Source organism: Notamacropus eugenii, chromosome 2 (genome assembly GCF_028372415.1).
Source record: "Notamacropus eugenii isolate mMacEug1 chromosome 2, mMacEug1.pri_v2, whole genome shotgun sequence".
In the NCBI taxonomy this organism is placed as follows: Eukaryota; Metazoa; Chordata; class Mammalia; order Diprotodontia; family Macropodidae; genus Notamacropus; species Notamacropus eugenii.
Genome location: NC_092873.1, coordinates 385,952,291 through 386,024,025, shown reverse-complemented (window position 1 = coordinate 386,024,025; position 71,735 = coordinate 385,952,291). Strand labels below are relative to the sequence as shown.

General features: G+C 40.4%; 2 protein-coding genes across 7 annotated transcripts; both read left to right on the top strand.

The window, feature by feature from the left end:
• Nucleotides 1-17,712: 17,712 nt before the first annotated feature.
• Nucleotides 17,713-27,627, top strand: LOC140529032 (intelectin-1-like). 3 transcript variants are annotated; one of them, XM_072647429.1, is made up of 7 exons: nt 17,714-17,844; nt 18,298-18,393; nt 20,196-20,443; nt 22,081-22,239; nt 22,342-22,462; nt 22,853-22,956; nt 27,364-27,627. In XM_072647429.1, the coding sequence occupies exons 1-7, from the start codon at nt 17,787-17,789 to the stop codon at nt 27,514-27,516; spliced, it is 939 nt and encodes a 312-aa protein (XP_072503530.1). In that variant the 5' UTR covers nt 17,714-17,786; the 3' UTR covers nt 27,517-27,627. The 3 variants fall into 3 exon arrangements, with proteins under 3 accessions (XP_072503531.1, XP_072503530.1, XP_072503529.1); XM_072647428.1 differs by having other exon boundaries at nt 18,292-18,393; XM_072647430.1 differs by lacking the exon at nt 22,342-22,462 and having other exon boundaries at nt 17,713-17,844; nt 18,292-18,393.
• A 23,147-nt stretch (nt 27,628-50,774) lies between these two features.
• LOC140529031 (natural killer cell receptor 2B4-like) lies at nt 50,775-70,772 on the top strand. 4 transcript variants are annotated; one of them, XM_072647426.1, is made up of 10 exons: nt 50,885-50,973; nt 52,489-52,565; nt 55,645-55,989; nt 56,083-56,373; nt 60,196-60,315; nt 60,947-61,002; nt 66,660-66,725; nt 67,321-67,386; nt 68,563-68,619; nt 70,271-70,772. In XM_072647426.1, exons 2-10 carry the CDS (start codon nt 52,508-52,510, stop codon nt 70,328-70,330), a joined length of 1,119 nt encoding a protein of 372 aa, XP_072503527.1. In that variant the 5' UTR covers nt 50,885-50,973; nt 52,489-52,507; the 3' UTR covers nt 70,331-70,772. The 4 variants fall into 4 exon arrangements, with proteins under 4 accessions (XP_072503528.1, XP_072503526.1, XP_072503527.1 ...); XM_072647424.1 differs by having other exon boundaries at nt 68,560-68,619; XM_072647427.1 differs by lacking the exons at nt 50,885-50,973; nt 52,489-52,565 and adding an exon at nt 50,775-50,829 and having other exon boundaries at nt 68,560-68,619.
• The last annotated feature ends 963 nt before the right edge of the window (nt 70,773-71,735 follow it).

Here is a 71,735-nt window from a genome sequence, read left to right as displayed (position 1 = left end):
GAACTCCAGGTGAGAAAACTGCTTCTCTTAAGGCATTTTATCTTCAACTGATAGTTTTATAAATTTGACAAGGTACTGAGAGGCTAAGTGACTTCTCTCATATGCTAGCCAATGTCTATCAAAGCAGTACTTCTACCTAGATCTTACTGAGTCTTATGCTAGCTTTCTCTTCCATATAGTATGCTATCTCTTTAAAAAAAGGAGAGTGCATAGTAGAATGGAAAGATTGCTGGATTTTGAGTCAGAGGAAGTGGGTTCAAGTCCTTGGTCTGCCATTTACTGCCTGTGTATCATCTGGGCAAGTTACTTTTTGTTTTTGTGCCTTAGTTTCATCATTCGTAAAATGATGGGATTGGACTAGATGAACCCAAAGATCCTTTCCATCTCTAAATCTGTGGCTCTATGAACCTACAAAGTAGCTTAAATTTTTAAAAAATAGATAGGGGGCTATAAAAGATCAATCAATAAACATTTACTAAGCACCTACTATGTGTCAGGCACTGTGCTAATAAGCACTGGATTATTGCCTTAAACCTGTGGGTTAAATTCCACACTTAGCAATGCAGGCATAAATGAGCAACAAGAAAATGATAGAGGGAGCATAGCCAAGATGGTGGAGTAAAGGTACAGACTTGCCTGAGCTCTGTCCCCAAAACCTCCAAATATCTTTGAAATGACTCTAACAAATTCTAGAGCAGGAGAACCCAGAGAAAGATGTAGTGAAACAAATTTCCAGCCCAAGGCAACTTGGAAGGTTGGCAGGAAGTGTGTGTTGCAACAGGGTGAGATGGGAGCACAGTGCAGCACAGGCACACCAGTGCTGACTTGGCTCAGTCACTGGCAGCAGTGGTGATTTCCAGAACTTTTAGCCCACAGATGCCAATGATAATTTAGAAGGTCAGCAGGAAAGGTCTGTTGCACTTAAGTGAGAGTGGGGTGCAGTCCAGAAGAAGATGTGCCAGCATAACCCTGGACAGAGCAAACCAGGAACAGGTCTTGGGAATGATAGAATTGGCTAGTGGCTGTCTCCAGAGTTCCCAGCCCACAGATGGTAAGGGGGATGGAACAACTGGCCATAAGATGATGACAGGGGTCTTTTATTAGCATTAAGGCAGCACTCTATTACTTGGGATCCAGTTTGCAGTCCTGGGTGGCAGTCCCAGTGAGAGGAGGAGTACTAGCACAGCAGAGCTTGTAGCCACAGTGGAGGGGGAACCCTCCTCAGAATTCAAGAGCAGAAAAGAGTGCCTGTGGTCAGAACACAGGTCAAAAGAGTAGTAAACACCTGTCATTAGATCATACCACCTTGAAAGAACTGAAAATGTATGGGTTCCTAGAAGTATCTATGAAAAAAGCTGCACAAAAGCTCTGAAAATTTGGGACAGTGCACCCTCCACCATGGAAGTAGAACCCTACTTTAACAAAGACTCAAAAATCATGTAATAGACTGGGAATGTGAGCAAACAATCAAGAAAATACTCACTTCGACTGTGGAAAGTTGCTATTGTGACAATGAAGATCAAAGTACAAACTCAGAAAAAGAGAACAAAGTCAAAGCTTCTACATCCAAAGCCTCCAAGATAAGTACAAATTGGTCTAGTAGATCCAGGAGAGAAAATTTAAAAATTATTGGATTTCTTGAAAGTTATGATAAAACAAAGAGCCTAGACATCATCTGTGAAGATATTATCAAATAAAACTTCTAGAACTCAAGGATAAAATGGAAATTGAAAGAAATCTAAAAAGCATAATTCTACCAGAGACAGGTTTTGAGGACACATAAAGCCCTGTGGATATCAGTCACTTTCAGAAGAGTCTAGCACTTTGTCCTCCACTCCATCTCCTAAGACATATGGAACCCATCTAGTTTTGTTAACATTAATTGGCAAAATATGGAATTTGCACTCTAAAATCAGGATAGTTGGTATTAAGGTATGGTTAGCAGCACTTTCAACACATAAAGTCCAAATATCCCTGGTTTTGGATTTTTTCTGGGTTGTCTTTCTATACCAGGTTAGGAACGCCAGAAAGTTGGAGACCTGGATTCCAGACAGCTACAACTGGTCAACTGAGAGTGAAATTCTATCTTATCACGTTTCTGAATGGTCCTTTGCTCATGCATTATGCAAGACAAGGTGAAGCTACTTTGTCTTGTAATATTTTTAATCTCTTTCAGTTAGTCAAATTCTATTGGTTGGTGTCCTTCCAATAATGTTAGCAGAATACTTCATTTCCAACACCGTATTATGATACTAATTTTGTTGTAGACTTGTAAAATCTGTTTATAGGGCATTTAATTCTTTACTCAAGGTCTCAATATCATAAGAATTCGCAATGCCCCTTCCAGTCCCCATATCCCCCAAAACAATATCTAAAAGATATGTCTCAATACAAGAGTAGACAATTTGAGCTCCTCTCTGATGAGTTCCACAATTCTTTTGCCCAGGTCCTACAGGAAGAATTATATCTAAATGTATTACCCTGAGAGGCATTCAAGAGCAAAGGTCCACTTCTTTATGACTGGAGCCACTAGGACAAGAACGGGCTCCTGCTATGACTTGAATAAAGCAACAGGTGCCATAGAGGAATTGCTTGAATGATCAGGGTGGGTACTAGTTTTGCAGGAAACTTGGGGAAAGAACTGCCTTTGTTATCTTTATGCATTATTTATTCATTATATATTATTTTCATTATCTTTCCCTCCATCTGTGACTCAATTTAACAAAGGTAAGAGCTTTGCAACAGGACAGGGATGGAAGGTTCCAGTATTATTAACTTCATTGGAGTTGTTTGGTTTTATGATAATATAATAGCCATCTGACCTTAGTTCATTCAGTTACACAATATTGGGAAACTGTTAGACCCCAAGCTTTGGAAATGGCCTTATTCAGAGTAATATTATGTAACTTGGGAGCAAATAGAAAACAAGAAAGTGATCCTGTGCAATTGACCTCAAGAAACAGTTCTAAAAGAATCAGGTGCAGTCTAAGTGCACAGAACCTTCCCAAGAGTGATATTATGATCAGTTTAATTGGAGGCAAATATGAATTTCCATATTTACATCTAGGAATTTAAGCTTCCAAGGAAAAGGATCAGTAGTATAATTATTCCCACACAGAGTTCCATATTTATAAGTTTAAAAGACCAATATAAAATCCTAATTTTTGCAATAACCAAAAGTATTATTGTTATGTCAGTTTTCATTCACATCCAAGACTTCATGGACCCCCATTCAGGGTTTTCTTTGCAAAGATCCTGAAGTAGTTTGCCATCTCCTTCTCCAGCTCTTTTTGAAGAAGAGGAAACTAAGGTAAACAAGTTAAGTGACTTTCCTAGGGCTACAAAGCTAGTAAATGTCTGAGGCCAGATTGGAACTCAGGAAGATGAGTCCTCTGGATTCCAGGAACAGCACTCTATCTACTACGTCACCTGTACCTAACACCAACTAGACTGTAAACCACTAAAATTAGTATATCTTCCAGACCTTGTTTGAATCCTTTAAACAACCTTTTAGCCATTATTTTCAATACAGGATTTTAGATACCATCCAACTATAAATCCTGCCACTGTTAAAAAATTACAAATGTTTCTACAGAAAAAGATGTGGAAGGATGGGTGACTCTGTGTCTGAATCCCTTAGGAATCCCTTAGGTTCAGTTCCTCAAGGTAACAGAGGGGTCCCTTCCTTTTGCCTTTCCTCAGTGTTCAGGGCACTTCTATTAGGGTCCCCGTTGTGGCTTGTCATATGCCACATGTATCCAGGTGGGCTTCTCTGACACTGGAAGGGCAGTGTTGATTATTAAAAACATTTCATGTGGTCCTTTACACCAAAGGCCTAGGTTATTCTTCTGAATATCTTAATATGGAATCAATCTCCTGGAACCAAAGAATAATTCCATGATTTCCAAAGATATGTTTTCATATTTTTCATAGCTCCCCATTTCTTTTATGAAGCTTATGAGTTCGTGAACAAACTTTTCTTTTAGTGATAACTTTTTCTCCTTATCTGGAATCATAGGAGAGAGAATCAATAAAGGAAATGGAATCATTAAGAGCATCCTTTATGTAAACAATTCAAATGAAGCATAATTTGACTTCCTATTTCGTGCATTTGTGATCTTTATTAATGATAATGTTACGGCTTTTGCTCAGGTAAAGGAAGCACATTGACTAATTTTCCCTGAAGTTTCTTTTAAGGTTACATTCCTTCTTCCCACCTTTCTAGAAGGTTGGTAATGGTAATGCGTATGACTATGAATCTGAACTCTAAGGGCACTGCCCAACTGCTAAACTATTGTTGCAGTGCAATGTGTCCCTTCAACTGATGATAAGTGATCCAGTGTTCCAAAAGTGGGTACTATGTGATTCACAAAATCCCTTACTACTATGCATGCATCTGTCCTAGCAGATGGAAAGACTTCCAGCCATCCTGACATCAGACAAACAAAAACTAAATAATATTGCTTGTCTTCTGCTTTTGACAATTTCACATGATCCATCTGGCACCATGTTATCAGGAGTAAAGTTTGAGGGGTATTTCTGATGCTTACCTTTAGTGACCATCCATCATACTGTTTGGATATTGTACAGCTTGGTCAAAGAGTGTGAATCATTTGGTGCTTATCAACTATATGATACTTTCCCTCCATTTGTAGTATGCGATTCATAGTTTGTGTTATTGCTAAGCAACCAGTAGCCCATCAATTCTGGCAGGAACAATTGGTCTTTGACATCTCTCCATAAGACTAGTTGATCTTGAAGTCCATTGCCCACCTTTTGTTCTTATAACTCTAACTCCACCCATGAAACCAAAGGATAAAAATGGAAAGGGAATCCTGCCAGGCCTAGAGGCCTGTGTGGGCTACCCGAGTCTTCTTACCTCACCTCCGAGGTCTTCGGTTGGCCAAAACCGGATGCTCATATGAGAGAAAGGACGTTCCAGAGTCGAACAAGGGTTGAGCTTTATTTCAGGGTCTTGGTTACAAGTGCAGGAGGGTCTTCCTTAGGAGGAAGAGGGGGAGATTTCCTAAGGAGGCTAAGATCTTAAGGGATTGGAAGTAGAAGTACAAGCGGGGAGAGAGGGGGAGGGGAGAGAGGAAAGAAGAAAAGTGGAGCCTACTGTCCTCTTGGCTCCTCACGTGCTAAGAGCGCTTTCAGGCTTCCTCAATCCTACTTAACCTTCAGCCGCATAGTTTGCATCTGAATACCGTGCTGTTAGATAACTAGGTGTGCCCAGATCTGGGACAATCTCGAGGGCGGGGAGATCTCTCTCCCATCACGTTTCTCACGGGAAGAGGCGGAATTACTCGAGATAGCTCGGTTCACCTCGATTCCCTGCCGTTTCCTGGGGGGGTCTCGTGAGAGGTCTAAGATTTAGAAGCTCCCACCTTTACCCGCCCGAGACTGTCCACACGGAATTGAGCTTCCAATCCCAACATCTCCCCTTCTTTGTTATGCGCGGAGCGCACCTGGCTCTAGAGCAAACAGTGGCTGGAGGCTGAGTGGATTAGGAAGGCCTTTAGCATATGAGTACCCTACAACAAGACTTCATTCACACAGAAATCTGCAGCTAGCACAACTGACAAAGGGAGGCATCAAATAAAACAAAGATGAAACTAAATGGCTGAGTTACAGCAAGAGAAAGGGCAATCACTAATTGGTCACCCCTTCCCCCCCCAATGTCCTGGGTTTGTGATATCAAAGTCCTCCTTCAGCCGGTGGAAAGAGATGCCTAGATGGGAAGCTGTCAGCAGCAGTGTCTGCGGTTGCGATGAGTGCTGCCTCCTCTCTGGGCAGCAAGGTTAAAGCTGTCAGCAGCAGGCTCAGGTGGTGCATGATCCTTCTCCGGGGTCTCCAGGCTCTCCGCCTCATGCGTCTCCGCCGTCTCCGACATCGGTTCCCACCTACGGATCCTTCTAATGGGAATCCACGCATGACCTTTTCCTGTGGAGACACAAACATACCCTGGACCCCATATTAGTATCTTAAAATGTCTCATAGCTGGAGTAGTATGTGTGTTTCTTGAGATATGCAAAAAATTGTGTGTATACACAGCTGTATCAAGCTCTGATTGTGTTAGGCGACCTTTTCCCCTTCTTTGTTTAGGGAGGATCGCCTTCAAGGTAAAATTGGTAAGAATGCATAGCAGCTGTTTATTTTGGTATAGCTGCTGCCAGGTACTTACAAATGCTTGATTAACATCTGTAAGGAACCTGAACTTTACGGATTTTTTCTTTATAACAAACACAGGAGCATTCCAGGGTGCTGATTGCTCCTTAACCAGTATTTGTAATGCCTAGAGTTTTTCTGAAGTCAGGGGCCATTGCTCCACCCAAATCGGGGTGTCTGACTTCCAATTCAAGGGTGGGGACTCCAGAGCAACAGCAATGGCCCTTACTAAAAATCTGATAACCTCATCCCGAGGCGGCTCATAATGTCTCTGTCCCAGATGTTAAAACTAAGTCCTGGAATCACCAACGGCCATACGGTCCCTTGGCGATCCTCTGCCTCCCACTTTACTGGGTGCATTGTCTCTAAGGTATTTTGGCACCCTCCTATTCCCCACACTGGTCTCTGGCTTTCTTTGAGCTTCCAGTGCCGGGGTACTGAGCGACCGCTAAGGCAGGTCCTATCCGCTAGATGGAGCTCTGAACCTATTTTTTCTTTACTCTCCTTAACTTTCTGCTCGCCTTTCTGCTCGCCAAGGTCCTCCCCTCCCCTGTCTCCGCTTCCACTCTCTTTCCAATCCCGCCCTGGCCTCTCCGGCCCTTCCTTACAAAATTCTCGGAGGTCGTTTAACTCTATTGTGACCCCCGCCTTCCTGCATTCCCTGTGAAGTTTCTCAGCCCAGACCTCCTGTTCCTCTGGCTTTATTACTGGCAATAGATTCCCCATCTCTGCCCTTTTCCCATGGGTGTGGGAAGCTTCTCTCACTCTTTCTCTCCTTCAGAATCTAGGATTCGGGACTCGCTTCTTTCACGGCCCCTTCCGGGTGTTCCCCAAAAACACCCAGGATATCTGCGCTCCTGTCCCTGTTCGGAGACGCCAACTGCCAGGCCTAGAGGCCTGTGTGGGCTACCCGAGTCTTCTTACCTCACCTCCGAGGTCTTCGGTTGGCCAAAACCGGATGCTCATATGAGAGAAAGGACGTTCCAGAGTCGAACAAGGGTTGAGCTTTATTTCAGGGTTTCGGTTACAAGTGCAGGGGGGTCCTCCTGGGGAGATTTCCTAAGGAGGCTAGGATCTTAAGGGATTGGAAGTAGAAGTACAAGCGGGGAGAGAGGGGGAGGGGAGAGAGGAAAGAAGAAAAGTGGAGCCTACTGTCCTCTTGGCTCCTCACGTGCTAAGAGCGCTTTCAGGCTTCCTCAATCCTACTTAACCTTCAGCCGCATAGTTTGCATCTGAATACCGTGCTGTTAGATAACTAGGTGTGCCCAGATCTGGGACAATCTCGAGGGCGGGGAGATCTCTCTCCCATCACGTTTCTCACGGGAAGAGGCGGAATTACTCGAGATAGCTCGGTTCACCTCGATTCCCTGCCGTTTCCTGGGGGGGTCTCGTGAGAGGTCTAAGATTTAGAAGCTCCCACCTTTACCCGCCCGAGACTGTCCACATGGAATTGAGCTTCCAATCCCAACAGAATCCAACAAAAACCGTGCCAATTCATGACTTGGACTTCTATGTTCCTTATCATAAAGGGATTCTGTCATCAACTTTGCTGCCTCATCAATCCCAGAGCTTTGTAAAGAAATTTGATCAGTCCCACATGAGCTTTATAATACATTATAGAGATTTTAGCAGGAATTGTACATTTTCTAATGGGGCAGCTATTACTTTTCCATATACTACTGGAGTTCCTGAGAAGGTAAGGGATCCCCAATTTTTTGACCCCTGGCATGACAGATCCTAATAGCAGCCATTATAGTGACAGGATTAGGAAAAACTGCACTCAGGGGAATTACAAAGCTGTTACTGGCATGTCAATCCTCTACGAAGTGATAAATATTCCTACAATCCTCATCAAATTTTCCTTATCTTTTTCCCTGGTAAGATAGAAGTGTTACATGGGGAATGTTTCATTTTAGTTATCCCCTGTTTAAGTAGCTCTTGAATTACTGTCCTTATTTCCTCAATTTGGGTACTGTTTAACATTTGGCCAATAGCCAATATTCTTAGTTTTGTAACCGTGGCATCCACTGTCAATTTTCCCATAAAGTTCTAGGAAGTGTTTATCCATTCCCTTCAGTGCTTGCCACCTGTCCTGCTGGTAATTCTGCATGAGTGCCTCTTTTGGTAAAGAATATAGTTCCTCTTATCTTATATACCTATCACATCTTTAAAAATTTTCTGGTCCTCCTAGTGACAATAGGAATACACGATTTTCAGATCATAGTTCCCTCTGAACAGTCACATCCTGTGTTACAAAATGGGTTTGAACTTGAACAGATATACCTGTAACCTCTTTGCTTTAATTCCCCCAGGTATGAATAAGTAAGGACTGAGAAATGGTAAAGTAGGTTGCTCCAGTATCTATCAAGAAGGGAAGAGAGAATCTCTTTAGGCAAGCACAAGAAAAAGTTCAATTTTTCTGGTTCTAAGACTTGGGCATCCCATCAATCCAAACCAATTAGACCCAGGAATGCCAGCTCCCCACCCTGATTCGCTAAAAATCTTCATATAGTTTCTTTTACAGTGTCCTGGTTTTAAAAAAATTTTTTTTAATAAAAATGATATGATTCATTCTTTCACTTATTTTCTTGACCCTCCTTTTTCTTTCAGTTCTGTCTCCCTTCCTTCTTATTCCAGTACAAACCTCATTCTCATCCCTCATTTTTTATATCAAGCTATCAAAGTCAGCTTATAGCTGCACTCTCTGTTATGTATAACCCTTCTAATTGACCTAACAAAGATATAATTATGAAGAGATTCAAGTATCTTGTGTAAAGATGTAAACAGTTAGTGAATCACTTGTTTCTTCTTGGTTGTAGTTAACCTTTTTATGCTTCTCTTGAGTCTTTTATTTGAAAAATCACATTTTGTGTTTAGCTCTGGTCTTTTATCAGAAATGTTTGAAAGTATCTTATTTCATTAATGTTTTTTCCCCTGAAAGATTATGCTTAGCTTTCTGGGTAGTTTTTTCTCAGTTGTAATCTATGCTCCTTTGCCTTCCAGAATGCCATATTCCAAGCCTTCTGATCCTTTAATGTATAAGCTGTTAATTCTTGTATAATCCTGAGTATATGCCCCTGATATCTGAATTGTTTCTGCTTGGATGTTTGGAATATTTTCTCCTTGACTTGAGAGTTCTAGAATTTTGGTATAATATTCCTGGGAGATTTCATTTTGGGATCTCTTTTAGGAGGTGATTTCTGGATCCATTCAATGAGTATTTTACCTCCTGTTCTAGGATATCAGGGCAGTATCCCTTGATAATTTCTTGAAAGATGTTTTGTAGGCTGTTATTTTGATCATGCTTTCAAATAAGTCAAAAATTCTTAAATTACCTCTCTTGGATCTATTTTCTTCAGTATTTTTTTTCCTGTGTGTTTGTCAGCTTTACCAACCATGTTCTCACGATTTTCTTTCATCACCCTCATTTTTCTTCCTGATTTTTGCTCTGCTTCTCTTACTTGATTTTCAAAATCATTTTGAGCTCCTCCGTGGCCTAAGACCAACTCATATTTTTGTTGGAGTCTCTGAATATAGGAGTTTTGAATGTGTTGTCTTCTTTTGAGTGTTTGCTTTGATCTTCCTTGTCACCGTAATAACTTTCTGTACTCAGTCTTTTTTCCTTTTCTTTTCTCATATTCCTGTCTGTTCCCTGATTTTTGAATCTTTGTTAAAGTAAGACTCTTCTTCCATGACATGGTGCACTGTTCCAAGCTTCAGGGGTTTTGTGCAGCTATTTTCAGAGATGATTCTAAGGATTTGTAACTTTTTTGGTTCTTTCAACGTAGTGTGATCTACAAAGAGGTGGTAGTGCTCTCCTGGTCTGTGTTCTCATCTGGCAGTGACCACAAGCACCCTTTTCTGCTCTGGACCTCTGCGGAGGGCCCCCCATTCCACTATGGCTGCAAACTCTGCTTTTTTAGCGTTTCTCCTCACCCTGGGATTGCCACACAGGACTGTGATCTGGATCCAAGTATGGGCAAAGCAAGGGTTCTTACCCAGTGCAAGTAAAAAGATTCCTATAATCTCCTTCTGACCCCTTTACCACTCCACCAGCAGCTACTGCCACTGCCATTGTCACTACCACTGCTGATTCGGTGAATCCCAGGAACTGCTCCTGGACTGCTGTGGCCTGGGCTACTAGTGCAACCTGCATTGGACTGCACTCCATTTTCACAAATGTGTGTGACAAACCTTTCCTGCTAAATTTCTAAGTTGCCTTTGGTGTCTGTGGGCTAAGAGTTCTGCAATCAGCACGGCTGCTCGTGATTCAGTGACCTCGAGACCTGTTTCAGCTTGCTGGAGTTGTGCTGGCATGGCCTGTACTTGACTGTACTCTACCTTGAAAGAGCTGAAAACTTACAGGTCCCTAGAAGGATCTCTGAAAACAGCTGCACAATATCCCTAAAGTTTGGGACAGGACACCCTCCACTATGGAAGCAGAGTCCTACTTTAACAAAGATTCTAAAGCCGAGGAATAGGTTGGGAATGTGACCAAACAATGGAAAAAAACCACTTTGATTATAGAAAGTTATTATGTTGAGAAGGAAGATCAAAGCACATACTCAGAAGAAGGCAACAGTGTCAAAGCTTCAGAATACAAAGCCTCCAACAATAATACAAACTGCTCCAGTAAATCCAAGACAGATAATTTAAAAATTCTTGGGTTTCCTGAAAGCCCTGATAAAAAAAAGACCTAGGCATCATCTGTCAACTGATATTGTAGATATTCTAGAATGAGAAGGTAAAATAGAAATTGAAAGAAATCTAAGAAAAGTGGTTATACCAGAGACAGGTTTTGAAGACAAAGAAGGCCCTGTGGATATCAGTCACATCCAGAGGAGTTTAGCACTCTGTCCTCAGTATAATCCAGTAAATCTGCTAAGACATTTGGACCCCATCTAGTTTTTTTAACATGAATTGGCAAAACAAGGAATTTGCACTCTAAAATCAGGATAGTTGGTATTAAGGTATGGTTAGCAGTACTTTCAACATGTAAAATCCAAATATCCCTGGTTTTGATATTTTGCTGGGTTGTCTTTTTTTTTTTTTTCAATTTTTAAAAAAATTTTTTTAAAATTTATTTATTTAACTTTTAACATTCATTTTCACAAAATTTTGGGTTCCAAATTTTCTCCTCTTTTGTCCCCTCCCCCCACCCCAAAGCACTGAGCATTCTAATTGCCCCTATCACCAATCTGCTCTCTCTTCTATCATCCCTCTCTGCCTTTGTCTCCATCTTTTCTTTTGTCCTGTAGGGCCAGATAGCTTTCTATACCCCTTTACCTGTATTTCTTATTTCCTAGTGGCAAGAACAGTACTCGACAATTGTTCCTAAATCTTTGAGTTCCAAGTTCTTTTTCACACTCCCTCCCCACCCCTTCCCTTTGGAAGGCAAGCAATTCAATATAAGCCAAGTCTGTGTAGTTTTGCAAATGACTTCCATAATAGTCATGTTGTATAAGACTAACTATATTTCCCTCCATCCTATCCTGTCCCCCATTACTTCTATTCTCACTTTTGATCTTGTCCCTCCCCATGAGTGTAGACCTCAAATTGCTCTCTCTTCTCCATGCCCTCCCTTCCATCATTCCCCCCATCCTGCTTATCCCCTATCCCCCAATTTCCTGTATTGTAAGATAGATTTTCATACCGAAATGAGTGTGCATTTTATTCCTTCCTTTAGTGGAAGGTGATGAGAGTAAACTTCATGTTTTTCTCTCACCTCCCCTCTTTATCCCTCCACTAATAAGTCTTTTGCTTGCCTCTTTTATGAGAAATAATTTGCCCCATTCCATTTCTCCCTTTCTCTTCCCAATATATTTCTCTCTCACTGCTTGATTTCATTTTTTTAAGATATGATCCCATCCTCTTCAATTCACTCTGTGCACTCTGTCTCTATGTGTGTATCCATGTGCGTGTGCATGTGTGTGTGTGTAATCCCACCCAGTACCCAGATACTGAATAGTTTAAAGAGTTACAAATATTGTCTTTCCATGTAGGAATGTAAACAGTTCAACTTTAGTAAGTTCCTTATGACTTCTCTTTGCTGTTTCCCTTTTCATGCTTCTCTTCATTCTTGTGTTAGAAAGTCAAATTTTCTTTTCAACTCTGTTCTTTTCATCAAGAATGCTTGTAAGTCCTCCATTTCATTGAAAGACCAATTTTTCCCCTGAAGTATTATACTCAGTTTTGCTGGGTAGGTGATTCTTGGTTTTAGTCCTTGTTCCTTTGACGTCTGGAATATCCTATTCCACGCCCTTCCATCCCTTAACATAGGAGCTCCTAGATCTTGTGTTATCCTGATTGTATTTCCACAATACTTGAATTCTTTCTTTCTAGCTCCTTGAAATATTTTCTCCTTGACCTGGGAACTCTGGAATTTGGCCACAATGTTCCTAGGAGTTTCTCTTTTTGGATCTCTTTCAGGCGGTGATCTGTGGATTCCTTGAATACTTATTTTGCCCTCTGGTTCTAGAATCTCAGGGCAGTTTTCCTTGATAATTTCATGAAAGATGATGTCTAGGCTCTTTTTTTCATCATGGCTTTCAGGTAGGCCCATAATTTTAAAATTGTCTCTCCTGGATCTATTTTCCAGGTCAGTTGTTTTTCCAATGAGATATTTCACATTATCTTCCATTTTTTCATTCTTTTGGTTTTGTTTTGTGATTTCTTGGTGTCTTATAAAGTCATTGGCCTCCATCTGTTCCATTCTAACGTTGAAAGGACTATTTTCTTCAGTGAGCTTTTGAACCTCTTTTTTCATTTGGCTAATTCTGCTTTTGAAAGCATTCTTCTCCTGATTGGCTTTTTGAACTTCTTTTGCCAATTGAGTTAACCTATTTTTCAAGGTGTTATTTTTTTCAGCATTTTTTGGGGTCTCCTTTAGCAGGGTGTTTACTTGTTTTTCATGCTTTACTTGCATGTCTCTCATTTCTCTTCCCAGCTTGTCCTCCAACTCTCTAACTTTATTTTCAAAATCCTGTTTGAGCTCTTCCATGGCCTGAGCCTATTGTGTGGGCTGGCATACAGAAGCCTTGACTTCTGTGTCTTTCCCTGATAGTAAGCATTGTTCTTCCTCATCAGAAAGGAAGGGAGGAATTATCTGTTCACCAAGAAAGTAACCTTCTATAGTCTTATTTTTTTCAGCTTTTCTGGGCATTTTCCCAGCCAGTGACTTGACTTCTGAATATTCTCTTCACACCCAGTTAGCCTCCAGATCTGCCCAGCCAGTGCTTGGGGTCTGAGATTCAAATGCTGCTTCCCAGCCTCAGGGCTTTGGGTGGGCGTGGGGCTGCTATTCAGTGTGACATTAAGTTCAGGTGCTCAGGTCGGGGCAGGGCTGCCTCACAGGCTCAGTTCCCTCAGGGGGTTTATGCAGAGACCTTCAACAATGGATCCTGGCTCCTGCCTGCTTGAGGAGCCCTGGTCTGCTGTCGCCTCTGCTGTTGCCTCCAAAGGGGCCTGAGTTATGGGGGCACCCCACTCCCCTCTTGGAAAGCCGAGAAGAGCCTCTCACTAACCTTTGGGGTCCATAAGTGGAGGGACCCGCGCGGCTGCTGAAGATTCTGTCCCTGAAGCCGCTCAGATCTGCTCCTCTCAGTGGCGTATAACCAAGGCAGGGCTGGGCTCAGCTTCAGGTCCACAGCACAAAGGACCTTTTGTGAGAGGTTTTCAGGCTCTCTGGAACAGAAATCTCCTCCACTCCCTTGTTCTGTGGCTTCTGCTCCAGAATTTGTTGGGAGTCCTTTTTCACAGATATTTGATGGGCTGTGGGTTCAGATCTACTGCATGTGTGTCTTTCTACTCTGCCATCTTGGCTCTGCCCCCCCGGGTTGTCTTTCTGTAGTAATTTAGGAATGCCAGGAAGTTTGAGACCTAGATTCCAGAGAGCTACAGTTGTCAATTGAGAGTTAAATTCTAAGTTTTCAAGTTTCTGATTGGCCATTTGCTCATGTGTTATGCAAGACAAGGTCAAGCTACTCTGGCTAGTAGTATTTTTAAAGTATTCTAGTTAGTCAAATTCTATTGATTGGTGTAATTCAAATAATCTTAGCAGAATACTTCATGTCCCACACTACATTATGATGCTAATTTTGTTGTAAGTGTGTAAAATCTGTTCGTAGGGCATTTGATTCTTTACTCAAGGTCTCAATGTCATAAAAATTACAATGCCCATTTCAGTCCCAATATCCCCCACAATAGAATCTAAAAGATCTGTCTCAGTATAAGACTAGATCATTTGAGCTCCTCCCTGATGAGTTCCACAACTCTGTTGCCCAGGTCCTACAGGAAGACTTACATCTAGATATACTAGCTTGAGAGGCATTAAAGAGAAAATGTACACTTATTTGTGGCTGGAGCCACTAGAATGAGGATATTCTCCTGCCATGACTTGAATAAAGTAACAGGTGTCACATAGAAATGGTTTGAATTATCAGGGTGGGTGGTTTTATTTCAGGAAACTTGCTAAAACACCTCCCACCCTCTATCATGAAGTCTGTCTTTATTATCTTTACAACCATCTGTGGTTGAATTTACCATAACAAAGGTAAACGTTATTGAACAGGAAGGGGTCTGAAAGTTCCAGTATTATTCACCTCAGTGGAGTTAAATTTAGCTCTGTGATAATACAATAGCCATCTCCACTGGGTTCATTCAGTTACATAATGCTGAAAAACCTTTAGACCACAATCATTGGAATTAACATTATTCAGAATAATATTATCTGGCCTGTGAGCTAATAGAAAACAAGAATTTGCATTGGTTCCCCAGAAAACATTCTAAAGGAATCTGGTGCACTTCAAGTCCACAGAATCTTCCCAAGGGTAACATTATGATCAGTATAATTGGGGGCAAATTTGAATTTTTTATTCTATTCTGGAACTTTAAGCTTTCAAGGAAAAATGTCAATAGCATAGTTATTCCCACACAGAGTTCTATATTCATTAGTTTAAAAGACCAACATTAAATCCCAGTTCTCTATAGTATCTATAACTATTGTTGTTCATTCAATTTGCGGTCACATCCAATGCTTCATGACCCCCTACTCCCCATTTGGGGTTTTCGTGGCAAAGATACTGAAATGGTTTGCCATTTCCTTCTCCAGCTCATTTTATAGATGAGGAAACTAAGGCAAACTAAGGTTAAACTTAACTAAGGTTAAGTGACTCGCCTACGGCTACACAGCTAGCAAATTTCTGAGGGCAGATTCCAACTCAGAAAGATGAGTCTTCTGGATTCCAGGACCAGCACTCTGTCCACTACACCACCTACCCCCAAACTAAAACTAAACTTAACTCTAATGAGACTATATACCACTAAATTTAACATATCTTCCAGACTTTGTGTGTGTGTGTGTGTGTCCTTAGTTGCCTAAGAAGAACATACCATCAGAGAAATGATGAGATGACTTGCATTTGACTTTGTTTTGAATGAAGGAGGGCTGTGTAGGTCACCTGTCTCACTTCTGCTCCAGAGCCATCTGAATCCAGTGACCAGATATTCATCAGGATCACTGGAGGTGATCCAGGATGAGGCAATTGGGGTTAAGTGACTTGCCCAAGGTCACACAGCTAGTGAGTGTCAAGTGTCTGAGGTGAGATTTGAACTCAGGTCCTCCTGACTCCTACGCTGGTGCTCTATCCACTACATCACCTAGCTGCCACTCCAGACCTTATATGAAGCCTTCAAACAACCTTTTAACCTTTATTTTCAATACAGTATTTTAGACACTATCCAAAAATAAATCCTGTCACTGTTAAACAATCACAAATGTTTTTACAGAGAAAAACATTCAAGGATGAGTGGCTCTGTGTCTGAATCCCTCAGATTCGGTTCCTCAAGGTAGCAGAGCGGTTCCTCCCTGAGATCTTTCCTTTTGCCTTTCTTCAGTGTTCAGGGCACTTCCATTAGGGTCCCAGTGGTGGCTTGATATGTGCTGCATGTATCCAGGTGGGCTTCTCTGCCACTGGAGGATCAGTGTTGATTATTAATAGCATTTCATGGGGTCCTTTCCATCAAATAATTTTTTATGGAGCTAGCAATAAAAATAAAATCCACTTGAAAGAACAAAAAGTCAAGAATATCAAGGGAATCAATGAAGAAAAAAATGTGAAGGAAGAAAGTCCAGCAGGACCAGATTTCAATCTATATTACTAAGTGATGATGATCAAAACAGTTAGGTATGCAACATACAGGAGTAAATATTCATAGCAATCTAGTGCTTGATCAACCCAAAGATTCAAGTTGGGGGAAGGGGCAAAATTTTAGTATTGTCAAAAATTGCTGAGAAAACTGGAAAGTACTTTGGCAAAAACTGGAACAGACCAGTGTCTCACACTATATACCAAAATCATATATGTCTATAATATGTAATATATCAAAATGGATCAATGATTTAAACATAACAGATGATATCATAGTAAATTTGGAGAGCATGGAAAAAATGTGCCTGCTAGATCTATGGGTAAGGGAAGAGTTAATGACTAACCAAGAGATAGCATGGATCATGAAAGTAAAATGGATAATTTTGATTATGTGAAATTAAAGAGTTTTGGAACAAAGAAAATCAATGTAGCCACAATTGAAAAGAAAATAAGATACTTGGGGAACATTTAAAAGTTTCTTTGATAAAGACCTCATTCTACTGCCCCCTGAATTCTAATATATTTGATCCTATAAAAATCCTTTCAAATTTCTGTATTTACCTACTGCCTCCTCTACCTACCATATGCTACTTAGCGTAAAGGAAAACCCTGAGGACAGACTGTTTTTGGCTTCCCCACAAGACCATACTAGTTCCCCTAGAGTGGAGCTTTGGGACAGATGCCTGCCAAAGGGGACTAGACATGTGGGACAGAGTTATGTCTGGGAAGCCCAGAGTTAACTTTCTTCATTGACAAGTTTCCAAGGGGTGAGGCAGCAGCACACTTTGGGGCAGAGCTCCTAAAAAGGCTTAATTTTCCTACACCCAACAAAGGCTAAACCTCACTCAGAAGAAGGAAAAGCAGAAAACACTTCTCTCTCTGAAGGTGTAAGGAGGGAACTAGCTAAGAAGGGAGGAGGTATCTGGGCTCAGGTACTGGAAGGACACAGATGGTGAAAGCCTAGGGTTCAGGTCTGGCTTAGCTCCAGGGTGAAAGAGAGTCTGAGGCAGAGGGTCCAGGGAGGGAGATGCTCTAGACACTTACAGTAACTTCCAGTTGGTAAATATTCAGTCTGTGCATTTATTCCTTGGAAATCTGCAAACACCAAAAATCAGAGGTTGATTTATTGTTTTGTTGATTGTGTAGACTTATAAAAGTGTTAGAGAAAAAGCGAATAAGGCAGACTAAACTTAAAAGTATGTGTGGCATATGTAATATGAGCATTTTATTATGTATTCCAGACATAATTTTCAGTATGTGTATTCATACGGACACATAGAGATACACACATATATTCCCTGAGAGCTTGTTGTTAAACATTTATCAGCACACTTGTAGTATGGACCAGAATGAGAGTCCAAGGCTCTTAATTGCTCAAGATTTGCTAGTCTGGGATCAGAGTTTGGGACATGGGAGATAATGGTTTCTGGCCTTTCTTTGCAGTAACAAATATTTGTATTTAGAAAGAAAATGATCTGGCTTTGTGCATGCCTGTTCCTGGTGTTGGTGGCCAAAGAGAGCAGTGCTGGTAAGTCACATTTTCTGCTTGTAAATTTTCCTTTTCACTCCATGGTGTGTTCATTGAAATTGTTATAGAGACAAGCAATTGGAACAATGTGGAGGGTGATGGTAGGGCTTTCTTATCAGCACAGTCCTCATTGCCTATATTAGATTAGAGAGAGCCCCTTTGTGAGTTCCTGAGATCAGTAGGAATGTGAGGATATTGAGGTACCAGCCCCAAAGTATGCAAAATGTTGTATGTGACCTATGTTGTAGGAGAGGAATTTGGTTTTTCTCACTACCTGATACTTATTAAGGCTTCATGGGGCTGGATGCCACTAAGTTAGGTAGAAATGAGGGTGATTCCTGATCTGTTCAAGGACAGATGAAACCAGTACCTTCTGTTACGGAGGTGTGGAGGGAACTTGCACAGTTTGTAACAAGAAACTAAAAGCATTCTCTGCATGTTTTTGAGACTCAGGTCTCCCTCTGGCCTTAGAAGAGACCTGTGCTTCTTCCCCTGGATTCATCTCTCGAAGCTGCAAGGAAATCAAAGAAAGATGTCCGGAGTCAGATGGTGAGTGAAGACACGTCAGGATGGTACCTGGTTGAATGGGTCTTCAATAGTACAAGGTAAACCATACTTTAGCCCACCTCAGTAAAACTGTGACAACCAAATGTTTGCCTGAGAGACAAGTACTAGGTGAGCTTTAGCAGACTGAAGCCAGTGATGCCAGAACCTGCCTGATCCTCATGTTTTTTTTCCATTTTATTTCCTTCTGCAGTCTCCTATCCATTTTTCCTCTCTTTCTTCATTACTCTCATTGCTGTTATGGAATAGTTTGAGTCATATCCAATTCTTTGTGTCCTTATTTGGCACTTTCTTGGAAAAGATACTGGAGTGATTTACCATTTTCTTCTCCAACTCATTTTATAGATGAGGAAATTGAGGATTAAGTGACTCACCCAGGTTCACACAGCTAGTAAGTGTCTGAGACCAGATTTGAACTCAGAAAGAGGAGTCTTCCTCACTTCTGGCATGGAACTCCATCTCCTGTGTCCCCTAGTTGCCCCTTGGCTGCTCTAGATCCATGAACTTCGAGAGAGTAATGGGTATAGTGCCAATGAGATATACACAGCACCTAAGGCAGTCAAGAATATGGTCGCACAATTCTGAATAGAGAAATGCAATAGACTCTCCAAATGGAAGACAGAACCAAAAAAAATTTATTCAGACACCAGAAAGCCAAATTCATCATAGTAAGAAAGAGATCTATACACAAGAACAATGGAGAGAACAACACCATCCCCAAGTCTTCCCTCTTCTGGGCTTCCCACAAACCAGCTCCTTTAAACAAAATGCCCTTCTCTCCCTCACAACCAGCAGTCTGCTTCCTTCCATCCTTCCCAGCCCTGACTGCTCTCTGACTAACTTCCTCTCAGCTCTGCTCCAGCTCTGCCTCTTCCTGCTCCATCCCTTCCTGTGTCACCTTTTCAGCAAACCCCTCCCACCACAGAGTCATGTCACTCAGGCTTCCCTGCCAGGTCACTTGGGCCTATTAATGTATGGAAAACGTCTCCCCATTTAGATGACCATTACAGAGGGGCACCATTTCTCCTCTGCTTTGTGCTCTACTCAGTAACATCATTCCAGGATAGAGCCTTTCAGATTAGGGTCTTTTAAATATGTTTACGGAGTAGAGGCTTCAGGGTCAGTGATCCCAAATGGGAGAAAAGCTAGGGCGTCAGAATACCTCATGGGTGTGTGCCTTCTAGGGTGAGTATTGAAAGCTCTGTGGTGCTGAACTTCACATTCACAAGATCTCAAGTGCTTGGTCAGGCCTGCAAATCACTAATATTATTCAATCAATTCTTCTTTGACTTCTATAGGAGTGCGCAAGAGAGAGCATGTGTGACATAGTGGAAAGAATTCTGGACTTAGAACCAATTAATGTAGGTTCAGAACTTTGTCCTGACATTAATCAGCTGTGTGACCATAATAAGTAGCAATTTCTCTTAGGTTCAAAAGCTGTAGAAGGAGAATAACAATATGTGCATTCTCCATCTTACTGAGTAGTATGTAGGAAAGTTATTGGCAAACTCTTAAATACTGTACAAATGGGAGTTGTGACGAGGCAGAAAATAGTCTTAAATAAGACATTTCCTGTAGGAAATCTGGCTTCTGTGACTTAATTAAGCCTCAACTCAGAAACATTCTCCCAGATTCAGGGAAAGAAGAGTTTCTTTAGTAAAGAATATCCCAAGGCCAAGTCTGGGTGAATCCTAAAAGGTGATTCCTCTGGTTTTCAGGCCTTTTCATGTCTGTAAGATTGATTATGTATTGTCAGTGAGTGAGCCTCTGTGGTTTTTCCTCTGCAGATGGCTTGTATTTCCTTCAGACTGGGAATGGAAACGTCTACCAGACCTTTTGTGACATGAGGTCTGAGGGAGGTGGCTGGACCCTGGTGGCCAGTGTGCATGAGAATCACTTGGCAGGGAAGTGCACCCAAGGGGATCGTTGGTCCAGCCAGCAGGGGAACAGAGTAGACTACCCTGAAGGTGATGGGAATTGGGCCAATTATGCCACCTTTGGATCTGCAGAAGCTGCTACCAGTGATGACTACAAGGTATGCCCAGAGTACCTGATAGACCCTGTCTGTCTGAATGCCAAGTATTTCTGGTTTGAATGTGTATAAATTACCTCCAGATGGTTCCTGAGTTCTTACCCCCTGGAGTGTGTGGTCCTTTGAATTTCATGGAAGGAGTTTCACATGATAGGACTAAGCCCTTTATGTATGTGGAGGAGAGATTTGACGTGTTTGGTTTGACTCCAGCTAGAAGGAGAAACAGTAGGGGTTACATCAAAATTGGCACTTTAAGCTTGATATCAGAAAAATAGGTACTTCCTAACAATTAGAATTATTCAGAAGTCGAATGGGTTGCCTTGAGCAATGGTGAATTCCCTTTCATCAAAGGTGATCAAGCCAGACAATGTCTTGCATTTATATTACAATAGTTAATATTCTGTATAGGGGTTAGACAAGAAGACTGTTGAGGTCTCCCCTATCTTTCAAATTCTGTGATTCTGTTTTATAAGCTTTGCCACACATGTGGTCAGTGGGACTCCAAAGCTCACAATCCAATAAATAAGGGCCTTTAGTTTCAGTCCTATTCTCAATGTGAATTCCTGGAAGACTACTGAGAAGAAAAATTTGATTATGATTTTTTTGATCCTATTTTCAGTTAATTGATTATGTCCTCTAACTAACTAAAGTCATGGTTCTTTGCCTCTGAATTTAGTGCAGAAGTTTAGCTGTTCTGTGATGAATTAAGTTTAGGCATCCAGTTCTCTTGCTAATCACTGTTCCGTTCTTGTCTCAAGGAATTCTGCTATCCGTGGGAGATGTGGGTGTGCCCAGAAATCTTTCCACCACCAAGCTATCCTTCAAGGATGTCTGGTTTGCTTTCCAAAAAAGTCTGGTCCACTACCTTTTAAACTTGCAAGTGGACTTAACCAAACACTTCTTAGTCACAGGAGAAAAGGAGGGGGATATTGCTAGCCCATACTCCCAAATTCTAATGAATCGTATTTTCCCTCCATGGCTCAGCTATGTAACCAGTCATGTTACCCTCATCTCCATCATATCACCTAATCTTTTCTGTTCTTTATTGTAACCCTATAAAATGAGTTAAGTCCTCATCTTTGGTCAACTGAGGAAAATCCATTTACCCATTCTATTGGCAGGTAGCCTCCATATTTTTTTTTTGTGGACAACTTACAAAGGGCAAGGACTCACATGGTGGTCCGATGACATAATCCAAGGACCCTCTCAAGGTTTCTCTTAAGAACTTTGAAATTGAATGTGTGACATGAGAGACACTGATACAGGACCACCTAGCATGCTGTGCACTCATCATGGAAGGTGCTGTGCTCTATGAGCAAAACAGAATTGAAAGAGCTCAAAAGAAAATGTGAGATACGCAAATTTAGAGCATCCACCCCAGGTATTCAAGTGGACCATTTGGGCTTGAGTTGTGGTAGAGCATTCTGAGCTCATATTGGTCTGTTCAACCACAGTCAGACATATTGTAACTTGACCCTAGTACAGTGAGGTCATTTGGGTCCTCTTTGAGAATGAAGGACATCAACCAGCATCCCTATTTGTAATAAAATGTTGTCTTGCTCAAAGAAAATATGCCCCAGTCTACCTTTGTGGAATTGTACTCATGACACCATTGGGCTAAGTCAATTGTTGTTCTCTAGAACCCAGGTTACTATGACATCCAGGCCAAGGACCTGGCCATCTGGCATGTGCCCAACAAGTCTCCCCTGCAGCAATGGAGGAATAGCTCCCTGCTTAGATATCGTACATCCACTCACTTCTTCAGTCAAGAGGGAGGGAACCTGTTTGGCCTCTATCAGGTAAACTGAGTTGTGGGCATCAGATGAGTAACTAGCATGGGAAATGGACTCAACAGGACCCCTAACACTTGTCCTCATGATGTTACTTTATGTCTCCTGAAGAAGTATCCAGTGAAGTATGGGACTGGTAAGTGTTTGACTGACAATGGCCCAGCTGTGCCCGTCATCTATGACTTTGGGGATGCAGAAAAAACTGCCAAGTATTACTCTCCATCTGGCCAGTGTACGTATTCTTTATCTGAGTCCCCCAAAATTATATTACCTGCTGTCCTCATCCCTGAGCTTTGCAATTTAATGGTGACATGCCCATAAAAGGTACACCATAGTTTTCTTTCATTTCTCAAATAAGCAATGGGACTTCACTGAGCCCCAGGGTTTAGTTGGAATCTCTTGTGGTATCTTGACTGGTCTTAGTCCCTTCTGTCTGTGTCTGTGGTTGTAATGCATGAATCCCTGCTCTCAGATGGGTTTTGCTCTAAATCATTACAGTGTGAAGCCATAGTCTGTGTTTTAAGGTACACCACTGTGGGAATTCCAGAGCTGCTCCTCTGAAACTGATTTCTGGATTTTTGTCTTTCACAATGATCATCCAAATTCTCTTGTGTCTTATCAGATGAACTGGTTGGAGGCTTTGTCCAGTTCCGGGTATATAATAATGAAAGAGCAGTCAATGCTCTGTGTGCTGGAGTGCGAGTCACTGGATGCAATACTGAACATGTGAGTCCTGGGACCCATTAGAAGGTTTGGAGAGCAGCAATTCAGGAATCTCTGAACCTAGTGGGGTCAAATTAGAGTCTCACACCAACTCTCCCTCTTTTCAGTCCATTGATGGAGAGTCACAGTGAAACAGATAGAAACACACAGAGATAGGAAAATATAGAGAAAAAGGTTTGAAAGATACGATTGATAATAGCACCAATAATAAAAGCTCACATTTGTATATTATTTTAAGATTTGCAAAATGCTTTATACATATTGTCACGTTTAACCTTCAGGACCACCTGTGTAGTAGGTGGCATTCCTACTTTACTGAGGAAACTGAGACTGAGAGTTGCAGTGACTTGTGCAGAATCATAGAGCTAGGAAGTGTGTGTGTGTGTGTTTGTGTGTGTGTGTGTGTGTGTGTGTGTGTGTGTGTGTGTGTGTGTGTAGGGCATAGGTAGGAGAGAGAAGGAGAGTAAGCACAAACTTATGAAAGATAGCAGTGAGAGATAAATAGAGAAATAAATCCATGTGCCTGGAAGAACTTGTAGGTCAGGACCACAGGTTTCAATGCCTTTGATCTTTTCAGGGAAGAGTTTGCTCTCTATGTTACTTGCTGGATGGGCCCACTCCTCTTTGGGAACTCTCCACTGTCCAGTTTCATGAAACCCTTTTTATACCACTTCTGCACTATGCAACGACTACGAAGCACTACTAGTGAACCAGCAGCATTCCACTCTTTTTGTGACAAGCAATTCCATTCAACCGAGCGTTTACAGAGCTATGCAATCATACTGTTTGGGCTAATTATCCCCTCTCCAGCTAGAGAAGGAATTAGAGGATAATTTAGATGAGACAGTCTTTAAATAAAAGGTTTCCATTCTCTCAAGCTTCAAATGGTGCTAAAAAACAAGGCAGACAAGACCAGGTAGTTCATTATCAATCAAAATGGATTGACTTTTCCTCCAATCAGCTCTCGACATTAGAGTTTTTCTCCAGTCAGTTCCCAGAAGCAAGGAATGTCTTCCTCTCCCTGCCCCCTTCCCACCCCACCCCATTCTTACTTGTGCAGTGTAGGTTCGAAGTTATTTTTTCAGCTCTCAGTTTAGTTGTATTTTTCTTTATCTCAATCTTTTCCCCATTTTTTCTGGTTTTTGGACTCCTTTCTTCTAACTGACTGTTCTCAAAGTTAGCATTTATTTAAGCTTGTTCATCCTACTTCTCAGCAATGTGCTTCCTGGCATGAAATGATTTGCATGTTCCTAATGATTAAACATGTCAAAACCCACATTTCTGTCAAGCATGAAACAGATAATTGTTATTCACTCATTTTTTTACTTGTTTACTTAATTATTTACATTTTATTTTATTTTTGATGTTTTACAATCACCACCATGAAACTTAGATTTTTCCCTCCCAACCAACCCCCCCACCCTCCTCCCTCCCCAAGATGACATGCAATTCTATATAGGATTTACACATACTTTCCTATTGAATATGTGTTCACTATAGTCATGCTATGTAGACGAACTAAAATAAATGGAAGAAATCATATAACAAATCAAAACATAATACACACACACACACAAATGATCTGCTACATTCTGCGAATGAATTCCATGGCTCTTTCTCTGAGTGTGGAAGGCATTTTGCCTTAAAAGACCATTAGGAATTTTTTTTTTAAGTTCTTGCGTTGTTATGAAGTTCCAAGTCTACCAGAAAAAACTTTCTCACACTGTGGTCGTTGCTGTGCACAAAGTTCTCCTGGTTCTGCTCCTTTCACTAACATCAGATATATAAGTCTTTCCAGGCCTCTCTGAAGCCTTCTTGTTCATCATTTCTAATGGCACAGTAGTATTCCATTACATTCATATACCATAATTTATTCAACCATTCCCCAATTGATGGGCATCCCCTTGATTTCCAGTTTTTGGCAACTACAAAGAGTGCTGCTATAAATATTTTTGTACATATGGGACTCTTTCCCATTTTTGTGATTTCTTGGGGATACAGTCCTAGAAGCAATATTGCTGGGTCAAAGAGTATGCACATTTTTGTAGCCCTTTGGGCATAGTTCCAAACTGCTCTCCAGAATGGTTGGATGAGCTCATAGCTCCAGTAACAATGAATTAGTGTTCCAACTCTCCCACATCCTCTCCAACATTTATCATTTTCCTGTTCTGCCATGTTTGCCAATTTAATAGATGTGATATGGTACCTCAGAGTTGTTTTGATTTGCATCTCTCTAATCAAAAGTGATTTAGAGCATTTTTTCATATGATTATAGATATCTTTAATTTCTTCCTCTGAAAATTGCCTGTTCATATCCTTTGAACATTTATCAACTGGGGAATGACTTGTATTGCTGTACAATTGACTCAGTTCTCTATATATTCTAGAAATGAGGCCTTTATCCCTGAGATTAGCTGTAAGAATTCTACATTCACTCATTCAAAACAGTTTTTTGTTGTTGTTTTCCAATAATAAAAAGAAAAGTCCTAAAATAAGTCATATTCAGATTAATTACTGGGAAATATTGCACTGTAGCTCTCTTTATACCCCTCTATGCTCTTACCCTTTAATTGTTTTCAAATAGGTCCTCTCATTACATTTATATAAGGAGCATCCTGCCCCAGCCCCCTTGGGTCCTGCTTTTCCAACACGAATGCTCATTTTTGGCCTTTTAGACAAAGTGTCCCTGTAAGAAAGGACCAGTACCTTCCACTGCAATGGGTTGCCTCACTTAAATAGGAAGCACTCATCACTCAAGGTATATCAACAGGTCTACCACTTATCAGGAGGATTATGAATGTATTTTCAGAACTGAATGGGAACTAGATTTCAGGGACTTCTCAAAATTTTAACTCCCTTTCACTTCCTTTCAACTCCTATATCTTCTGCTTCCTCCTGGCTTCCCTCTAACCTTTCCATTCTAAGAACGTAAACCCACTATCCTGGCAAATCTCTTCATCCATCCAACTCCATGTCTTTTAGCTTTTCTTCAGACAATGACTTCTCAGAGTGGTAATAGGATGTCAAAATTTCAGGATGTAGTGTTCTAACATGCAGTTGAGAGACCCTATTGTTACATGTACTTGAGTTTGGAAGTAGGAAAGAGATGCCAGGTCTCCTTCCATATCTCAGAGGGCTCTAACACTGGAACACAAACTTTGGTCACACTGATTCACAGTTGAGAACCATAACTTTTGACTTGGCAACGCATCTTTCTGGGCATCTGCAAACCACCCATGGCTCCAGGTTTGGGGACACCCCAGAAGCAGAGTATACATGTGTGTGATCTTGAGGTGGCCAGGCACAAGATGAGAACTACTGAAGAGACTAATGGTTTTAGGAACCATTTTCCTTTCAAATGCATCAGACTTGAAAATTGCATACTTCTATGCCCAAGTTTTCTTCTAAACTTGGCAGACCATGGAAATAAAGTTTCAAAGGAAATTTTTTCTAAACCCTTCATCTCAAAATCATTAACTCCTGGTATCCATTTAGTATTAGTTTTGTGCAAAGTCTTTCAAATTTGTTGTCAAAACTTTTGATTTCATCTCTATGGGAATTCCTGATATAAAAACAACTTCCGTTGATTCAGATACCTGTCTGTAGTTTTAATCTGACAACATTGCCTGGGGATACTGGGAACATAAACCACCTGACCAGGGTAGGGTATCAAGTACGTGCCAGAGGCAGGTCCTGAACCTTTCATCCCAGTGCCAGCCCTTTGTCCAATCTGCTGCTATTGCTTGTGGGCAAGGTACTATGCTGTAGGAAGGGAATAAGTTGTTCTTGTTTAAAAAGCACTTATAATCTTGGGGAAATTGTAACAATGTAAGGGAGCATATGATAATTTTTAGTTTGACATTAACCTAGTATAAGTTACTTATATAAAAAATAATTTTCATTTCATTTCATTTTTATTCTGAATTAAGCTCCAAATTGGATACCTAATGCAAGTCATTCTACCAAGAAGGAAATTGGGGCCAAGAAAGGGAAAACTGGCTTAACTGAGGTCACATAGACAATAAGGAATAGAGCTGCCAAGGTTTTATAATTCCAGAATCCAAGGGCTTACTCCTGTGTCTGGGAGAGTCGTTAAAATGATTAGCTAGATGAGTAACTCGTACTAGCTGAAAGAATCACGAAGGTCTGTGTTGTTGGGAGTATCTTCCCATAAGTGGTAGCATTTGAACTAGGTACTGAGGGGAATCATTATATATAATCAAGGAGGAAAGTGGTGGGCACCACAGCCATGTGGACAGCTAGCATTCTGAGGAATCTGAGGATCATTTTGTAAGTTTCATAACATATAAATGAAACTAAGGGATTCCATGCATTTTTTTCCCTTGATACATTCTCTTATTAACTGTAGTAATCCCATGGTTCCTTCATTGCTATCTTTCTACTTTGCAGCATTGCATTGGTGGAGGAGGATTCATCCCAGAAGGGAATCCCATTCAGTGTGGGGATTTCTCTTCCTTTGACTGGAATGGCTATGGAACTCATATTGGCTATAGCAGCAGTCGGGAGATAACAGAGGCTGCTGTGCTCCTGTTCTACAAATGACAAGTGTGCCATTCTAGAAACAGATATTGGCAGATTCAGAAATGGGTAGCCTCCCTTAAGAACTGACATGACAGGAGTTTAAAGAGAATAATAAATCCCATTAAATCATGACTCTTTATTCCTGTCACCTTTATCAAATGTGTTAGCCTCTCTGGGTCTTCTTTTCCTTACATATACAGTGAGGGAATTGGAATAGATATCCTCAGAGATACCTTCTACCTCTGGACCTATGATCTTATGACGATGACTGGTTACCCCAAATCCTTTGGCTCTTCTTCATACAGCACTTTTACTAGCTAGGTAGCAGGTAGATTGTGCAGTGGCTAGAGCAATGGCCTCAATTTGGGGAGAACCAAGTTCAAGTATTGCCCTTGATGCCAGCTAGCCATGTAATATGGGTATTTGGTGAATTTCCTTAGTGGTTCAGCCATTTAGTGATAAAAACTAGAAGGAGCCAGAGAACCAGATTTTATCATACTCAGAGTCTGGCATACTGGACTAGCACTTAATAGGAATGTGTATCATTCATAATTCAGCTAGCAGTGTTTATAGTTTACATGAGACTAAGCAAAAGTGTCCTTCTTAAGAAGGATATACGTCATTAGCTACAGGAGATAGATAAGGGATGTGTCCTTGTTAGTACACCTACTTTCACTAAATATAAAGGGACTAATTGGTAGGCTAGGTAAGGGAGGCAGACATTCCAGAGACTGGAATCCTCCCCTACACACTTACAAAAAAAGCAATTACTATTGTTGTACCAATTAGGGGAGAAAAATGGCATTGAAGGGAGCCAGGTGTTACAGTGTATCTTGCAGTTAAAGAATCTGTCTCATACAGCAAAATGGCTTATGTAGAACAAAATGAAGTCAGTTATGTTACCCTCAAAATTTTCTTTCAAGAAAAATTAGTCCAGACATTTTCTTGTTATCACTGGGTAAGTCCCCTTAACTTCTATCTATCCCAGTTTCCTCAGCTGTAAAATAAGAATGATAATAACACCTGCCATAGAGCTCTAAAGTAAGGATCAAATGAGGTATTTGTAAAGTTCTTAGCTAAGTACCTGGCACCTAGTAGGTGCTTAATATATGCTTGTTTCCTTCTTTCCAGGGTACCACACATCTGCCCTAATCTTAAGAAGCTTTGGAGACCAACTAGACAAAGTGTTTGTGAACAAATAGTAATTTAAATAATAAGGCTATATTATTACACATGATTATATATGCTTAGATTATTAGATACTGTACAGAATGAGAAAGGAAATGGTACAAGTTAATTTCATGATGGTCTGACCAGATCTGGTGCATTATATTTTTCTGTATGCCATATTTTAGTAAGGGTGTCATCAAATGGAAACATATACAGAGCAGGCTAAGGAGAATAATAAAGGATCAAGGAAACACAGGATCACAGATTTAGAGTTAGAAGGGTACACCTAACACTTCACTTTCATCTTGACTTCTTGTCTCTTAACAGTTCCCTATTTTCCCAAACAATTTTCCAAACTCTGGCCTCTTTCATACACTTAACTTGGTGTACTTCTTCCATTGTTCATAAGGTCATAAAATTTTGGGATTGAAAGGGACTTTAGACATCATGTAGTTCAACTCCCTCAAATTCTAGAAAGGAAACCAAAGTCTAGAAAGATGAAACTGATCTCCTAAGGTAACATCATTACAGGATATATTGGCAAATGTTTAACAACTTGCTCTAAAAAAAAAATGCACATAAGAGGGAGCCAAGATGGCGGAGTGAAAGCAACGACTCACCTAAGCTCCTGGAAAAACTCCTCTGGATATATCTGGGGGGAGAGTCTGACCAGACTTTGGAGGTGTAAAATCCAGTGGGTGACGGACTTAGACGGATTCGGAGCCCAGGCTGGACCGGAGGGTCCACGGGAGGGATCTGTTCCGCGGGCGTAAGACCCCGGCGCACAGCGCAGCGCGGTCAGCGCGGCAGGGTGGAGGGGACCAGAGGAGCCCGAGAGTGGCAGGCGAGACCAGCGGAGCAGGAGATAAGCCAGGCCGAGCTGGTGAGAGCCGCTGAGTGCCAGACATCAGCGCAGCAGCCCTTGAAATCTTCAGCCTGAAGACGGACTTCGGTGGGTCACTACTTGAACTTCCAGGAACTGGGATGGCAGAGTGATCAGTAAGTGCTCTCTCCTCCCCCCTGATGACCCTGAGGGAACCATAAAATTCTTCCCCAGATTAATCCTGGATCAGCGGGAACAGCAGAAGGGGGCGGGTGGTCTCATAACACCAGAGGCTGGAAAAGTGGCAAAGGGGGATTCTTCCTACTGTGGTGGAGGCGATCTGGAGGGACAGACGACCCAGGGCAGAGAAAATTCGCACTGAGACCCAGGCAAGCCTCAGAGCCGGGAGACGAGCCCCAGGAGGGGCGGGAACACGCGTTGGCTTCTAGGTGTACCCCAGCCCTCCAGGGGAAAAGGGAAGACAATAGGGAAGCTGGGATTACCATCCCCTGACCTTGCCTTTGCCTCAAGTCAGCTGAGGAGATAGCCTGAGACCAGACCACACCTCCCACACACCCAACAAGCTAACTCCAGGGTTGATCGGGGAAACAAAAAACAAAAGCCTGCTTTTAGCCTAGACACACATCAGCTCAACTTAAAGATCTGTACCTTCTGACTGAAAGAACCAAAAGCTATAACACTCAGCCAACATCATGAATCGGAAAAAGCAGACGAAAAGTGAAAAAACCATAGAATCTTTCTATGGGGATAAGGACCAAAACACAAACACCAAAGAGGTTAGAGCTGAGACTGTACTTCCATCTGAAACCTCAGATGGGACTATGAATTTCTCGCAAGCACAACTAGATTACTTGGAACGTCTGAAGAAGGATATAAAAGAAAAACTGGCCAATGATTTTAAAACTATAAAAAAAGAATTCACTGAAGAGAACATCACCCTGAAAAAGAAAATTGAAGAAATGGAAAAGGAAGTTCAAAAATTAACTGGAGAGAATAATTTCCTAAAAGGAAGAGCTAATCAAATGGAAAAGGAAACCCAAAACCTAATTGGGAAAATTGATCAGATGGAAAAGGAAACCCAAAACCTAACTGGGAAAATTGGTCGATTGGAAAAAGAAGTACAAAAATTAAATGGAGAAAATAGCTCCTTAAAGGGAAAAATTGGCCAGATGGAAAAGGAGATGGAAAAGCTAACTGAAGAAAACACTATGATGAAGATTAGAATTGGGCAAGTAGAAACTAATGACTCAATGAGGCAACAAGAATCAGTCAAACAAAATCTAAAGAATGAAAAGATAGAAGAAAATGTAAAATATTTAATTGGAAAAACAACTGACCTAGAAAACAGATCCAGGAGAGAAAATCTAAGAATTATTGGCCTGCCAGAAACCCATGATGAAGAAAAGAGTCTGGACAACATCTTCCAGGAAATCATCAAGGAAAACTGTCCAGAAGTACTAGACTCAGAGGGCAAAATAGTCATCGAAAGAATCCACAGTTCCCCTCCCGAAAGGGATCCCAAACTCAAAACCCCAAGAAATATAGTTGCCAAATTCCAGAGCTATCAAGTGAAGGAGAAAATACTACAAGCAGCCAGAAAGAAACAATTCAAATATCAAGGACACACAGTCAGGATCACACAGGACCTTGCAGCTTCTACATTAAAAGATCGAAAGAATTGGAACCCAATATTCCATAAGGCAAAGGAGTTGGGACTTCAACCAAGGATCAACTACCCAGCAAAGTTCAGCATAACATTTCAGGCAAGGAGAAAGTCATTCAACGAAATAAGGGATTTCCAGAGCTTCCTGACCAAAACACCAGAACTCAATAGACAATTTGATCTTCAAATGCAGGTCTCCAGAGAATCATAAAAAGGTAAACAGAGGGGAAAAAACAAAAACAAAAACTTGCTACTCAATTAGGGCAAACTGTTTACCTCCCTATAAGGGAAGATGATACCTGTTAATCTTGAGAACTGTGCAGCTATTATGATAAAAGGGATATATGTAGAGGGAACGGGCATAAAGTAAATGATGTCATGTCAAAAATATGATTTAAGTATGAGAAGGGAATGTAATAGGAGGTGTGGAAAGGGGGAAGCAGAAAATGGCAAATTATATCACAGGAAGAAGTACAAAACTATAGTAGAGGGAAGGAGGGGAGGGAGATGAGCATTGTTTGAGAGGTACTCTCATCTGATTTGTTCAAAGGAGGGAACAATAATCTTAAGCAGATAATCCTAACTAGCTCTATAGGTAGTAGGAGGGGAAGGGGGAAGAAAGGGGAGGGTGGCTAAAAGGGAGGAAAGAAGCAATAAGAGTAAAGGGAACTAAAAGGGAGGGGGGTCAAAAGAAGGAGGGGAAGGCTGCAGGAGGAGGGGGAGAAAAGTGAATACTATTGAGGAGGGGAAGGGAGACGGGAGAGCTAAAAGCACAAATGGTGGGAAAGAGGTTGGAGGGAAATACACAGATTGTAATCATAACTGTGAATGAGAATGGAATGAACTCTCCCATAAAACGGAGACGGATAGCAGAATGGATTAAAAGCCATAATCCAACAATATGCTGCTTACAAGAAACACATTTGAAACGGGGGGATACACATAGGATAAAGGTCAAAGGATGGAGCAGAATATATTGTGCTTCAGCTCATGTAAGAAAGGCAGGAGTAGCAATCCTAATCTCAGACAAAGCAAAAGCAGAAATAGATCTAATCAAAAGGGATAAGGATGGAAACTATATCCTGCTAAAAGGCACCATAGACAATGAAGCAATATCATTACTAAACATGTATGCTCCAAGTGGTATAGCATCCAGATTCTTAGAGGAGAGGTTGGGGGAGTTGAAGGAAGAAATTGATAGCAAAACTATACTAGTGGGGGACCTCAACCTCCCCCTCTCTGAACTCGATAAATCCAACCTCAAAATAAACAAGAAAGAGGTTAAGGAGGTAAATAAAACTCTGGATAAGGTAGATATGATAGATCTTTGGAGAAAATTAAATGGGAATAGAAAGGAATATACTTTTTTCTCAGCGGTACATGGAACATTTACAAAAATTGACCATGTACTAGGACATAAAAATCTCACAATCCAGTGCAGAAAGGTAGAGATAATCAATGCATCCTTTTCAGATCATAATGCATTAAAAATTACATGTAATAAAAGGCCATGGAAAGAGAAACCAAAAATCAATTGGAAACTAAATAATCTAATTCTAAAGAAGAGTTGGGTTAAAGAAGAAATCATAGAAACAATCAACAATTTCATTCGAGAGAATGACAATAGTGAGACAACATACCAAAACTTATGGGATACTGCAAAAGCAGTTATTAGGGGAAGTTTTATATCTCTGAATGCTTACATAAATAAAATAGAGAAAGAGGAGATCAATGACTTAGGCTTGCAGTTGAAAAAGCTAGAAAAAGAACAAATTGAAAATCCCCAAGTAAATACCAAATTAGAAATACTGAAAACCAAAGGAGAGATTAATAAAATTGAAATTAAGAAAACTATTGAATTAATAAATAAAACCAATAGTTGGTTTTATGAAAAAACTAATAAAGTTGATAAACCTTTGGTCAATCTGATTAAAAAAAAGAAAGAAGAAAACCAAATTACTAATATTAAAAATGAAAGGGGTGAACTCACCTCCAATGAGGAGGAAATTAAAACAATAATTAGAAACTACTTTGCCCAACTTTATGCCCACAAATTCGATAATCTAAATGAGATGGATGAATATTTTAAAAAATACAAATTGCCCAGAGTAACAGAAGACGAAGTTGATTACTTAAACAACCCCATCTCAGAAAAAGAAATTGAACAAGCCATCAATGAACTCCCTAGGAAAAAATCTCCAGGGCCAGGTGGATTCACAAGTGAATTCTATCAAACATTTAAAGAACAGTTAATTCCAATACTACATACACTATTCTTGAAAATTGGGGAAGAAGGAGTCCTCCCAAATTCTTTCTATGATACAAATATGGTTTTGATACCCAAACCAGGAAGAGACAAAACAGAGAAAGAAAATTATAGACCAATTTCCCTAATGAATATAGATGCAAAAATTTTAAATAAGATTTTAGCAAAACGAATACAGCATCTTATCACGAGATTAATACATTATGATCAGGTAGGATTCATACCAGGACTACAGGGCTGGTTCAATATTAGGAAAACTATTAGCATTATCGATCACATCAACAACAAAGCTAACAAAAACCACATGATTATCTCAATAGATGCAGAAAAAGCTTTTGACAAAATACAACATCCATTCCTACTAAAAACATTGGAGAATGTAGGAATAAAGGGAACTTTCCATAAAATAATAAGCAGTATCTATCTAAAACCTTCAGCAAGCATTATATGCAAAGGGGATAAGCTAGATGCATTCCAAATAAGATCAGGGGTGAAACAAGGTTGTCCATTATCACCACTATTATTTAATATGGTACTAGAAATGTTAGCTGTAGCAATTAGACAAGATAAAGATATCCAAGGAATTAAAATAGCCAAAGAAGAAACTAAGTTATCACTCTTTGCAGATGATATGATGATTTACCTAGAGAATCCCAGAGATTCAAGTAAAAAATTACTAGAATTAATAAACAACTTTGGCAAAGTTGCAGGGTACAAAATAAACCCACACAAATCTTCTGCATTCCTATATATTAGCAACAAAGTCCAACAGCAAGAGATAGAAAGAGAAATCCCATTTAAAGTTAGGGTAGACAGTATAAAATACTTAGGAGTCTACCTGCCAAAACAAACCCAGGGATTATATGAACACAATTACAAGACACTTTTTGCACAAATAAAGTCAGATTTAAGTAAGTGGAAAAACATTAGTTGCTCATGGGTAGGCCGGGCTAATATAATAAAAATGACAATTCTACCCAAATTAATATACTTATTTAGTGCCATACCAATTAAACTATCAGACAGTTACTTTCTAGAGCTGGACAAAATAATATCAAAATTCATTTGGAAAAACAAAAGGTCCAGAATATCAAAGGGACTAATGAAAAGAAATGCTTGGGAAGGTGGCCTAGCGCTACCAGACCTCAAACTGTACTACAAAGCAGCAATTATCAAAACCACTTGGTATTGGCTAAGAAACAGAGAGGTAGACAAGTGCAATAGACTTGGCACTCAAGATGCAGTAGGCAAGGAATATAGCAACCTTCTGTTTGATAAACCCAAGGACCCCAGCTTCTGGGATAAGAACTCATTGTTTGACAAAAATTGCTGGGAAAACTGGATAACAGTGTGGCGGAAATTAGGCATAGACCCATACCTGACACCGTACACAAGAATAAAGTCCAAATGGGTACGTGATTTAGGTATAAAGATTGATACCATGAATAAACTGGAGAAGCAAGGAATAGTGTATTTATCAGATCTATGGAGAAGGGAAGAATTCTTTACTAAAGGAGAGATAGAATGCATTATGAAATGCAAAATGGATAACTTTGATTACATTAAACTGAGAAGTTTTTGCACAACCAAACCCAATGCAACCAAAATCCGGAGGGATGTAGTAAATTGGGAAAGAATTTTTACAGCTAAGCTCGGGGATAAAGGCCTCATTTCTAGAATATATAGAGAACTGATCCAAATGTACAATCATACAAGTCATTCCCCAATTGATAAATGGTCAAAGGATATGAACAGGCAATTTTCAGAGGAAGAAATTAAAGCTATCTATAATCATATGAAAAAATGCTCTAAATCACTATTGGTTAGAGAGATGCAAATCAAAACAACTCTGAGGTACCACATCACACCTATGAGATTGGCAAACATGACAGCACAAGAAAATGATAAATGTTGGAGAGGATGTGGGAGAGTTGGAACACTAATTCATTGTTGGTGGAGCTGCGAGCGCATCCAACCATTCTGGAGAGCAATTTGGAACTATGCCCAAAGGGCTACAAAAATGTGCATACCCTTTGACCCAGCAATATCGCTACTAGGACTATATCCCCAAGAGATCATAAAAATGGGAAAGGGTCCCACATGTACAAAAATATTTATAGCAGCACTCTATGTAGTTGCCAAAAACTGGAAGTCAAGGGGATGTCCATCAATTGGGGAATGGCTGAATAAATTATGGTATATGAATGTAATGGAGTACTATTGTGCCATAAGAAATGATGAACAAGAAGACTTCAGAGAGGCCTGGAAGGACTTATATGACCTGATGCTGAGTGAAAGGAGCAGAACCAGGAGAACTTTATGCACAGCAACAACCACAGTGTGTGAGAGTTTTATCTGGTAGACTTTGATTTTTGTAAAAACACAAGAACTTCTTACCAAAAAAAAAAAAAATCCCAATGGAGGATCTCAAGGCAAAATGCCTGCCACACTCAGAGAGAGAAATATGGAAGTCACTCACATATTGTAGCAGATTATGTTTGTGTATGTGTATGTGTTTGTGTATCATGTTCTGATTTGTTATACGATTTCTTTCATTTATCTTAGTCTGACTACATAGCATGACTATAGTGAAAGTATACTCAATAGGAAAGTATATGTAGAATCTATACAGAATTGTATGCAGTCGTGGGGAGGGAGGGGGGGAGTGGGGGGTAGGTGGGGGGGATAAAATCACAATTGTATGGCAGTGACTGTTAAACATTACAAAATAAAAAAAAATGCACATCATACATTTTAATTTAAATTTGCATTATTGACATTTTTCTCCATCACTTTATTAAGTCTAGAAACCAACAGAATAATAAATCAAGCCATGATTTGTAACATATGCAAATCTCCCAGTTGTAACTACTCAGCAGGGAAAATTTAACAAGTGATTCTTTAAGCTGGCTCCAGCATGGCACTCTAAGTTGTTTCTGATCTGGGATGTAAGCATAGATCTTCTGAGGTCAGGTGAAGTGTTGTTTTGACTCCACTGTGATTTGTCCTTTCATTTTTGCTAGTCCTCCACTTTGGATTTCTTGCCCTGATATTCCTCAATCATGGGTAGCTTTTATTATCTGATTGTTCCACTGTTTTTCTTCAAAAATATATATATAATTTATTTATTTTCAATTTTCAGCATTCACTTCCACAACATTTTGAATTCCAAAATTTCTCCCCATTTCTCCCCACTCTCACTCCAGGACAACATGCACCCTACCAACTCTTCCCTCAATCTGTCCTTCCTTCTCTCACACCCCTTTTCCCATCCTCCTCCACTCTATTCCTATAGCCCTAGATTGATTCCTATGTACCATTGCCTATGCCCCTTATTTCCAAGTGGCATGCAAAAACAATTTTTAGCATTCATTTTTAAAGTTTTGAGTTCCACATTCTCTTCTTTCCTCCCTTCCCACTCACCCTCATTGAATAAGTAAGCAATTCAATATAGTTCATACATGTGGAATCATGCAAAACACTTCCATAACAACCATGCTGCAAAAGACTAACCACATTTCCCTGTGTCCTGTCCTGTCCTGCATTTCTTCCATCCTCTCTCTTGATCTGTCCTCCCACAATAGTGATGGTTTCTGCTTACCCCTTCACCCAATCTGCCTTCCCTTCTATTGTCCTCCCTCTCCTATCCCCTTCCCCCTTCTCTTCCTGCAGGGTAAGATAGATTTCCATACCCAGCTGAGTCTGTATTATTCCCTCCTTAAGCCAAATCCAATGAGAGCAAGGCTCACTTACTCTCTTTCCCTCCCCCACTCTTCCCCTCTATTGTAAAACTCTTGACTCTTTTATGTGAGATGATTTGTTCCATTCTATCACTCCCTTTCTCTCTCTTCCACTACATTCCTCTCAACAGTTAATTTTATTTTTTAAGTGTCCTCCCTTCATATTATCCTGTGCCCTCTGTCTATCTCTATCTATCTACCAATCTATCTATCTATCTATCTATCTATCTATCTATCTATTTATCTATCTATCTATCTATCTGTCCACATATGCATATACATACCTATACACATATAATATACACATACACACATATATGAATAGACACATATATATACATACATACATTTATATATATATATATATATATATATATCCATATGCTAGCATATAATGGGGTCCTTTATACCAAATAATTTTTTATAGAGCTAGAAATAAAAATAAAATTCACTTGGAAGAACAAAAAATCAAGAATATTGATTCAAGGGAATCAAGTGAAAAAAAATGTGAAGGAAGGAAGCCCAGCAGGATCAGATTTCAAACTACATTACTAAGTGATGATGATCAAAACAGGTACACAATATACAGGAGTAAATATTCATAGCCATCAAGTGTTGATAAACCCAAAGTTTCAAGTTGGGGGGAGGGCAGTGGCAAATCTTAGTAGTGCCAGAAATTGCTGGGAAAACTGGAAAGTACTTCGGCAAAAATTAGACATAGACCAGCGTCTCAGTGTATATACCAAAATTATATATGTCTATAATATGTAATATATCAAAATGGATCAACTATTTAGACATAATGGATGATATCATAAGTAAATTTGGAGAGCATGGAAAAAATGTACCTGTTAGACCTGTGGATAAGGGAAGAGTTAATGACCAACCAAGAGATAGAGTGGATCATGAAAGTAAAATGGATAATTTTGATTATGTGAAATTGAAGAGTTTTTAAACAAAGAAAATCAGTGTAGCCATAACTGAAAGGAAAGCAAGAAACTCAGAGAAAATTTAAAAGTTTCTTTAATAAAGACTTCATTCTGCTGCATCCTGAGTTCTAATAGGTTTGATCCTATGAAAATCCTTTGAAGTTTCTGTCTTTACCTACTGCATCCTCTACCTACCATATGCTACTTAACATGAAACAAAACCCCAAGGGCAGATGGTTTTTGGCTTCCCCACAATATCATTCTAATTCTACTTGAGTGGAGCTTTGAGACAGATGCCTGCCAAAGGGGACTAGCCATGTTGGACAGAGGTATTTCTGGAAGCCCAGAGTCAACACTCTTCATTGACAAGTTTCCAAGGGATGAGGCAGCAGCACACTTTGGGGCAGAGTTCCATAAAAAGGCTCAGTTTTTCCACACCCAACAAATGCTGAACCTCACTCAGAAGAGGGAAAAGCAGAAAACACTTCTCTCTCTGAAGCTGTAAGAAGGGAACTAGCTAAGAAGGGAGGAGGTATCTGGGCTCAGGTACTGGAAGGACACAGATGGTGAAGGCCTAGGTTTCAGGTCTGGCTTAGCTCCAGGGTGAAAGAGAGTCTGAGGCAGAGGGTCCAGGCAGGGAGATGCTCCAGACACAGTAACTTCCAGTTGGTAAATCTTCAGTCTGTGCATTTATTCCTTGGAAATCTGCAAACACCAAAAATCAGAGATTGACGTATTGTTTTGTTGATTGTGTAGACTTGTAAAAGTGTTAGAGAAAATGTGAAAAAGGTAGACTAAACTTAAGAGTATGTGTGGCATATGTAATATGAGCATTTTATTATGTATTCTAGACATAATTTTCAGTATGTGTATTCATACAGACACATAGAGACACACACACATATTCCCTGAGAGCTGGTTGTTAAACATTTAGCAGTACACTTGTAGTATGGGCCAGTATGGGAGGCCAAGGCCCTTCCTTGCTGAGGACTTTGCTAGCCTGGGGTCAGAGCTTAAGGGAGTAGGTTGGGATATGGGAGATAATGGTCTCTGGCCTTTCTTTGCAGTGACAAATATTTGTATTTAGAAAGAAAATGATCTGGCTTTGTACATGCCTGTTCCTGATGTTGGTGACCAAAGAGAGCAGTGCTGGTAAGTCACATTTTCTGCTTGTAAATTCTCCTTTTCACTCCATGGTGTGTTCATTGAAATCATTAGAGAGACAAGGAACTGGAACTGTCCTAAGGGTGACAGCAGGGTTTTCTTATCAGTACAGTCCCCATTGCCTGTATTAGACTTGAGACATCTAATTTCTGAATCTTAAGTCAGCATGGGAGGAAGTTGAGGTACCAACCCCCAAGTATGCAAAGTGCTGTATGTGACCCATGTTACAGGAGAGGAATTTGACTTTTCTCACTACGTGACATTTATTAAGGCTTCCTGGGACTGGATGGCATACTAGGTGAATTAGAAATGAGGGTGATCCCTGATCTCCCTCAGGTGACAGATGAAAGGACAAGAAGAAAACCAGTCCCGTCTTTTGTGGTGCCAACTTGCAGTTTGTAACAAGAAACTAAAAGCATTCTCTGCATGTTTTTGAGACTCAGGTCTCCCTCTGACCTTACATGAGACCTGTACTTCTTCGTCTGGATTCATCCCTCGAAGCTGAAAGGAAATCAAAGAAAGATGTCCAGAGTCAAATAGTAAGTGAAGACAGGTCAAGATGATCCCTGGTTGAATGGGTCCTCAGCAGTGCAACCTGAACCATACTTTAGCCCACCTCAATAAAACAGTGACAACCAAATGTTTGCCTGAGAGACAAGTACCAGATGAGCTTCAGCAGACTGAAGCCAGTGATGCCAGAACTTGCTTGATTCTCATGGTTTTTTTTCCCATTTTATTTGCTTCCACAATCTCCCATCCATTTGTCCTCTCTTTCTTGATTATTCTCATTCTTATTGTTGAGTAATTTGCATCATCTCAAACTCTTTGTGTTCTTATTTGGTGTTTTCTTGGCAAGGACACTAGAGAGATTTGCCATTTTCTCCTCCAACTCATTTTAGAGATGATTAAGAAACTTGCCCAGGTTCACACAGTTAAGCAAGTGTCTGAGACCAGATTTGAACTCAGGAAGAGGAGTCTTCCCCACTTCTGGCATGGGGTTCTATCTGTTGTGTCCCTTAGCTGCCCCTTGGCTGCTCCAGAGCCATGAAATTGGAAAGGGGAAGGTATAGCACCAATGTGATATTCATAGCACCTAAGGCACTCATGAATATGCTGGCACAATTCTGAATGGAGAAATACAACAAACTCTCCACTTGTAAGATAGACTCAAAACATTTATTCAAACACCAGAAAGCCAAATCCATCATAGTAACAAAGAAATCTATGCACAATAACAGTGCAAAGGGTAACACCGTTCCCAAGCTTGCCTTCTCCTGGGCTTCCCACAAACCAGCTCCCTTAAACAAAATGCTTTTTTCTCATTCATAACCAGCAGCCTGCTCACCTGTGTCCTTCCCAGCTCTGAGTAGTCTCTGACTACCTTGCTCTCAGCTCTGTTCCAACTCTGCCACTTCCTGTTTCCCCCTTCCTGCTCCACACCATCCTGTTTCACCCTTTCAGCAAACTCCTTCCAAGAGAGACTCAAGTGACTCACACTTCCCTGTGACTCAGGCATAGGCCTACTAATGTATTGGAAAGGTCTCCCCATTTAAATTACCATTATAGAGGGGCACCATTTCTTCTCTGCCCTGTGCTCCACCCAGCAGCATCATTCCAGGATAGAGCCTTTCAGATTAGGGTCTTTTGAACAAAGCTAAGAGAGCAGAGGCTTCAGGGTCAGTGATCCAAAATGGAAGAAGAGCTGGGGAGTAAGTATACCTCATGCATCTCTGCCTCTCAGGGCCAGTATTAAAAGCTCTGTGGTGCTGAACTTCACATTTACAAGCTCTCAAGTGCTGGGTCAGGCCTGCAAATCACTAATATTATTCAATCAATTCTTCTTTGACTTCTATAGGAGTGGGCAAGAGAGAGCATGTGTGACATAGTGGAAAGAATTCTGGACTTAGAACCAATTAATGTAGGTTCAGAACTTTGTCCTGACATTAATCAGCTGTGTGACTATAATAAGCACCAATTTCTCTGAGCCTTAGGTTCAAAAGCTGTAGAAGGAGAATAATAATATATGCATTCTCCATCTCACTGAGTAGTATGTAGGAAAGTTATTGGCAAACTCTTAAATACTGTACAAATTGGAGTTGTGATGACGCAGAACATAATCTTAAATAAGAGATTTTCAGTTGTAACTCTTGTTCCTATGCCCTAGATCAGCCTCAGCTCAGGAACATTCTCCCAGATTCAGGGAAAGAAGAGTTTCTTTAGTTTCTAAAGAATATCCCCAGGCCAAGTCAGGGTGAATCCTAGAAGGTGATTCCTCTGGTTTTCAGGCCTTTTTGTATCTCTAAGATTACTCATGGTGGTCAGTGAGTAATTCCCTGTGGCTTTTTTGTCTTCAGATGGCCTGTATTTCCTTCAGACTGGGAATGGGAACGTCTACCAGACCTTTTGTGACATGAGGTCTGGGGGAGGTGGCTGGACCCTGGTGGACAGTGTGCATGAGAATCACTTGGCAGGGAAGTGCACCCAGGGGGATCGCTGGTCCAGCCAGCAGGGGAACAGAGTAGACTACCCTGAAGGTGATGGGAATTGGGCCAATTATGTCACCTTTGGATCTGCAGAAGCTGCTACCAGTGATGACTACAAGGTGTGCCCAGAGTATCTGATATACTCTGTCTGTCTGAATGCCAAGTATTTCTGGTTTGAATGTGTACAAATTTCCTCCTAATGGTTCCTGATTTCTTACCCCTTGGAGTTTGTGGTTCTTTGATTTTTTTTTATGGAAAGAGTTTCACCTGATAGGACTAAGCTAATTTTATATGTAGAGGAGAGATTGGATGTGTTTGGTTTGACTCTAGCAGCTAGAAACAGGAACACTAGGTGATACATGAAAAGTGGTCACTTTGACCTTGATGTCAGAAAAAAATACTTCCTAAAAATGAGAATTTTTCAAAAGTGGAATGGGTTGCTTTGAGCAGTTGTGAGTTCTGTTTCATTGAAGGTCATCAAGCTAGACAATGTCTTGCATTTAATTAATATTACAATAGTGAATCTTCTGTGTACAGGTTAGACAAGAAGATTGTTGAAGTCTCTCCTATCTTTCAAATTCTGTGATTCTGTGTTTTGTAAGCTTTGTCACACATGTGATCAGTGTGACTCCAAAGTTCACAATCCAATAAGTAAGCACCTTTAGCTTCAGTCCTAGTCTCAGTGTGACTTCGTGGGAGGCTATTGAGAAGAAAAAATTGATTATCATTTTTATTGATGCTATTTACAATTATTTGGTTATATCCTCTAACTACCTAAAGTCATGGTTCTTTGCCTCTGAATTTAATATAGAAGTTCAGCTCTTCTGTGATGAATTAATTTTAGACATCCAGCTCTCCTGCTAATCACTATTCTGTTCTTGCCTCAAGAAATTCTGCTATCCTTGGGAGATTTTGGTGTACCCAGAAAGTCTGGTATATAATATTTATACCACCAAGCTATCCTTCAAGGATGTCTGGTTTGCTTTCCAAAAAAAGTCTGGTCCACTATCTTTTAAACTTGCAGGTGGAATTAAAAGAACACTTCTTAGTCACAGAGGGAAAGGAGGGGGTGGTTGCCAGTCCAACTTATAGCCAATCATGTTGTCTCCTCATGCCTTAGCTATGTAATCAGTCATGTTACCCTCACCCCCATCATGTCACCTAGTCTTTTCTGTTCTTTATTGTAACCTTATAAAAATGAGTTAAGTTCTCATCTTTGGTCAACTGAGGAAAATCCATTTACCCATTCTACCACTCTATTGGCAGGTAGCCTGCCTATTTTTTTTTTTTATGGACAACTCACACAGGGCAAATGCTCACATGGTGGTCAGATGACATAATCCAAGGACACTCTCAAAGTTTCTCTTAAGAACTTTGGAATTGAATGTGTGACATGAGAGACACTGATACAGGACTAACCAGCATGATGTGTGCTCATCATAAGAGGTGCTGTGCTCTATGAGCAAAACAGAATTGAAATAGGTCACAAGAAAATGTGAGATACACAAATTTTTAGAATCCACCCCAGGTATTCAAATGGACTGTTTGTGTCTGAGTTATGGTAGAGCATTCTGAGCTCATATTGGTCTGATCAACCACAGTCAGATATATTGTAAGTTGACTCTAGCATAGTGAGGTTTTTTGGGTCTGCTTTGAGAATGAAGGAGAGCCACCAGCATCCCTATTTGTAATAAAATGTTATCTTGCTCAAAGAGAATATGCCTCAGTCTACCTTTGTGGAAATTGACTCATGACAACACTGGACTAAGTCAACTGTTGTTTTCTAGAACCCAGGTTACTATGACATCCAGGCCAAGGACCTGGCCATCTGGCATGTGCCCAACAAGTCTCCCCTGCAGCAATGGTGGAAGAGATCCCTGCTTAGATATCGTACATCCACTGGGTTCTTCAAGTATCTGGGAGGGAACCTGTTTGGCCTCTATCAGGTAAACTGGGTTCCGTGTGCCAGATGGGTAAAGGGCATCCCCGGGAAGTGGGCTCAACAGGATCCTCAGACACTTGTCCTCATGCTGTTACTTTATGTCTCCTGAAGAAGTATCCAGTGAAATATGGAGCTGGGAAATGCTGGACTGACAACGGCCCAGCTGTGCCTGTCATCTATGACTTTGGGGATGCAGAAGAAACTGCCAAGTATTATTCTCCATTGGGCCAGAGTGAGTGTTTTTCATCTGAGCTCCCCAAAATAATATTACCTGCTAGCCTCATCACTCTGAGTTTTGCACTGCAATGGTGACTTGCCCATAAAAGGAACACCATAGTTTTCCTTCATTCCTCAAATAAGCAAGGGGACTTCACTAAGGCGAAGAACTTCGTTGGAATTTCTGGGGATGTCTTCGACTGGTCTTAGTCCCTTCTGTCTGTTTCTGTGGTTGTAATGCATGAGTCCATGCTCCCAGATGGGTTTGCTCTAAATCATTAGTGTTAAGCCACAGTCTGGATTTTAAGGTACACCACTGAGGGAATTCCAGGCCTGCTCCTTCAAAACCGATCTCTGAACTTCTGTCTTCAAAATGATGTTTCAAATTCTCTTGTGTCTTACCAGGTGAACTGGTTGGAGGCTTTGTCCAGTTCCGGGTATATAATAATGAAAGAGCAGTCAATGCTCTGTGTGCTGGAGTGCGAGTCACTGGATGCAACACTGAACATGTGAGTCCTGGGACCCATTAGAAGGTTTGGAGAGCAGCAATTGGGGAATCTCTGAACCTAGTGGGGTCAAATGAGAGCCTCACACCAACTCTCCCTCTTTTCAGTCCATTGATGGAGAGTCACAGTGAAACAGACAGAAACACACAAAGAGAGAAATATTGAGGAAAATGTTTGAGGCAATGTGATTCATGATAGCACCAATAATACAAGCGCACATTTACGTAGTGTTTTAATACTGACAAAGCGCTTTATACATATTGTCACATTTAACCTTCAGGGCGACATTGTATAGTAGGTGGCATTGTTACTTTACTGAAGAAACTGAGACTGAGAGAGTTGTAGAGACTTGTGCAGAATCATAGAGGTAGGAAGTGTATGTGTGTGTGTGTGTGTGTGTGTGTGTGTGTGCGTGTGTGTGGGGCAGGTAGGAGAGAGGAGGGTAAGCATAAACTTCAGAAAGATAGCAGTGAGAGGTAAGTAGGGAAGTAAATCCATGTTCCTGGGAGAACTTATAGCTCTGGACACAGGTTTTGATGCCTTTGATCTCCTCAACAGAGAGGTTGCTCTCTGTGTTACCTGCTGGGTGAGACCCCTCCTCTTTGGGGCCTCTCCACTGTCCTGTTTCATGAAATCCCTTCTATACCACTCCTGGACTATGGAAAGACTGTGAAGCACTCAGTGAACCAGCAGCATTCCACTCTTTGTGACAAGCAATTCCCTTCAACCTAGGGTCTATAGAGCTATGCAACCATGTTTTCTGGGCTAATTATCCCCTCTCCAGCTGCAGAAGGTAGTAGAAGATAATTTAGATGAGACAGTCTTTAAATAAAAGATTACCACTCTCTCAAACCGCAAATGGTGCTAAAGAACAAGGCAGACCAGACGAGACAGTTCACTGCCAATCAAAATGAATTGACTTTTCCTCTAATCAGCTCTCAGCATTAGAGTTTCTCTCCAATCAGTTCCCAGAAGCAGGGAATGTCTTTCCCACCCCCCACCCCACCCCATACACCATCCTTATAACTGCAGTGGCTTGCTTCATTTAGTGGGCAACATTCATCAATGAAGGTACATAAGCAGATCTACTGCTTATCAGGAGGATTATGAATGTATTTTCAGCATTGAATAGGACCAAAAACTCAGGGACCTTGAAGTTTCCTTTCAACTCCTATATTTTCTGCTTTCTTGTGGCTTCCCCCTAACCTTTGCATTCTAAGAATGTAAATTCTCTATCCTGGCAAATCTCTTCTTCTAATTCCATTTATCTTAGCCTTTCTCCACACAAGGACTTCTCACTTGTGAATCAGAGTGGTAACAGAATGTCAAAATCTCAAGATGTAGTCTTCAAACATGAAGTTGTGACACCCTATTGCTACCTGTACTTCAGTTTGGAGATAGAAAAGAGATGCCAGGTCTCCTTCCATATCTTAGAAGGGCTCTTACACTGGGGCATAAGCTTTGGTCATACTAAATTGCAGTTGAGAACCATAGCTTCTGATATGGCAATGTATCTTTTTGGGCATCTGCAAACTACCCATGGCTCCAGGTTTGAGGGCAGTCCAGAAGCAGAGTGAGTATACGTCTGTTATCTTGCGATGGTCAGGCACAGGATGGAACTATTGAAGAGACTAATGCTTTTAGGAACCATTTTTCTTTCAAATGCATCAGACTTGAAGATTGCATATTCCTATGCCCAAGTTTTATTTTAAATTTGGCACATCGTGGAAATAAAGCTTCAAAGGAAATTTTTTTAAACAGTTCATCTCAAAATCATTCACACCTTGTGTCCATTTAGTATCAGTTTTTTTCAAAGTCTTTAAATTTGTTGTTCAAACTGATGATTTCATCTGTATGGCAGTTTCTTGTGTAAAAACAACCTCTGTTGATTCAGATACTTGTCTGTAGTTTTAAATCTGACAGCACTGCCTGGGGATACTGGGAGCATAAACCATCTGACCAGGGTAACACATCAAGTATGTGCCAGAGGCAGGACCTGAACCTCTAACCTCAATGCCAGCCCTTTGTCCAATCTGCTGCTGTTGCCTGTGGGCAAGGTACTATGCTGTAGAAAGAAAATTGGTTATTCTTGTTTAAAAAGTGCTTCTAATTTTGGGGAAATAGAAAGAGTACAAGGGAGCACATCATAATTTTTAGTTCACTGATTTAGAACATATGGTGACTTTTGACATTAACCTAGTATAAGGTACTCATTTAAAAATAATTTTCATTTCATTTCATTTCATTTTTATTCTGAACTTAAACACCAAATAGGATATCTAATGCATGTCATTCTACAGAGAAGGAAATTGAGGCCCAGAAAGGGACAATTGACTTAATTGAGATCACATTGGCATAGAATAGGAATAGAGGCAAGATTCAAACCGATGTTTTATAATTCCAAAATCCAAGGGCTTTCTCCTGTGTGTGGGAGAGTCATTAAAAGGATTACCTGAATGGGTAACTCGTACTAACTGAAAGTATCACCAAGGTCTATGTTGTTGGGAAAGGCTTCCCGTGAGTGGCAGCATTTGAACTAGGTCTTGAAGATAATCATTATGTATAAGCAAGGAGGAGAGTTGTGGGCACTACAACCATGGGGATAGCTAGCGTTCTGAGGAATCTGAAGATCATTTTGTAAGTTCCATAACATATAAATGAAAGCAAGGGATTCCATGTATTTCCTTCCCTTGATAGATTCTCTTACTAAATATAGTAATCCCATGGTTCTTTCATAGTTATCTTTCTCCTTTGCAGCACTGCATTGGTGGAAGAGGATTATTCCCAGAAGGGAATCCCATTCAGTGTGGGCATTTCTCTTCCTTTGACTGGAATGGCTATGGAACTCATGTTGGTTATAGCACCAGTCAGCAGATAACAGAGGCTGCTGTGCTCCTGTTCTACAAATGACAAGTGTGCCATTCTAGAACCAGATGCTGGCAGTTTCAGAAATGGGTAACCTCCCTTAAGAACTGACATGACATGATTTTTCTAGGCATGGAGTTTAAAGACAATAATAAATCCCATTAAATCATGACACTTGATTCCTGTGACCTTTGTCAAATGTGTTAGCCTGAGTCTTATTTTCCTTATATATACAGTGAGGGAATTGGATTAGATATCCTCAGAGATCCCTACTAGCTCTAGTCCTATGATCCTATGAATGTGGCTGGATAGTTAAAGCATCTATTAAGGAGTTACTGCATGCCAGACACTGTGCTAAGGACTAGGGATCCAAATACAACTGCAAAACAGCCCTCAGTTGTAATGGGAATAGGGGTGGGGTGAGGTATAATATATAATGAGGAACTGGAAACCAGTGCGGTGGGAGGCTATGATTTTGCTGGGAAGTAATGTGAAGACTTGGTGCTAGGCCAACTGAGATGAAAGCTTCCAGATCAGAGCTCAGAGTGAGTTTAGAGCCAGAGTCCAAGGTTCTGGTTGGGGGAGATGAGGATGGTGCTCACAATGCAAGCCTGATTTGGGAATGGTAGACTTTGCTGTGTCTTCTGGCTCTCCATCTTTGAGTTCCTTACATTAGTGTATCTATTTATAGCTCATTCTTTGAGGTGAGGGACTGGATTTCATTTCTGTCTTTGTGTCCTCAGAGTTTAGGCCAATAACTTGCACAGAGTAGATGTTGAAACAGTATTTATTAGATTTACTTGTATGTTTCTTGTCCTGCTCTTCCCCAATATCATTGCTTCTTTCAAATTTATGTAATTTCATTATAACACCCTGACCTCATTGGCAATCTTCAGATCATCCTCCCACTTTCTTCAGTGGCTCTAGCCCTTGGCTTCAAGTCATTTTCTCCTTTATGACTCAGCAACTAGGTGGTGCAGTAAATAGAAGGCTGGGCCTAGAGTCAAGAAGGCTTGAGTTGAAATCCAACTTCAGGACATTTACTTACTGTGTTACCTTGGGAAAGTCACTGAGCTCTATTTGGTCATTTTCCTCACTTAAAAAATAAGCTGCAGAAGGAAATGGCAACCTACTCTAGTATCTTTGCCAAGAAAACTCCAGATAGAATCACAAAGAGTCAGACACAACTGAAATGAGTGAACGTCAACACTCATGATTTACATTCTCTCTAGAGGTTTTAGGATTTATGTCCCACAACTTTCCATTATGCTGGTTTTATGATTCCTTAAGCTGCCATGACATCGTTCTGCACTCAAATGTAGCTACTTGCTGCCATGGCCACACCTTAGGACTTAATACAACTAACAAACACACATTCCCTCCAAAGTCCTGAACTTTCTCATTTCCTTCTCCTAGTACAATTTCCTCTCTTTTTCCTTCCCATTTAAATTAAACCTAGATTTCACCCTTACTTCGAACATCTAGGTCCTTGACTGCTCTCCATTCTGTCATGCTCTCTATTTGCCTAATTCCCGTTCTTTTGACTCTTTCTGCAGCCTTGACTTCATTGACATAAGGTCAAGTATTTACTCAATTTATCAAGGTAGTTCTGACATTTTCCTGTTTCATCTGTATCCTTTTCTGACCTTCCTTCTGTTCTCTTCTGTGCTAAGTTCTCTCATTTCTGTTTTTCCCCACATCATCTCTACCCTTCTGCCTCCCTCCCCAATTCTTTTAAAATAAAACCCTCCTTTGTCATAAATAAATGCAATCAAGCAAAATCACCTCATACATTAGTTGTATCTGAAAATGTGTATCTCATCCTTCACATGTAATCTGTCAGCTTGCTGTAGAGATGAAAATATTGAGAAACTGTCTGCTGGCACAGATGGATCTCTCTCTCCCTTGCTCTCAGGCCAAATGATGACCTCTGGTGATACTTCTGACTACTCACAGCTCATAAAGTCATAATCCATTCTCTTCCATTTCCAGTACTCATTTGTCTAAGACTAAGGAAGAATAAACACAACATACAGAGAAGGAACAGAGGCAGCCATGTGACCATATGGAGGTCTATGCATTAGTGCTAGCACTGCTCTCCATAGTGGAGGTCCATAGTGTTTCGGGCTTCTGAAGTAAAAGGAGAAAGAGAGAGAGAGAGAGAGAGAGAGAGAGAGAGAGAGAGAGATACAGACAGACAGACAGACAGACAGACAGACAGACAGAGACAGAGACAGAGGCAGAGACAGAGAGACAGAGACAGAGAGACAGAGACAGACAGAGAGAGAGACAGAGAGAGAGAGAGAGAGAGAGAGAGAGAGAGAGAGAGAGAGAGAGAGAGAAAGAGACAGACAGAGAGACAGACAGAGAGAGAGAGACAGAGAGAGAGACAGAGACAAAGACACGGAGACAGGGAGACAGAGATAGAGACAGAGGGACAGACAGAGACAGATAGGGACAGAGACAGACAGAGAGACAGACAGAAACAGAGACAGGCAGACAGAGAGACAGAGACACAGAGAAAGAAAAGAAGGGGAGAGAGACAGAGACACAGAGAAAGAAAAGAAGGGGAGAGAGACAGAGATAGATTTTTGCCTATTCATGCTTTTTGTATGAACCATAAGCCAATGGGAAAGCTTAGTGAAAGGGGATATCTGTCCCTCCACCATACACTTCTGGAAGCAGGCTCATCAAACCTGGTGAGAACTTGGCAGAATGGTCTAAGGAAAGACCTCATAGAACAGTCTGCTCCCTGCCCCCTACACAGGTAAAGTATTTGCAAACCTCAAAGTGTTATGTAAATGTTAGCTGTTTTTATTTTTAAGTCCATTATGTAACATTTAAAACTCCTACAAACCTAGTCCCTTCCTCTCTTTCCTGTCTTAAACTTTCCTTCCCTCCATGGGCCAACTATCCTGGCCCATTGCAGTTCCAGGAACACTAGCTGTCCTCCAAGCCTGGAATGTTCTTTCCTTTCTAGCTTCTGCCTCTTAGAATCTCTGGTTTCCTTCAGGACTAGGGTCAAAGACCACCTCTTGCGGGTGACCTTGCAGTTATCCCCTCCACCCATCCCTCAGGGTGCCAGAGCTTTCCCCTCTACGATTACCTCGTGTGTATCTATTTTTGTTTTACTAGCTATCTCCTCTGTTAGATGGCAAGCTCTTTGAAGGTAGGGTCTGCTGTTGCTTTTCTTTGTATCCTTAGTTCTTAGCAGAGTCCTGAGCCTATAGTAAACACCTAACAAATCTTGTTGATAAAACTCACTGCTGGAACTAAGAGAGGGAGGAGCCTAAAAGCAGAGGAGCTGACCTCACTAGCAACCTCTGTGCCTTTGCTGGACTCAAGCGTGTAAGTGTATGTGGCCAGAGCTCAGGGACTGAGGTTTTCTCAACCAAGCCTTGACAATTTATTAACTCACAGAACATCGACCACAGCATGGAGGAAACTGTGGCTGGACCAATTATAAGAGGGTTTTGCACTTCAACGACCGCCTGTACTTCCCCCCACCCGGCATACACCAACCTCCTGTTGTCTACAGAAGACTGTGTAAGTCACATTGAGGGGGGAGTTGTTGAGGGAAGGAAGTCTTAGCTGGGGGATTGAGGAACCCTGGCTGTGAGCTATATTCTGTAGAGATGCTTTGGAAAGCCTTCACTCCCCTCATCTTCTTTGTCATGCTCTGGGACCAAGGTAAGGGGTTACCAGAAGGGTGGATTAGGTATGATTAGGACCACAAAGGCCCTATGGGGAAGAGAGAGCCACCACAAATGAGGCTGTAGTAGCTTCTGAGACATACAGGACCCAAGCAAAGTCTAACCCTTGGTTAGACTTACTTAGACTGGACACCAGCATGGGAATGGGGTTGGGAGTGGGAGGGCTCACTAGCATAGGCACCACCTCACTTAATGACCCTAAACAGAATCTCTAAACAGATTTTTGTTTCCTGGACTTCACCTTTCCTAGCTGTGAAATACAGGGGAACATTTCTACCTGTGAATTGGATAGATCACTGAGTCTAGAGTCAAGAAGAATTGAATTCAAATCTGGCCTCAGACACTTACTAGCTGTGTGACCCTGAGAAAGTCACTTAACTTTTGTCTGCCTCAATTTCCTCAACTCTAAAATGAGGATAATAATAGCACCTACTTCTCAGGGTTGTTGTGCTATTCAAGTGAGATAATTGTGATACACTTAGCCCAGTGCCTGGCACATAATTTATTATTCTTGAGTCATTTCAGTCATGTCCAACTCTTCATAGCCCTATCTTGGCAAAACTGCTAGAGTGGTTTGCCATTTCCCTTTCCAGTTGAGAGACTGAGGTAAACAGATTTAAATGATTTTCCCAGGGTCACATAGCTAGTAAGTATCTGAGGTAGGATTTGAACTCTGGAAGATGAGTCTTCCTGACTTGAAGTCCAGTGCTCTATCCACTGTGCCACCAAAAGCACATATAAATGTTAGTTATTATTATCCTAGAAGCAACAAGGAGGCACTGAAGACTTTAGATCAGGAGGGTAACATGGCCATATCTGTGCCGTGTATTATTTTGGCAACACTTTGTAGACTCTGTTGAAGTGATGCAAATTTGAGCCAAGCTGACCAGTTAGGAAACTATCGCAGTTTTACATGTGAAAAAAAATGGAGGTCTCATGTAGAGTAGTGGCTATATCAATAGAGAGATGAGAATGGAAGTTGAGGAATCTTGTGGATGTAGGCAGTGTAAGATTTGGCAAATGATGAGATATGTGTGCTGAGTGAGTATGAGAGGTCAGGGATGACACCCAGATTGAGAACCTGTATCACTGAAGAAAAAATAGCGAAAGATGATGAAAGAATGGTGAAAGAATGATGAAAGAATGGTGGTACTTTCAATAGAAAGGAAGAAGTTTGAAGGACAGGCAAATTTAGGTCGGGGAGAAGGTAATAAGCTTTCCTTTGGACATGTAAATTTTGAGATGTCAGTGGGATTTCCAAGTGGAGATGCCCAGCACACCGTTAGGTGTGGGATGAAAGTTCAAGAGAAAATTCAGGGGTACATATATAGATTTGGGGATCACCTGTAGGGAGATGACAATTTGAACACATGAAAAATGATGAGATCAAAGGGAAGAGTATATTTAAAGAAGAGGAAAGTGCCCAGGACAGAGCCCTGGGCTACAGTTGTGTCAATGGGACAGGCTATAAATGATTGTGTATGAAACTCAGCAAGAGAAACTGAGAAAGAATGGTCAGCTACGGAGAACTAGGAGAGAGCCTTGTCATGGAATCCAAGGAAGAAGAAAGTAAGTATCCAAGAGAATGGGACAGTGACAAAAGTAACAAAGAAGTTATAGAGTATGAAGACCCAGAAAAGGCCATTGGCTTTAGCAGCTAAGGACTAATTGGTTGGTACAGGAATGTAATGGAACATTATGAATTGTCATTCATACTATACCCTTTTCAACTGTGGGTTGTCAACAGGAGGTTATTCTCTCCTTCCCTCCCTTCCTCTCTCTTTCTCTTTCTCTCTGTCTGTCTTTCTCTTTCTCTCTGTCTCATATATTATGTATGTATGTCCAAATACGTGTATCTTGCCGAATTTTCTTATTTCTATCTTTACTACTTTCATCTATGTCCCATTCTCATCACTCACACAGCTACCACCCTAGCTCATTGGGTCCTCATTACCTCTAACCTAGGCTATTACAATAACATCCTCATTCTCCCTGCCAGTAATTTCCTCCCTTTCCAAACTACTATCAACTAAATTGTCACAGTGAGTTTTCTAAGTGCAATCTGACCATTTCATCCCCACCTCCTTACTAAATAACCTCCTGTGGCTCCCTGTTCCTTCCAGGATGATATAGAAACAGTTCTGTTTGGCATTTAACATTGATTGTCCTCTTCATACCTTTCTAATCTTCTTACTCTTGACTCCCTTCTATCCATTTTACAATTAGGCTACATAGATCTATTTGCCCTTCCTCACACACAAGACTCCATTTCCTGACTCTGTGCCCAATGTCTTGAATGTTCTCCATCCTCATCTCTGCATCTTAGAAACTTTGACTTCCTTCAAGACTCAGTTCAAATGCCACCTTTCATATGAGATCTTTACTGATCCCTCCAGTTAACACGGTCTTTACCTCTAATATTGCCCTCCATATACTGTGTAAGCATCTTGTACATACCTATTTATATGCATATTGTCTCTCCCGTTAGAATGAAAACTCCTTGAAGTTTTTGCTTTTCTTTGTGTTTCCAATCTTTACATAGTGCTTAGCACATAGTGATCACTTAACAAATGCTTGTGGGCAGCTTGGTGGTCTCAGTTTCCTCATCTGTAAAATGAGCTAGAGAAGGAAATGTTAAACCAGTCCAATAGCTTTGTCAAGAAAACCCCAAATGAGGCCACATAGAGGAGGACATGACTGAAACAACTGACCACCACCATCAAGAGCAATAAATGCTTTTTGACTGTCTGGCTTCCTGTGGAAAGATCTGTTGTAGTTATTACTACATATGCAAGATAAATGAAAAGTAATTTTTCGAGGGGAAGATACTAGAATCTGAGGCAATTAGAAAAGGTTTCTTGTAGAAGGTGGAACTGAAGCTGAGTTTCCTTAGAAGAAACTAGGAATTTTGAGGTAAAGGTAAAGATGGAGTTCATTCCAGGCATACCAGTCTAGCAAGGAGGTGAGAAACAGAGTATGCAGTGTGAGAAACTGGAAGGAAGGTAGTTTTCCTGAATGTGATAGTGTTTAAATGGATGGAATGTATAGGAAGGCTAAAATGTTAGATTGGACCCAAGGAGAATAGTGCCTTAAGCGGCAAATTTCGATCCTTGAGGTAATATTGAGACACTAAAATTAAATGGTCAGGAAAGTGACATGTTTTGAAATATGTTTTGGTAAAACCACTTTAATTAACTATATGGAAGTAGGATTAGAGTGAGGAGAGGGGAACCATGAGGCACAGAGGCTGATTGTGTGGTTATTTTTATAGTTCAAATAAAATATAATTTGGTCCTGAAGTAGGATTGTTGTCATTTGAGTAGAGAGGAGATATTCAGTCATAGTGCTAAGGTCTGGGGATACAGAGAAATTTAAATAAGATGACATGAAAACAACAATGTACAAAAATGTATATAAATTGTAAGTAGAAGGCTGTATCAGAGGGAAGGCATTCACTACTGGGAAAGACCTTCTGGGGAACTTGGCATTTGATCTGAGTCTTAAAGAAAGCCAGAGAAGCCTAGAGAGAAATGAGAAGGGAGAGTATTCCGGAACTGGGGGACAGCCAGTGAAATGTTTGAGGAACAGTAAGGAAGCTAGGGTAGCTGAACTGAAACGTGTGTGGAGGGGAGTGAGATGTAAAAAGACTAGAAGGTAGTGTGATGAATGAAAATCTTGAGAGAGAGTTTCTGGGTAAATTAATAATCAATTTACTGATTAGCTAGCTAATCAATAAATTGATGATCACTGATCTCTCTCAACAATCAAAGACCCCATCACAGAGGTCATCAAATGCTTAAATACCTTTGGAAAAATGGGTGCCCCTGATAGGCAGAGATCAACCTTGATTGGTGAACAATGAGGATGTAGACTTTCAAATGAGGAAGTGGGCTGAAAGCCTTCAGCTTCTCCTGCTGAGAATGTGGTTTGATCACGAAACCAGTCAGAATGGTTTGCCTTATTTTCTCCACCTTTGTTCAGCAGTACATGTGTAGGAGCCAAAGCAGTGGATACTGGAAGTGATGTAAGACTAAAGCTTGGCAGGGCACAATCAGTGATATGATAACTGGGCAAGAGACTTGAGAGAAGAATCGTTTGCTTCATAGAAGAATAGGGAAAAATCCTGAGATACTTTCTTCCTCTTCACTATATCTTAACTACACTAAAAAGTTTGAGGGATGACTTTTCCCTAGCTTGTATAAACATGAGCTCTAGTCCTGTATAAAGAAGAGCTTCATGTAGTTCCAGTAAGGATGAAATCAGGCAGACTGGCTCATCATTTGACATAGTTTAGAAATGCTGCCTATGCTGATAACACCAGAACAGTGGGAAATTGTCTAATGTTTGTCCATTGGATCTGTGTTCTTTTCTCCTATATCATAAACTCCTGGAGCAGAACTATTCTTCAAGGCTGTGCACATAGCTGATATTTAGTATATAAGAGTTGTTTGGGGGAGGACGAAAGAGAAAGCAAGGGAAGAAAGTCTACCCTAATGTTGCGCTGAGCCTGCCCTATGAACATATATATCAACCTTCATTTTGGAGGGGTTATTTGTCCAATGTAATTTCCTTTGAGAGTAAAATTAATCAGATTTTGCACACAAAGTCAATGATGTCTACCCTCACTTCCTGGACTTTTCTTTCCTAGGAACATCAGGTTCTGATATGAAAACAATTAGCATGCCTGTCATCATGGGAAGTCATATCAAGTTACAACCGACTGGGATTCAGAAGTCTTCAGAAAATATAGAATTCGCTTGGTCTGTGAATCTGTCTTCAACTCAGGAAGTATTTAAGATATTGAGTTGGAGAGATGCCTCAAACGTGATATTGGGAGGAGGGCAATTTAAAAACAGAGTTAAAGTCGAAACAAAGAACTTGACCTTATTGATTAACTCAGCTCAGAAGAATGACAGTGGCCTCTATTTCATGGAAATCACGAGAGAGACAGGACGTGTTTGTAAGATTGCCTATTTCCAGGTTTCTGTGTTTGGTGAGTATCTATGAATGCATTTTCCAGCCTCTCTATCAGCTTTGTAGAAACTGTTTCACCTGGGCCAATTTTAACAGATTTCTTTGCCTCTAGATCCTGTCCAGGATCCAAGCATCCAGGTGACTGGAAAGTCATGGAACAACTCTTTGTGCCATGTGAACCTGTCCTGCTTCGTCCATGGGAACGATGATTTGACATACACCTGGTACAGAGGGAGAGAGCAAATTAAACCCCCAGGGAAACAAGCCCATGTACAACTCCATATCCAAGCCAAGAACACTGAGAGTGACTATACTTGTAATGTCAGCAACCCAGTTAGCTCACGGAGCCGCACAATCAACCTTGCTTGGGAATGCGCTCACCCTTTTTACCGTTCAACTGGAGGTAAGGACAATATTTTCTTACAGCAACAGAAGAAAATATGTTTCTTTACTAAAGTCCTATGTCTTTTTTTTGTTGATGACATAATCCTTCTAATGTCCCCCTTCTCCCCACATGAGCTAGTTAGCTCAGGAACTTAATTTATTACACTATAAAAGCCAAAGTTATGGGTTCACCCCCTTTCAACTCCCTCTTGTCATTGTCATTTTCTAGTTTTGTTTTCTATGTCATCCTCTAGGAAACCTTCTTTCTATATCTCAATTTCCTTATCTATAAAAAGAGGGGTTTTGAGAAGTACCCCAATGTAGTGGATAGCATAGTAAGTACTCTCAGACTTAGAAAGACCTTGATTCAAGTCTTATCTCAGACACTTCATAACTATATTGGCAAGTCCCTCAACCTCTACACATCTCAATTTCCTCCTCTGTAAAAATTAAATCTATGGTTTTCAAAATCTTTTCTAGCTCTAAATCTGTCATCCTTTCCTCCATGGCTCCAGACTGCACCTTCAAAGTTAGAGAGCCATTCTGCAACTGTGTCCCCTTGGTCATAAGGAGGTTTGAGCTAGAGAGAGTTTACCAGGCTACCTCTCCTCTGAGAAAGGAATACATCCTTCTAAAGGTGGGTCAGTAGCTCACCTTATAATCCCTACAGGGAAACTGGCATGCTGAGCCAGTGGCTTTGAAAGGATATGGCATCTAAAATCATGAACCATGACTGTGGTACTTTCAGGAAGGGAAAGAGAAATGCCTTATCTGTCCTAGACTGTTGAATTTTAAAAATAGAATTCTTGAAAAAAAACAGCTTATGTCTAAATTCTAGCCCAGTTTTGCTAAATCATGCAGCTCAGGGAAGTGATCATATTACTCTACCATGAATTACAAATGTCTGAAGTATGGTATGAAACATTCATTTGGGACTTTGAGTTTATCCAATATGGATTTGTTGGAAAAATTTCCATGTGTCCAGTCTTATGCTAGGTGCTATGGAAGATGCAAAAAAGGTATAAGTTATAGTTCCTGCCTTCATGGAACTTATGGTCTTCTTCACTCATATCCCATCCCATTCACATGTAAGTCAAGACATCACTCATGATGTCATTGGTCCTCTTTGAGAGGACCACCACCACAAGTGAAACATTTCAGATTATTACATGACAGAATCTGATTTAGTGCCAAGCTGAGTGGTGAAGACAATAGCACTCCTTGAGTTTGGAGGAGAAAGAATTCAACATGGATTCTTTATAGGTGATGGGAAGTCCCTGAAGATTTTCAGGCAGGGAAGTGATATGATTAGACATATTTAATAATGTGATTGTTTTGCCAGGTATACAAAGCTGTTAAAAAGTTGTTTGGGGCTGCTTAGTAAAAAGAAAACAGAGATAGTTCTGAACTTTGGAGACTGTGACTGGCACTGTCCACCGATGCAGAGATATTTGGTAAAGGGGGAAGATTCATGGAGGGTAAATGAGGAATTTAGCTTTGGATGTCTTGAATTCAAGGGGTCAGCAGTAGTTGTCAAATAGGCACTTGGAAATGGTAGATGTTGCTCAGGCTAAAAGTTGAGGCTTAAACTGCATGGTTATCTTTTTGACTGTGATCATTTAAATCACAGGAGTAGAGGAACATAGAAAGAGAGAAAAAGGCCAAGGACAAAGTTTTGAAGACCTTAAGGGGCTTAGAGGTAAAAGATGAAAGAATGAAGATTGAGAGGGAAGCCAAGGGCAAAGTGAAATTTTTTTTAATAGTATTTCTTTTTTTTTATTTAATGAGATTTTTTAGAAAGATTTTTAGCAGTTTCAAATGACAGAGCAGTCATTGAATTTGCATAATAAAAGGCATTGATGACCTCAAAAAAGTAATTTCAGTGGAATAATGGGAATGGAAACTAGACTGCAGGAAAGTGAGGAGTTAATTCCTATTAGTCTATTGAGGGAGAAAGTAGAGAAACAGACTGCTCTTTCTAGAGGTTTAAGAGTGAAGGTACAAGTCATAATAAGATTATAGCTTGAGAAATAATAATGTTAATGAAATGATTTTTAGTGTTTTTAAAAATTCAAATAACTAATTTTTTTAAAAAAAATTAATCTATCCCTCCAACTATCCAGCCCCAATACCTACATTTAATAATTAAAAAAACAGACACTCAAAGCAAATCCTTTAATACATGTATGCATAGTCTAGCAAAGGGGAAAATTTTTAAAGGACAGATATGAGCCTGTTTGAAGGCAGAGAGGAAGGACTGAGGAGTGAGAGAGAAGCCAAAGATAAAAAGAGAAGCAGATGAAATGATAAATGGAGGGACCCAAAAGACACAGGAGGTCATGAAATCAAGGGCATATGTTACTCTTTTCAAGGAAGAGGAACATCACCTCCTCAACAGAGGGAAGGAGAAGAGGATAGGGGAGTACATGGAGAAATTTTGACATTTTGAAGAGAAAAGAAAATGAGAGAGCTCATGAAGAGGGGTCTTAAATCTTTCTAGTAAAATACAAGGAAAGAATATCTTTTGAGAGAGAAGAGTATATCAGTGAGTTCGAGACTAGAGCATGGTGGAGGTTTGAAACAGTTGCTGTGGGGATAGTTATAAGGGGTAAATAAATGATAAACAGAAACATTATGTTGCAGTGGTGAGGACTCAAATGAGATAAGAAAGTGTGAATTTTGTATTATGACTAGCGAGGAGACAGAGTTGTTGAAAGAGGTTTCTTTGAATTGGAGATTATTAGGGTGGCTACAAGGAGAAAAAGGAGGAAAAAAATTTAAGGACAGAGGACAGTGATGCACTGTTGAAAAGACTAATGAAGTGGTCTATATTGAAATATGAAAAGTATTGCCAGAACAGGGATGATGACCTGGTAGAACACAGAGGTAAGGCTCAAGGGAGATGCAGAGATGAAAATAAAGAATAGGTTCAGGAAGAGTGAAGCAATAGGAATAAAAGGGATAGTTGAGTTGATAAGTCAGGGTATTAAAAGAATTTTCCACATATATATTGGTAACATTGAGGATAATGGAAGGAGCTGAAGGGAAAAGAAGGTTGTAGGTCAATTGCTGAAGTCAAGCAATTATTAAGTGTCTGCTATGATTGTGGTGTTTTATTCGGAAGTCTAGGGACTATGGAAAAAGATAAAATGTGGTTATTCCATTAAAGAGTTTACAGTATATTTGGGAGTAAAGATAAATTCCTAAACAATAGTGAATAATACACAATAATATGTGATTAAGTATTACTAAGCCCCACAGAAGTAAGTGTTCATTGAAAGAGAGAGATCCCCAAAGGCTGAAGAATCTTAGGAAAACCTTATGGACGTGGTGGGACTTGAAATGGATAAGAGGTGGATGTTGTTGTCATTCAGTTATGTCCTACTCTTCCTGACCCCATTTGGAGTTTCTTGCAAATATAATAGAGTGGTTTTCCATTTCCTTTGGTTCATTTTACAGATGAGGAAACTGAGGCAAGAAGAGTTAAGTGACTTGCCCAGAGTCACATAGCTAGTAAGTATCTGAGGTTGGATTTAAACTTAATCTACTTAATCTACATCTACTGCCTACCCAAGGAATTGGATAGGCAGAGGCAAAAGTGGAGGTCATGCCAAATGAAGGGTCTACCACAAGCAAAGGAACAGAGGAAGGAATGAGTATGGGAAAGTAGAGAGACCTGACAGGTATAGATTAAAGGCTGTCACTGTAGCAGTTTAAGGTCCATCCTTCAGTTCTAATTTTTATGAAATGATGCAGTTTGTCTTTCTAGGATGAGAGAGAAAAGTTGGGAGATGAGTGGGAAGGATAAAATCTCAGTCCCTGTTCTTTTTGCCTTTCTCAGAATTGTGGTTGCCGCTGGTTTTGGCTTTCTCTATGATTCCCCTGGTCATTCTATTTCTCAGCACCATTGTTTGCCTGTATGTATCAAGAAAGAGGAAGAGGAGGAGGAAGCAAGTAGCAGGCAAGTAGAAAGACCCAAATCAGTGGTTGTTGCATAGGAGGCGGTTCTAGTTGAGGCAAGATCTTGATAGCCTCTCACAGCTCATGTTCTCAAGAATCCTTGGAGAGAAATATTTGGGGTGGTAGTGAGAGGTATATACTATATCCCAGTCCCTCCTGATATCCCACAAACCTATGTACACATCTCCTACTTTGTCTCTGAGTCTTAGTGATATATCATATAAGACACTGGCAATTTTCTGACACCTATCCCTACTCTCAGATATTCCTCCCAGGGTCTTGGTATCCAACTGCTTCCCAGGATCTACTTGCTTCACAGGACAGTTGTTAGAAAATACTATCTTGCTCTTAAAGGCCATATAAATGTGGCCAATGGTATTCTTGATGTCTTGAGAATTTGCCTCTAATTCTTAGTACAGATTGCTTGATATTTGATTGATTGCCACAATGGAGAAGTTGCCTGATGAAGGTGTAAGATTCCCTTCCCTGGAGATCTTTCTGAGAACTCATTCATTTGGAATAGTGAAATGCAGTCCTACAATGAGGCAGTGCACTGGGGAGGGAAGCATGACTTCTGAAGTACCCCACTCCCAGCTCAGGCGTCTCCATTCTTTGCTTCTATTTTCCCACAGATATGAACGCAACATCTTATAAGAACATCGGTTGTTGTAAGCCCAAGAGAAATAAGGTATGTAAACCCAGGTGTTGCTGGAATGAGTGTCCAGAATGTTCCTTGGGACATGGCAATTTGTAGCAGGGCTTGGAATGACGGGAATCAAGGACTGTCTTACCAATCCTGACTGTATGCACCCATTTGACAATCTGGATTTTGGTCATGGGAAAGGAAAGGGGAAAAATAGTACTACAAGGGAAAGATGATAAAAAATGAAGAAGCGGAGACAGAAACATTGGAACATAGGATCTAGAACTGGATAGAACCTCAGAAGTAATTTAGGCCAACCTCCTCATTTTATAGATGTGGAAATTGATCTAGGGAGGCCATCAGTTGTCCAGTTACACAAAAGTAGGAAGTATTGTAGTGATTCTCTGAACTCATTCTTCAGAGTGAGGCCAGCTACTTCATTCCATTCAGTTCCAGGGAAACCTCTGAAGGGTCAAAAGCATCTTTCTCTAATGCTATCCCCTTGAGGCCCCATTCTGGTGTGTTCTCTTCACTGGCGTCAGTGATTGTTGCCCCAGTTCTCTTCAATGCCATCAATTAGCTTTTACAAAGTTATATTTACTTTGAAGGTTTAGCAAGAACAGAAGCCCCAACATTCCCTCCTATCACCTGGGGGCACTCTTCCCTAGCTGTCTCTGTCCCTAAGGAAAGTGGACTCAAACTTAATACTACTTCTATATAATATCCACCACACATATCAAATGAATTTCTTTTAATATATATACTTAACTTAACATACATAAATATACATACATACATACAGATATACATATATATATATACTTAAAATTATTTTCTTGAAGTTCATTTCTAAATGTGGCATGGCTGATGGGTAGATGAATCGGACGCTCTGCTACTTCTGGACTGGTCCAGGCAGGTTTGCCAGGGACTTTGTTCCTTGCCATCTGACTTTTGGCAAATGTGAAGTCCTTGCACCGACTTCACCACCCAGACTTTTGTGGCTTAATAATATGACCTTTCAAAATGTACAAGATCATAGCCAACTCTAATATTTTTCACTTAAAACAAGAAAGAATGAAAAATTCAAAGGAGAAAAGTTCTGTATTCATGGGGTACATGTCAGTCTTGGATGGGAAGGGCTTGAGGTCTCTCCCCTTGTCTCTTTTACTGGAACAGCAGTGAGACAGGAAAAAGCCGGAGCCCAAGAGAAAGACCCTGGTTGTTTCATGCCAGAACACATTTAGCTGCACAGTCAACAGTTTGTATCCTTGTCAGATGGTTTGGTAGCAAACCAGAACCAGTTACAGAATGTCTGTGCATACTCCAAATTGGAAATCAGGGCACTTTTATTACCCACCATCATACCTTTCTGGAACGAGGTTCCCTAATCTCTTTCACTTTGGGGACTGTATCAATCTCACTCCACCTCCTCAATGTTTAGGGTCAAAAATTTTGTTTTTTTAAATTCAGTGGCTATCCTCTTCTGTACAATATCAGTCATTTGGGGGTAGCGGTGGCTCTAGAGTTATCTTCCCCTTCTCGTTTCACTAATAAGGGCAAAATTCAGAGAAAAGGCTTGGTTACTTCTCATTTACTATACTGAGACCCCAAAAGCTCCACCTTCATTGAGTCAGCGTCTCACATCCAAGATGGTCAGTCTTGGTGAGCAAGTACCAGCTATCATGCAACTCAATAGATTACGCAAAATCTCCAGTTTCTGAAAATGCCAGGAGAGGATTAGTGTCCTGGGTTTAGCTGGATACTGATAGTTATTTGAGAAGTAATGATTGAAATCAGAGCTGATAAGAAAGAAAAAGCCTCTGATTTGTGTGTGTGTGTGTGTGTGTGTGTGTTACAAGTGGGGTGGGCGGTAAGATAAACATAAAATCTCATCTAGCTCTAAATCAATATGGGAGTTTCAGGCAAAACCACTCAGCCAAGCAATTTCCATCATGTATAGGTAATTGGGTGGTATGTTTTCCAAGATACGACCACTACATCTCTTGCACAAGAGAAATTTTCTTATGGGGCTATTTTGCTCTGGGGCCAAAGGTCTCCTGGGAGGAGAAAACCCCAGTCACTATTTATTCCCTACTTGAGCCCATATTACTGAATTAGATGTATGAATTGCCCAACATAGGAATCACTCAATGGCACTGAATGTCTTTTCTTTCCTGTACCTCTAGGAAAGGCTCTTTTGGGGAGCATAAGAGAGAACAAGATCATTTCAAATGGGAGCAGAGAATAGCTATCTCCTTCATTAGACCTTGGACTATCTGAAAAATGGGAGCCTTTCTCTTCCTTCTTTATTTCCCAAACTATCACATCCCTGACTCTGATATTTGGAATTTGAAAGTGTTCATTAGTTGTTATAGTATTTTTTTCTTCCCTTTTCCCTTTGTGGCATCGCATCATTGCTGCCACCAGATGGAAGGATGATTACACAGGAAGTCAGCAAGAATCTGCTCTCAACTCCCAAGTAAAAATCATCATAGTCGTATGATACAGTTAGAATCAGTTGTGACCTTTAAATACTATCTGGTACAGCTCCCTCCTTTCACAGATGAGGAGACTGAAGACTGCAGAGGTTCAATTACTAATTTAAAGTCACAAAGGTACTAAGTGACTAAGGCAGAATTCAAGTCCAAGTCTTCTGACCTAGAGCCATTTCTTGTTTTACTGTCCCCTTTTCTTCCTTATATAAATGTGCTTTCCTAATTAGGGTAACTCAAAATTTGATTAATCTAAGGACGTATTGACAATTTTAATGAAAAAATGCCTTTAGAACAGGTGTTCTTAATTTTTTCATGTGTCATAGGCCTAGTGCAACCTCCCTCTTTAGAATTTTTTAAAATTTAATTAATTAATTTATTTTCAGTTTTCAACAATCACTTCCATAGGTCTCAGATTTTCTCCCCTTCCCTCTCCCCTCCCTTGCCAGGATGGCATGCAATCTTGTGTGGGTTCTACACATACATTCTTATTAAACACATTTTCACATTAGAAGAATTAAAACAAATGGGAGAAACCTTGAGAAAAACCAAACCAAAACAAAACATAACACAAGAGCAAATAGTCTGCTTCATTCTGCATTCTGATTCCATAGTTCTTTCTCTGTATGTGGATGGCATTTTGCCTCAAGAGTCTTTTGGGAATGTCAGAATTTTTAAAAATAATTTAAGGAAATGATAAATTTCAGTTAGAAGTTAGTGAAAATAAAGATAATTTTTTTTGCCATCGAAGTTCACAAACTCTTTGAAATTTAAGCACAGACTCTATGTTCCCAAGGTTATGAATTCCTGCTTTAGAACAAACAAGTTAAAACCAATCTTACATAGAAGTATGAACTGCCTTATTGGCAAACTCCTCTCTTCCAAACATAGTCTATTCTTACTGCCACATCTGTCCCTAAATGTATGGGTAAAAGATTTAACCTTTAGTGACATTACTGATTCCTTACTTTTGCATGACTTCGATTTGTATAGTGTTCTACAAGGTTATAGAATACTTTTCACATACATTTAAGAATCATGGAATTCAGAATCTCAGAAGTAGAAGTGTGCTAAAGTAAATGTTTAATAATGTCCTCTCAGAAAAGAATGCATGAACAACACAGCTTTAAGTTTAATGTGCATTGTTAACATTTTCTACACCACTTTCTTAAATCTAGACAGTCAACAAAACAATTAATCAAGCCCTGATTTATAGCTTTGACAATTTCTGAAGTGTAAATGGTCACATTGGAAATTGAACTACAGTGGCTTGTAAGCCAGTACAAGCTGGCTCTAGCACACTCCCTTGATACAACGCTGTATGGCCCAGCTCATGGCTGTTAGATATCCCTGAGAAGTGGCCATTCAACCTTTCTAAGAAGGCTTGCAGCAATGGGGAAACTCACTCCCTCAAAACATAATTTTGAACAGCTCTAGTTCTTAGGATGTTTACGTCATATATCAAGCAAAAATCTCCCTTTTTGCTCTTATTTCTCCCCTCTTGGGTGAAATAGAATAAACTGAATCTTTATTCTACCTGGCACCTCCTCAAATATTTCAAGAGAGCTATCATGTCTCCCATAAATCTCTTCTCGAGGCTAAATAGCCCTAGCTCCTTTAATTGATTCTCTCATGGCAGGGGCCCCAGTTCTCTAATTTTGGTAACCCTGTTCTGCAGGCCTTTCAATTTGCCATCAGCCTTCCTAAAATGTGGTGCCCATACTGGACGCAATATTGAGATGTAATCCGATCTGGACAGAGCATTGTTGTTTGCTGTTGTCAGCTTTCCTCTTCCCTGTATTAATATTACATTTTAAAAATCATATTTATTATTATGAATATCATAAACATATACGATCATTTCCATATGTGTGGATCATTTGCAGTTCGTTTTTTAATCCTGTAAAACATTTCCATATTAGTCATTTTTTACAAGAAAACTTGGATAAAAAAAAGAATAAAAGGAAGTCAAAAAGGGCATGCTTCTGCCTGTATTCAGACAGCACCAGTTCTTTCTCTGGAGGTGGATAGCATGTTTCATCATGAGTTCTTTGGAATTGTCTTGGATTATGGCATTGCTGAAAATAGCTAAGTCATTCACAGTTTATTCATCGTACAATATTCTATTACTATGTACCACGTTCTCCTGGCCCTGCTCTCTTCACTTTGCATCAGCTCATGTCTTTTCAGGTTTTTCTCAAATCATCCTGCTTGTCCTTTCTTACAGTACAATAGTGTTCCATCACTATCATATAAACTGCTTGTTTAGCCATTCCCCAATTGATGAGAAGTCTTTTGATTTCCAATTCTTAACCACCAGAAAAAAAAAAGCGTGCTTAGATTATTAAAAAAAAAACAGTGGCCATTGAAAAGTGACCCTTCTTGGAGATTTGACAATTAATAAACAAGCCAGGCACTGTACTAGCAGATTATAAAAATAAATGTAACGCAACGTCTGCCCTCATGGAGCTTATGTTCTATCCGGGCAGAAAACACAGCCATATACAGGTATATGTAAAATAAATAGAACATTTTCAGCGAGAGTTACAGGGAGTCACTAGTAGCTGGCAGCAGGGAGGGTCAGAAAAGGCTTCATGTCAATGGCAGTGATTGAAATGAGTCTTGAAAGAAATCAGAGATTCCAAGAAACGGTAGTGAGAAGATAATCAGTACATTCCAGGCTTGGAGGCAGTAAGTACCAAGGCATGAAGATGGAAGATGAAGTGTGATGGATGAGGAAGAGTAAAAAATGTATTTTGAATGGACCATAGAGTGCATGAAGAAGAGAAATGTGTAATAAGGAAGGGAAACTCGTTTGACATTAGGCTGTGAAGGGGTTTAAATGCCCATAAGAATAGTTTACATTTAATGCTATAAATAAAGGGGAGCCACTGCCTAAATCAAGCTTTAGAAAACTCATTTTGGTAGCTGTACAGAGGGTGAATTGGAATAGGGAAAAGATTTAAAACAGAGATCAATTAGGAGGCTATTGGAAGGGTTATTATAGTAGTCCAAGAAAGAGGAGATAAAAACTTGAACTAGGCTAGTGGAAGTGTGAGGAGAAAGAAAAGGATGTAGAAGAGAGATGTTATAGAGGTAGAAATGACAATATTTGACAACTGCTTGGTTATATGGGTTAGGAACCGAGTATTAATACTGAACTTGAAATGAAAGGTTAGTGATGCTCTACTTATCCCTTCTCTTGTATAGGTGCAGAATTTCTGTGGAGCAGAAAAAAGAAACACCTTCTATTCTGCAGTCCAACTTCCAGAACAGGTACATTTTCAACTTCTCAGATGACTCAGAGTCATGACAGAGAGTCTTGCAGGAGTCTATATGAGTCAGGGGTGTGCTGGAGCCACCTCTGATTGACTTAGCAGCACATGCCCATATTGTTCTATAAAGAAAGCAGTGAGCTTATCAGGAATGTAATAGAAGGTTCATGGAATGAAGTCATCACTAGATGATAACAGCAGGATAATCTGGGAAAGTGTAAGAATGAGGAAGTCATTTCTCTCCAATAGTACTGGGATAGAATTTTCTAACTGTTTAAACATCTTCAGAGATACTCAGTAATGAGGTCGAGAGAGAGGAAGCTATTTGGCTAAGTGGTTGGGCTAGGATCAGAACATCTGACTCTCAGTCTAGTGCTTACACAGTTGGTAAAGTTTTTCTTTGTCATCTTTTACTCCTCTTTTCTCTCCCTCACTGTAAACATTTTACCAAAATCTTCCACAGGGTACGTGCTTAATAATTCAATGGAAGATTAAAAGTTCTTATCTGTCTGAGTTGGAGTAAGGCAAAGATCACTTCTCCACATCATTGTCAACACCATTTCCTTTGTAATGGTTTTATTTTTTTCTACCACTAGCTTCCTGCTTCCACAGCTGCTAGTCAAGATAAAACAATATATGCATCAGTACAATTCTCCAAGCGTGTATGTCTCCTTCTCCAGGATAAGTATTTATATGTTTATATCTGTATGAACATGCATGTCTACATCCATATGTGGATATTCAAAAGATATATGTATGATTGTCTTTATGTGAATGTGTAAAAGTTTGTGTGTTTAAGGGTGGGTTTATGTGTGATGTGAAGAGCTGCTCTCCCCTAGCTTGGGGCCAAGGATGTGGCTTCTGGCCCATGCTGTCTTGAGTGTACCTGTTAAATAGCCAGGACTCTAGTATTAAATACCTATAGCTTAGAGTTGATAGGTAAACAGGAGATGCAGGCTCTTCAGCTCTTCTAGCAGAGACGGGAAAGATAAGAGCAGAATCCTCCCAAGGGGGAGAGAAAATGCAGAGAAAGAGACAGAGTATTTAGTTCAGTATAGCCAGGACAGCAGAAGAGACCTCCTTTGTGTGTAGCCAGAGGGACTTAGTGTAGTTCAGCCTGCCTAGATGAGGAGTAGAATCTAGGGATAAGATAAAAGATGCAATAGGCAAAGGTGATGCCAAGGACATCAGGAGAAGTGATCCAAACTCAAATCCTCAGAGAATTAGGTGGAAAGACCTTGGACATGGATAGATCTGGTCCACAAGGAGAAATCTCAGTAAGATTTGACTTATGCTGGACAAAGCTGGGTGGTTTCTTTGCTGCTAATTGTCTGCTTCCATATAGTTGTCCTTTCCTCTCTCCTCATCATTTGGTTCAATTGTCCTGAATATATTTAAAAGAACTAGTCAAAGTGTGTGCTGCTGTCAGAGGGAGATAAGGGATGAGAGATAAGGTCAGGCTATGTTCTTAAGACTGCAGCCAGCCACAGCTAGGTGCCCGAAACTCTGGGTTTCGGGCAATGAGAGTGGGATACCTACTTTCTTCCTCATGTATACACTCACCATTGTCTGGAGTCAGATCTATGTCCAGAGACAAGATATTATATGGCATTCCTTGCTCTCCCTGGAGATCACAAAGCACCATGTCTATGCCCTGAGGAATAGATGCTGGGGGAACTGACTGCTGGCTATGGGACCTTTGATGCTCCTTGAAGTCTCTACCTGGTCCCTCTGGGTGGGTCCAAGTTCATCCTAACTTAGTGCTACCCTACAATAGCAGTGGTAACTACATCTCTCAGATTTAGGCTGACTCCTCTCTCCCTTTGGATTTTCAGCAGCCTTCTTCCAAGCAAATGAAGCCCAACTCATCCCAGTCAGTTACTATCTACCAAGAGGTAAGCTACAAAATTGTCTTCTGAATATACTGGCTCCCCACATCCATCAAACCTCTTTTCATTGGTATGCTTCAGCTTGAGAGAAGGCATAGATATTGTGTATCATTGGGTAACTGTGTATAGAGCTCATTTCAAAGAGGGAAAAAATTGAAGGCTACTGCAAATAAGTGCTTCCTCAGGTTCAGTCAGTGACCTGGTTAGAATCTACAGCAACCTAAAGACCTAATCCTAAAAGGACAGAACTTCTTGGGCCATTCAAATGTGCCTGATGACCTAATTTTGCCTTTTTTGGTTAGCTCTGCAGAGGTCATATAGGGATTTGTGTAACAGAGCAGATGATTTGCTCAGTAGGTTAGGCTATGATGCTAACAAGGCCAGGGCCACTGGTTTGATTCTCATTTGGCAGCTGAGAAATCCTGTTGATGAATAGAGACTGCAAATCCTAACTGTAAGGCAATTTTCTTATAAAATCATGTGGCAGGTTGCAAGGCAGGCTGAGTAACATTGACTGACTCATGCAGGATAATCTATGGTATTATCATTATTTTCAGGACTGTAATTTAAAAAATGTGCCCGTGGGGCTGTGCCTGGCAAATAAATGCTTTTTTTCTATTAATTCTTTTGTTAGTAAAGATCTTCTGGCCTGGTTCTCTGTTCCTTTCCCTCGGGCAGAGCTGATATTTGGAATTCCGTACAGGGCTACACCTCTAATCTGACCAAGATCATTTGAGGTTTGAATTGAGAAATTCTGCCCAAGGATAGAGATCTTAGTTCCTACCAAAGGGTGACCACGAAGAAGGCCTTATCCCTCAAAAGTACAGAATCAGCAGACAGAAGCTTCCTGGGAATGAGGCACCCAAAGCTTCATGCTTTTGACTTTTCATTACACTATTTCGGGCTTTCTTGGCAAAGATACTTTCTTGGCCAAGATACTTGGCAAAGTGGTCTGCCATTTTCTTGTCTAGCTCATTTTACAAATGAGGAAATTGAGAAAACAGGGTTAAGTGACAAGGGTCACAAAGCTAGTAAGAGTCAGAAGTAAGATTTGAACTCACATCCATCTGACTCCAGGCCCAGCATTCCATCCACTGCACTACCACCACCAATAACAATGTGCAGCCCTTGCTATAATCCAGGTACTGTGCTCACCACAAGGTTTGCTATAAAATGTCTCTATTTCTATCTATATATTTGTCTATATTCTGTATGCATACAGAATATATATATATACATATATACATGTAGTATACATCCATGTACATTTTATACATGTATATATTTAGAGAATGAGAGAGACACAGAGACAGAAGCAGAGACACAAATGGAGAGAGCTCAGTCCTGCCCTCAAAGACCTTGTATTTTAATATGTGAAAACAGCACATAAAGGGGAGTGGTGACTGGGAGTAGAGAGTGTTTTGGGGAGGTGGAAAGTGTATGTGGGGAAGAGGGAGAGTGAGAGGAGCAAAGATGACTGGATTAACTTTCCCAGGTACTGAAGCCTAGATTCTGGTGTGGAGGTTCAAGGGTCAGATGGTTCTATGTGGAAGGTTCTATATCACCAATCAGGAGTTTAGGAGTATGGTAGAGTAGACACAGGCAGATTGTAGGTCTGAAGGTAGAAACTGAATGTATTCCAATTCTTCTTACTCAGGTCCAGAGACCCAATCGACTGTCTTGTAAGGAGCTGGAAATGTTCCGCGTCTATTCCTAACAATGAGAACTGGAGTCCAAAGTGAACATACTATTGAAGCATTTTGAGGGCTAGAAGATTTGGTAATAAGAGCAACTCAGATTTTTATAGCTCTTGGAGGATTACAAAGCTCTCTCTGCACGACAGCCACATGAGGAAAAGAACGCAAGGATTGTTCAAATATTCCATCAGTTTGAGATCTCATCCTTGTGGACATTTTCTTCAAAGATGTGAAGCACTATTCCTTTTTGCCTGCCTGTGTGTCACTTTTCCATGTCAGTTCATAAGTTAATATGAGGAGGTCCATTTCACATGCTGGAAGACTTTCTACTTTTCTTTTCATATCATAAGGATTGAAGTAGAACATTCAGACTATAATCCTATTACCCCCTGATTCTTGCTATATGCCTAACCCATGTTACTGTTCAATCATAAACTTCTGTGTTGACATCTTTTGCTCTAACTTCTTTTATACAGTCTCTTATTCTATGTTGCAGTCTGGTCAAACACACCATGCACTTCTCCACTGCCCTCTGGTCAACTGTTATTTATTAATTCTTCAAAGGCTATAGAATTTTATGACAGAGCCATACAGTAACATTGATAAGAATGTTACTTTTAAAAAGATGGAACTTTGTTTCTGTGAATATTTACAGATGAGCGAACCAGGAGGGACACAAGAAGCAACTCTCAGAGTCAAATACTCTGATTCTATATTTCTTCTTATCCATGATCAACAGTGTTTGGAATAAAAATAGTATTTAAGCACCTGTGTCCACTTGGGGGCTGAAAGAGTTGACTGAACTGGAGAATTCACCAAAGACCTTGAAATAGTTCACCCACCAATGTGCATAGCTCTGGAGCGGCCATTTGGAGTTTATTCAAGGCCTATGTAACATAGACTTTATATGATTGTTCTGGAGGATTATTGTAAATATCCATTATGGGAGAAAGGGATGGTAGGCACATCACAGATAGAAATTACAAGGCATAGAGAGGTAATTTTACTGAAAGTCACATGACAAATCACTAAATACAAAGATGTTCATTTTCTGAGATTCTAATCAATCTACAAGCACTTATTAAGCACTTACTACATAGCAGACACTGTGCTAAATGCTGAACCACACACATAAAAGTGGTTTCTGCCCTCAAGGAGCTCACATATTAATGTCTGAAAAAGAATTTAAATAAATAGGGACATAAATTTCCCCATTGACATTTTTTTTACTCTGATTCTTTGATACAGACAAGATAGACACGTAGGAAAATAGAGTTCTTAAGACCTTTTATGTCATGGACCCTTTTGGCAGGCTGGTGAAGCCTATGAACACTTTTCCATGTATTTAAATGCATAAAATAAAATAGATCACAAAGGAAACCAATTATGTCAAAATACAGTTAGCAACATAATTTTTTAAAAACA

What these genes read in the sequence shown, in the direction of transcription:
- LOC140529032 (XM_072647428.1), top strand. Translation starts at nt 17,787, where the DNA reads ATGATCTGGCTTTGTGCATGCCTGTTCCTGGTGTTGGTGGCCAAAGAG. An exon ending in ACCTGTTTGGCCTCTATCAG is followed by an intron (nt 22,240 to 22,341) that starts GTAAACTGAGTT and finishes TGTCTCCTGAAG; the next exon opens with AAGTATCCAGTGAAGTATGG. An exon ending in CTGGATGCAATACTGAACAT is followed by an intron (nt 22,957 to 27,363) that starts GTGAGTCCTGGG and finishes TCTACTTTGCAG; the next exon opens with CATTGCATTGGTGGAGGAGG.
- LOC140529031 (XM_072647424.1), top strand. Translation starts at nt 52,508, where the DNA reads ATGGTCAGCTACGGAGAACTAGGAGAGAGCCTTGTCATGGAATCCAAG. An exon ending in TTTCCAGGTTTCTGTGTTTG is followed by an intron (nt 55,990 to 56,082) that starts GTGAGTATCTAT and finishes CTTTGCCTCTAG; the next exon opens with ATCCTGTCCAGGATCCAAGC. An exon ending in GTAAGCCCAAGAGAAATAAG is followed by an intron (nt 61,003 to 66,659) that starts GTATGTAAACCC and finishes TCTCTTGTATAG; the next exon opens with GTGCAGAATTTCTGTGGAGC.